Source organism: Myodes glareolus, chromosome 17, assembly GCF_982192425.1.
Source record: "Myodes glareolus chromosome 17, mMyoGla1.1, whole genome shotgun sequence".
Classification (NCBI taxonomy): domain Eukaryota; kingdom Metazoa; phylum Chordata; class Mammalia; order Rodentia; family Cricetidae; genus Myodes; species Myodes glareolus.
In genome coordinates, this window is record NC_142042.1 from 68,512,684 (window position 1) to 68,584,772 (window position 72,089).

The 72,089-nt window shown below is 42.1% G+C and overlaps 1 protein-coding gene across 4 annotated transcripts; it reads right to left on the reverse strand.

Moving 5' to 3' along the window:
* Nucleotides 1-14,443: 14,443 nt before the first annotated feature.
* LOC125412775 (Fc receptor-like protein 5) lies at nt 14,444-41,689 on the reverse strand. 4 transcript variants are annotated; one of them, XM_048453558.3, is made up of 13 exons: nt 41,514-41,689; nt 37,100-37,120; nt 36,226-36,471; nt 34,647-34,901; nt 33,588-33,872; nt 31,906-32,187; nt 28,441-28,719; nt 23,594-23,707; nt 22,916-22,943; nt 21,541-21,623; nt 21,287-21,349; nt 20,886-20,957; nt 14,444-17,353 (listed from the first exon to the last, which is right to left on the reverse strand). In XM_048453558.3, the coding sequence occupies exons 1-12, from the start codon at nt 41,575-41,577 to the stop codon at nt 20,911-20,913; spliced, it is 1,767 nt and encodes a 588-aa protein (XP_048309515.1). In that variant the 5' UTR covers nt 41,578-41,689; the 3' UTR covers nt 14,444-17,353; nt 20,886-20,910. The 4 variants fall into 4 exon arrangements, 3 of the variants coding, with proteins under 3 accessions (XP_048309515.1, XP_048309509.1, XP_048309533.1); XM_048453552.3 differs by lacking the exon at nt 20,886-20,957; XM_048453576.3 differs by lacking the exons at nt 20,886-20,957; nt 34,647-34,901.
* Between the last annotated feature and the right edge of the window lie 30,400 nt (nt 41,690-72,089).

Sequence of the window (72,089 nt, forward strand, 5' to 3'; positions counted from 1 at the left end):
GAAATCTTTCTCATGGACTGCCTTTGGATAGCCAGTCCCCAAATAACGACATGGATACTTATTTATGAAAGCTTGGCCTTTATCTTAGGCTTGTTCCCAACTAGCTCTTATAACTTAAATTAACCTGTTTCTATTAATCTTCATTCTGCCATGTAGTTAGTTACCTATCCTCCATAATGTACATCTGACTTTCTCAGTGTCTTACTGGCATCTCTTGCATACCTAGACTCTAATCCTGAGTTCCTCTCTCCCTCAAGAAGTTCTGCCTAACCTCTCCTGCCTACCTATTGGCTGTTCAACTTTTTATTAAACCAATCACAATGATATATCTTCACACAGTCTAAACAAAAATAGTGAAACCCCCTTTTTTACAATAGGAAATAGAATATGCTTATATATCCATCTATTAATGATTGATAATAAAAATATGGTACTTTTAACTTGTAAAGATGAATGACATCATGACATTTTCAGGTAAATGGGTGAAATAAAAAACTGTTATACTAAGGAAAGTATTCCATGCCCATCAACACAAGCACTACAAACTCTTTATGTGGGCCTCATCTTCAAATTTTTGGATTGTATTTTACTTTGGAATGTCATTACAGGTCAAGACTCTAGAAAGGGCCTTTGATATGGGGAGAAGAAATCTTAAGGGGTGAGAGGAAACTGTAGAATATATGTCATATGAAAGTAGATAATGTTTTCTAGCTCCATCCATTTTCATGCAAAATTCAAGCTGTCATTATTTTTTCTGCTGTGTAGTACTCCATTGTGTAAATGTACCACACTTTCCTTACTCATTCTTCAGTCAAGAAGCATTTAGGTTGTTTCCAGGTTCTGGCTATGACAAACAGAGCTGCTATGAACATAGTTGAGCATGTGTCCTTGTGGCACAATTGAGCACCCTTTGGATATATACCCAAAAGTGGTATTACTGGGTCTTGAGGAAGGTTATTTCCTAATTTTCTGAGAAATCACCACACTGACATCCAAAGGAGTTGTACCAGCTTGCATTCCCATCAGCAATGCAGAAGTGTTCCCTTTTCCCCACAACCTCTCCAGCATAAGTTGTCATCAGTGTTTTTGATCTTGACCATTCTTATAGGTGTAAGATGAAATCTCAGAGTTGTTTTAATTTGCATTTCTCTAATGATTACGGGTGTTTAACATTTCCTTAATTGTCTTTCAGCCATTTTAGATTCCTCTGTTGAAAGCTCTCTGTTTAGGTCTGTACTCCATTTTTTTTATTAGATTATGTGATTTTTTGGTGTCCAATTTCTTGAATTCTTTATATATTTTGGAGTTCAGACCTTTGTCTGATGTGGGGTTAGTGAAGATCTTTTCCCATTCTGTAGACTGTCGTTTTGTCTTGCTGACCATGTCCTTTGCTTTACAGGAGCTTCTCAGTTTCAGGAGGTCCCATTTATTTGTTTCTCTCAATGTCTGTGCTGCTGGGATTATATTTAGGAAGTGGTTTCCCGTGCCAATGTGTTCAAGTGTATTTCCCACTTTCCCTTCTATAAGGTTCAGTGTGGCTGGCTTTATGTTGAGGTCTTTAATCCATTTGGACTTTGAGTTTTGTGCATGGTGATAGATATGGGTCTATTTTCATTCTTCTACATGTTGATATCCAGTTATGGCAGCACCACTTGTTAAATATGCTTTCTCTTTTCCATTTGATATTTTTTGCTTCTTTGTCAAATATCAGGTGTTTGACGTTGTGTGGATTGATATCTGAGTCTTCTACTCAGTTCCATTGGTCCTCCTTTCTGTTCTTATGCCAATACCAGGCTGTTTTCAGTACTGTAGCTCTGTAGTAGAGTTTGAAGTCAGGGATTGTGATGCCCCCAGAAGTTCTTTTATTGCCCAGGATTGTTTTGGCTATCTTGGGTTTTTTGCTTTTCCTTATGAAGTAGGGTACTGTTCTTTCTAGGTCTTTGAAGAATTTTGCAGAGGTGTTGATGGGCATTACATTGAAACTGTAGATTACTTTTGGTAAGATTGGTAAGATTGTTAATTCTGCCTACCAAAGAGCATGGGCGATCTTTCCACTTTCTGGTGTTGTCTTCAATTTCTTTCTTCAAAGATTTAAAGTTCTAAAAAAAAAGGTTTAAAATTCTTGTCATACAAGTCTTCCACTTGTTTGGTTAGAGTTACTCCGAGATATTTTATGCTATTTGTGGCTATTGTGAAGGGTGTTGATCCTCTGATTTCTTTCCCAGACCTTTTATCATCTGTGTGCAGGAGGGCTACTGATTTTTTTGAGTTAATCTTGTATGCTGCTACATTACTGGAAGTGTTTATGAGTTGTAGAAGTTCCTTGGTAGAATTTTTGGGATTGCTTGCATAAGTTATCATATCATCAGCAAACAGTGTTTGATTTCTTCTTTTCCAATTTGTATCCCCTTGATCTCCTTTTGATGTCTTATTTCTCTAGCTAGGACCTCTAAAACTATACTGAATAGATATGGAGAAAGTGGACAACCTTGACTTGGTTCCTGATTTCAGTGGAATCACTGGGAGTTTCTCTCCATTTAGTTTGATGTTGGCAATTGGCTTGAAGTATATTGCCTTTATTATGTTTAGGTATGTTTCTTATATTCCTGCTCTCTCCAAGACCTTTATCATGAAGGGATGTTGTATTTTTTCAAAAGCTTTTTTTTGGCATCAAATGAGATGTTCATGTGATTTTTATTTTTCAGCTTGTTTATTTGGTGGATTACGTTGACAGATTTTTGTATGTTGAACTATCCCTGCATCTGTGGGATGAAGCCGATTTGATCATGGTGGATGATGGCTCTGATGTGTTCTTGGATTTGATTTGTCAGTATTTTATTGAGTATTTTTGAATCAATGTTCATGAGTGATATTGATCTGTAATTCTCTTTCTTAGTAATGTCTTTATGTGGTTTTCACCAAAACTTATGTATGTGTAAAATACCCTTCAGAAACAAACTACTTTATCAGCTAATTAAAAGTTATATTAAAAAGAATAAGATTTTTAAGAATAGGTATCCTTCATGAGTAGATAATGCTTCTTTTGAGAGACATAAAGTCAAATCTCAGTGCCAAGAATAGGATACCTCTCTGTGAGTTATTTGGTTAGGGTGAGTGTAGAAACATCCTAAATAATGCAGGCTATTGTCATTTCTCCTGGCTTCCCACTAGATGTAAGATCCTATTGCTGAAGACACATAATATTTTAGTTGCAAGACGAGAAATCAAACCATAACTTGTGAAAAATTTCTCCCTACTCGTAGCTTTGATCATACCAGAAGATGGTATGTAAGACACTGGGGAAGAAAAGCAGTCAATGGTATTACCCGGGAGTGAACCCGGGTTCAATATTGTTACAATATTGCCATAGCAGGTGAGATGTGCCCACTGGAGCAAGGAGTGGCATGAATGTTATAGAGGTAACCAAAAGCTTTCTAGTTTGGCTTGAGGCCTGCTTTAAAGAAGATGATTCATGCCTAGGACTAGACACACGGTCAAAAGCTCATGACTTTGGAGGTCATAGGCCCTAGTGGCAAACTTACTATTATTGTTTTGCTAAATGAATATGTTATTAAACTACCTCCTAAACATTTGTTTATATCATAGATTAGTGCTGCTATTAACCTTGGCCAAAGGAGCTTCTGCAGTGGGCAGTAGTCAATGAAGAGACTCATAATGGTTAAAGTGTGGAGAATAAGTGATTGCTGAGTGCTTGTCTCTAAATGGACATTTATATGTTCTTTTCCCACAAAGCTCAGGGTTATCATGGTAGAGGGGACAGAAAGGGTATAAGAGCTGGAGGATTGGGAGGAGGCTGTGGCACGTCATGGCCATTGAATTCATGAGCTTACTGCATCTATGTTTAGCCACACAGGATCAAGCCAACAAGACCAGTCAACATTATACCAGGTAGCCCTAATTGGACTCAGTATGTTACCCAACCCCAAAAGAAAAAGGCATGAAGGTGGGAGGGGATGTGTTGGAAAAGGTGTCTGTAAGGAATGAGAACTGGGAGTGGACATTGTATACAAGTATGTAATTGTCAACAAATAAAGATATTCTTTACAAAAAGAGAATGATCAAGAATAGCCACAGAAATTCTATGAGAAAGAAAGGAATCAATGGTAAAGCATCACAATACCTTATCTCAAATTATATTACAGAAACAAAGTAACAAAACAAGCATGGATCTGGCACAAAGCATACATATAAACAGCCGTATTGTTTTTATTGCTGTGATAAAATCAATCTCCTCAACTTGAGGAGGAAAGGGTCTATTTAATCTTATAGCCTATAGTCCATCATTCAGGAAACTCAAGGCAGGGACCTCGAGAGGCAAGAACTGAGGCAGAAGCCATGGAGGAGTACTCTTCTGACTTGCTCCTTCTGGTTTGCTCAGTTTGTGTTCTTAAACACCTCAGAACCACTTACCCATCGGTGACACCAGCCACAGTGGGTTTGGCCCTCTTCCATCAATCGTCAGTTGAGAAAATGCCTGCCTAGAGGACATTTTCTCCACTGAAGTTCCCACCCTCCAGATGGCTCTATCTTGTGGCAAGCTGACAGAAAGCACATAAACCAACCATACAGACTAGCGTGCCCAGAAATACTCTCTCTCTTTCTTTCGTCTTTTTTTTTTTTTTAAGACAGGGTTTCTCTGTAGCTTTGGACCCTGTGCTGGAACCTACTCTGTAGACCAGGTTGGCTTCAAACTCACAGAGATTCACCTTCTTCTGCCTCCGACCTTCAGGTGACAGTAGCCTGGGAGACATGGGGTTTGAGTCACCTCTTAAGATTTCAAATAAGGGTTTTAATTCTCCTGTTGTTAATCTTATTGATGGTCTAATCCCATTAATGTCTCCCAAAAAGCTGTTGAAAGTCATAAAGAGTGTGGAGCTGATCTATTCTAAGAGTGATTCTTTTTGTGGTTGAACTCCAGTCTGTAGGAGCTGATGGTCCAAATATTGAAAAGTAAACATAGTTTGCATTTTCTTGGGGCCAAAAACTAAACCAGACCATTGCAGTCCCTCATAAGGTGTCTGCAACCCTGCATGCAATTCACATTCCCTTGAGGCTACAATAAGAATATCATCCATATAATGAAAGACATATAACTGGGGATGCTGCTCCCTGAGGGACCTTAAAGCTCTGGAAACATTTAACTGGCACAAAGTTGGACTATTATCCATGGTCTGGGGCAACATAACCCATTGATACCTTTGGTGTGACTCTCTGAAATTAAAAGAGGGAATACTGAAAGCAAATTTTGGTGAGTTCTCAGGTTGCAAAGGAATAGTAAAAAAGCAGTCCTTGAGGTCAATCATCATTATGTGATAATCCTTAGGGATAGTCACAGGTCTTGGCAATCCTGGCTGTAATGATACCATAATTTCCATACATTTGGTAACCTGCCTAAGGTCCTGCAATAGTTGCCAACTGCCAGATTTCTTTTTGATAACACATATGGGGGTATTCCAAGGGGAAGTGGATGAGACTGTATGCCCAGCAGCACAAGCTGCTGAGCAGTCAGTAACTTTTCTTCTGTTAGGGGCCACTGTTTCATCAATACTGGCCTAGTTTCTCTCCATTTTATGGGAATTGCAACTTATAGTTCAACATTGGCCCTCAGAATAAATTTTCCAACTCACTATGTCCCTGCCACGCCCTAGTCAACCCTTCCTCAGCAACAGCCTGTGGATTCCCCCTGAGGATCTCTGCCCAGCCCCCACCTGGGGCTAAAGCCCTGGTCTACTAATGTATGCTGTACTGGTTCAGTGGTCAGAACTGCCCCTATAGCTTACAAATCCTACTGGTGTGCGCTACCATAACCAATGGGAGTGGCAGGTGGGCTTGGGGACCCTCTGCGACTGCCGTGTGGGCTCCTCTGGTCCTGTGGGAAAGCCTGCCACCTATGCCGCACTCCTGGGCACACAGAGCCAGAGACCACCGCTGTCTTCTAAGCCTCCCTCTCCTCGAGCATTTGCAGCAGTCGGCTACCCTCGTGAATCTCGGCTTCAGTCACCACCTCTTTACTCATGGGGACTCCAGGAAATGGCCTCGTGCTTGGGAATTGCCCTACCACTGCCTTCTCCATACGCTGTGTGCAGATGGGTAGCCCAGTGGGGTCTGAGCAGCTCTGGTGGCTCCAGTTCAATGCAACTTCAGCACTTGCTGCCGCAGTTGCTGATACTCCTGGCACCACTGCAGCCCTGCAACCTTCAGCAAATAATCATTTAGGGAATTTGGGTATTGTTCCTCTATAAACTACTTCCTGAAGTTTATTAGGTGACGCATCTTTGGGGGTATTCACAGCAGCCCTTGGGGGTTTCCTGGTCCACAACAAATCCCTAGACTCAAATCCCAACGTCAAGATACCTTTATGCTGGTTATTTTCACAGCCCATACAATAAAACGTCTCTTCTGTGTATATATTACTTTTTTTTTGAAACAACTTTAATTTCAGTGCCCTGTTCTCTAAAAGAACTACCAATTGACTGGTCAATACCTGAACAGAATTACTGGCACCATCTTCAGTCCACTCTCACCATCAATCTCTTACTTGCTTGCTGGCCAGCCTTCCGAGGACGATCTCCCAACATCTCCCCAAATTCCAATCTTGCTGGTGGGGGAGCGCCACCTGTAGCATACACACAACAGGATGATATCTGAGCCGGGAACTAAGCTGGAGACTTAAAAACACTTACACACACAGACAGACAGAGACACGGGAACACGGGTCATCCTTGATACAAGAGTGCCAAGTTTATTGTGCTCTAGAGAAGCTTATGTAGGGATCCTTAACTGATAGAACTGATAGCCACACCCATTTCTCAGAATCTTTCAGCTGCAGGCCTCATCAGAACCCACTCCCCTGCCGTCAGAGTCTCGTGCTCAGAGCAGCTGCAGGCACAGGGGTTTTGCTCAGTTCACTCCAGCAGGCAAAGAGTCTGAGGTGGACAAAGAGAGTCAAGGGTCCAGGGGTCTGCAGCCCCCAACAGAGAACCATTTCCATTCAGATTACCACATCTCTATTCATACCTTTACCACAATCCAGAAATTTTAGCCTTGCTATCTCAACTAGTACACCAGCCTCATCTGGTTTTCCATGCCTCCCTTTCTAAGAAGCTCTAGGCTTGGGGTAGGATCCTCTCCCAATCTGTTCCCCAAACCACAGGACTCTATCATGCCATATCCAACCTTCTCACCCAGGCATATCTACCCATACACTCGACTGCAACACGAAGCACATCCTGTATGCCAGCCCAGTCCCCTCTGTCCACTTGACTTCATTCCACCAAGCCATCTCCAACCTCTAGATCCAACCTGCCCACATCTCATTTACCCCAACTTTTTTTGCCCATAAACTCAAACTAACAAAGGAAGTTCACACCCATGCACCAGGCAGAGTGGTATCCCAGCACTTGGGAGAAAAAGGCAGGCATTATCTCTGTAAGTTCAAGGCTAATCTGGTCTACATAGTGAATTCCAGAACATTCAGAGCTGCATAGTGAGACCCTGTCTCAAAACAAACAGACAAACAAACAAGCAAACAACAAATAACCCCTCCTGTTGACATATTCAGGTTTGATAAATAACCAGACCAGCTCAAGAACAACAGTTATATTTTTAATAATTAACAATGGGGGGATCTCACACTACTAGAGTGGGAGGTCCAAAATCCGAAATGGTCCGGTGAGCACAGCATAGAGAGAGTGTGCACCTACCTCTCCCAGTTTTTCTACCTCGGACTCCAGGCAGCCACACCCTAACCAGATGTAATTGGTTCAGCTTCCCCATCATCTGCCCCTTTTGTCTAAACAAGATCAATCCAAACCCAATACAACTATACACAATAGGAACAGATACCAAATATAAAATTACAAGCAATAAATAATATTAAGCAAGAAACGCATAACAAAAGTTTTACTAAGCATTCTATTTCAAGGAGTCTAAATAATGTATTGAAATTAAGTTTAGCTAAATCATGAGGAGGGTAACTCCAATTATATAATCCTATAAAATTCCTCCCACAACCCTCATTATAACCAACCCCTAAATGATGTCCCTAAACCTGAGGGCAAACTTTGGAGAGGGGGCATCATCCTCTAAAATTGCTTCCAGCTGTCATGGGGCGACATTCTTCCTAGGGGATCCTGTGAAAGTAAACGATGGTTAAATTCCAAGATTAATATTTGGTCTGATAAAATTGAAAATAGTCTCTGAGTGTGTTTTGGAGGTCTGGCCAGAATGTTGTAAAAGATGTGCACCATTTCAGCTAACCAAGTTGGGACTGTCTTGTGCAGCTGGTACCAAAAACAGGTCTTGTAGTAGCGCTATCAGCATCATGACATCATATTAACCAGGTGAAGTTGTTGTTGTGGGGCCCCATCTTCTTCTTGGAAACTTCAAAAATTACTGCAGGGAAATTTATTGTTCATTGTGGAAAACTTAAGCATGCTTTATATAGACATATACAGACATATATATCCAATGAAAGGTCTGATAAAGACAAACAGGTATGAGGAAAGGCAAAGAAGTTTATAAATTATTTTTTTTCTTCTGTCCCGTATCATGGTGCTTGACATAAGACAGAAACTCTGTTTTTTTTTTTTATTAACAACAGGCTTGGAATTGGTGAGGGACTGAGCTAGAGTCCAACTCCAAAATCAGCTTTATATATTTATAAATATAAGTACATTAATAGATATGAATATGTTTAGCATAATTTCACTTACGGAACCTATTTGATTTTCTTGTTGATCCTTATTGAGTTGTAAATTGCTTCCATCTGTCAGTATTCAAACATCCAGGTCCCTTGAATTTTTTGAAGATGAGTGTTTTCCTGTGGAGATAAGAACAGAACCCTGCCCCTATTCTACAAGTTTTTCCTACCACCTGTATGAATACCATCATTGTGGATGAGCTGTCATTTCTCCTTTCCAAGAGGTTCCTCCTCTTCAAACCAAATTTATATTAATTTTGAAGGTATCCACAATTTTTTTCTCCTGTGGAAACAGGAGTAAAACCCCTTCCCCAATGCAGCACATCTCCTGGCTTCCATTACGAGGTCAGCACAACCTTGAAATAAACTGGTTGATTTAATTCAGGAGACTTTTCCATTATCCAATGTCTTTCTGCAGCCATTGTCCCTTTCTCATTAGTGTTAAGAAAATTCAAGGTTAATAAAGCAATATGTAACCTGTTTCTGGGGGTATTTTCCACCCCTTTCTGTTTGTTTAACATATCCTTTATAGTTTGATTTGATTCTATGACTGCTTGACCTGTAGGATTGTATGGTATACCTGTAACATGTATTATAATAAGCAAAAAAATCGTTTCATTTTCCTAGAGACATAAACTGGACCATTATCTGTCTTTATTTGTGCAGGTATACCCATGATGGCCATGACTTCTAATAAATGAGTAATTACTGAATCAGCTTTTTCTGAGATTAAAGCAGTTGTCCACTGAAAACCTGAATAAGTGTCAATGGTATGGTGTACATATTTTAATTTGCCAAATTCCACAAAGTGGAACACATCCATCTGCCAGATTTCATTCCTTTGAGTACCTTTTGGATTAGTCCCTGCAGGTAGTGATGTTTGGTTATAGAAAGAGCAAGTAGGGCATTTCTTTATAATCTCCTTAGTTTGTTGCCATGTTATAGAAAACTCTTTATTAAAGCTTTTGCTATTAACGTGGCTTTTTAAATGAAATTCAGAGGCCTGCAGCACAATTCCAATCAACAATTGATCAATTTTTGCATTACCTTGTGCTAGAGGACCTGGCAGACCCGTATGGGATTGAATATGTCTTATGTACATAAGGCAAAGCCTATTCCTGATCATGTCTTGTACCTGGATAAACAATGAAGTCAGTTGTGTATCATCTGGTATAAATTGCTATTAATTTCTCTCCCCAAAATAGCACAAGCTCTTTGCCATGATTCGTTTTTTTCTTCCCATAACTTTCTTATCTCATCAGTAATGAAAGGCACTAATTTCTGCTGGGTCTATGCCTGCTAGTTGGTGAAGTCTCAATTTACCTTTTATAATTAATTCAGAGACTTTTTCCACATAAGTTTTTAGTTTTTTACTTGGCTTATGTGTTAAAAAGATCCATTCTAAGATAATATCTTCTCTCTGCATTAAAATTCCTGTAGGAGAAATTCTGGACGGCAATATGACTAGAATACAACTAAACTTTAGATTCACCCTATCCACATGTGCCTCCTGTAATTTTTCCTCAACCATCGTCAGTTCCTTTTCTACTTCAGCTGTTAATTCTCTGGGACTGTTCAAATCTTTATCACCATCTAAGGTTTTGTTTAAATGAATTATTAGATCAGGTGTTATCCTAACAGCCGGTCATAGGCTGGAGATGTCTCCTAACAATCTTTGAAAGTCATTAAAAATCCATAACTGATCTCACCTAATTTGTGCCTTTGTGTCTTAATTTTTTGTAATCCTATTTTATAACCTAGATAATTGACAGAATTTCCTCTCTGTATTTTTTCAGGAGCAATCTGCAGTCCCCATTTAGGTAAAACTATCTTTACTTCTTCAAACAGTCTTTCTAAAGTATCTATGTTTGAATCAGATAGCAAAATATCATCCATGTAGTGGTAAATTATAGACTTAGGAAATTGCTTACATATTATTTCCAATGGTTGACTTACAAAATATTGACACAAGGTGGGGCTATTGAGCATTCCCTGTGGGAGGATAGTCCACTGGTACCTCCTAGTAGGCTGAGAATTATTATAAGTAGGTACTGTGAAGGCAAACTTTTCTCTATCTTTTTATTGTAAAGGTATAGTGAAGAAACAATCTTTTAAATCAATAACTATGAGAGGCCATCTCTTTGGTAACAGAGAGGGCAGAGGAATTCCAGATTGCAGAGGGCCCATAGGATGAATAATCTTGCTGATAGCTCTAAGATCTGTCACCATTCTCCATTTCCCAGATTTTACTTAACAACAAATACAGGAGAATTCCAAGGGCTGGTAGATTCTTCTATATATTGAGCATCTAATTGCTCTTGTACCAGCTGTTCTAAAGCCTGCAACTTTCCTCAGCTAAAGGCCATTGCTTAATCCATATTGGCTTCTCAGTCAACCATTTTAAAGGCAGGGCTGTTGGTACATCTGAAGCATCATCAATTGCTTTGTGTTCTTGTACAGCCCAAATGGCCGGTTATCATTGTCTGTAATATCTTCTATTATTTTCCTAAGAAATATAAGCTTTAGAGGCAGCAGGAATGTTAATCTGAGTATTTCATTGCTGCAAGAGGTCACGACCCCATAAATTCACTGCAATATTGGCTATATTGGCCTTAGTTTTCCTATTTGCCCCTTTTGGCCCTATGCATTCAACCCATCTTGTGCTTTGTCTTACCTGAGATAGGGTTCCAATTCCCATGAACTGAACATCTACCTCCTGAAGAGGCCAATTCAGATGTCAAGATTCTGGAGTAATGATACTTACATTCGCACCTGTGTCCAATAAGCCTTCAATAAAAATGTCATTTATACACACTCTTAGCTTTGGTCTTTGTTCATTTATAGAAGTCTGCCAGAATATACGTTTCCTCTGTCCCACCAGATTTCTTGACTCATTCTCCACATTTATCTTATCATTCAGAAAAGGGTAAAGTCTTTAAAGAGACAGAGTACAGATAGTTATAGATTAAAAAATAAAGAAAAATAAGCCACATAAAAATGGAAAATTCACAGATATTCTGGATTGTGTATTTTATTGTATTTTCTTTAAATTTTTTGACTGTAAAGGAGCTAAGCACAGAGAGACATTTCATTATATGGGCTGCCAAGCTAAACCAGAATGGATATCGTAAGGGTATTATGACTTCAGAATTTGGGTCTAAAAATATGATGCTTTGGAAAATAGGTTCTTTTGTTTTCACAGAAGATGAGACCCTGTGGATTATTTCTATTCCAATATGGTATGATAGACCACGTCCTCCTGAAAGTTTGCTGTGAACACCCTCAAAAAATTACTTTGCTCAACTTCTGACTAAGATGAACCTAGCAGACAGGTTATACCATAAAAGACCTGATTAACGTGCCCCTATACAGCAGGAAGAAGTTTGGAGAGAAATAACTACGTCCGTATTCCCAGATATTGTTTATAAATGTTCTTTTACATTTAAAGGGGATATGATATAGATATGACTAATTTGCATTGATATAAATTTTGCTTCATTGATATATATTTAAGGTCAATTTTGTTATATGTATATGTATTTCTGATCTTGATTAAGGTATTGTGATTGTGTAGTTCATTTAAAAATGTAATGTATAATTAGGAAATATAGGTTGTTAATGGATAATCATTGATAATAGTCAAGCTTGTAGTCATGTTAGTTAGATTTTTTAGATATATAGAGATATATTTCAGTTAGATAGGCATTCTTCATATCTTTCAAAGACTATAGAACATTTAATGTTTTAATAACTTAGGACTGCTCATGACAACGAGACATGTCTGCTCCTGGCAGCACCAATCTACTTCAAGAGGAAGATGGGCATCAAAGAGGCTACTTTTGGAGTTTGTTAGCCATTTGGGCAAGAAACTGCTCTTGCCTGGACTGTTGCATAAACTGGATACAAAGAATCCACAGAGAGAGGACTGCTGAACTTGCCTAAAGGTGAGATGGTCCTTCAGGGTTCCTGATTCATGAAAGAGTCTGCGAGACATTCTGCAGGACACAGCAAAAAGTGACTGAATTGTCTTTGAAATTTCCTGCTTCATGGAAATGTCTGCTCGATACTATGGACCTGTAAGATGAAGATAGATGCCCCAACGGTACAAAAGAACTTTGAGTGACTGTACAGGCAGGGAGATGTCGCTGTCATTTCTAGAGTTTTGGAAGTTGCTTACTTCTTGTTTACTTAGGTAATATTAAATATTATATCCTTCTGGAGTCTTTGATGGTGTTGAAGAATGTTTAGTTATAGCTACAGTTTTCCTTTGTTACGGTAAAAGATAGATATAAATATTGTAACTGTAATTCTTGCTTGATAACTGTTTTGTTATATGTAATTTTACTATGTTAAAGTTAAAACCTTTCTTTTTTGTTTAAACAGAAAAAGGGGAAATGGTGTAGGAGGATCTTCTGTCTATGTGTTACTTTCATTGGTCAAAGCTAGCCGGGAGCCATGTGTCGGGAAGTGGCCTACAGCTCTTCATTACAACAGCCAACAAACATATAAGCTTGCTGTCAAAGGTAGAAGTTGAGATCTCTGGTGTCTGGTCATTTTTTTATATAGAATCCATACAAAGGTATCACTCTGACCTGAATATTTATACAACAGATTACAACAATCTTTACTTTTGAGGTTCCCAGACTATCCAGTGTCAGCCATGTTTTGGCTGACTCATAGCATATACCCATATCACCACCATGTTGTCTAAACAGAAACTGATAGCTTCTGTTTCTTACATAAGGTAGGGAAGAGAAGGAGAAAGGAATCTATGGAGAGAGACAAGTTACATGATCTACAGTTAGCAAATTAAAGACTCTATAAGAACCATTTTTTCCTTGTTAATTTAAAGTCTGAAGACCTGTATATATCCAATTCAAGCCAACAACCCAGAGGAGCTCCTCTTTGCCCTTTCCTACTTAAGCTTCCAGCTAGCCAGGTGTGTGGTGATACAATATTTGGAAAATATCTCTTACATTCTGTGAGACTGGAACTTTCGCTGGATCTCACAGCTGTGTACTCAAACTGTTTTTTTAACCTTCCTTTAAGGGAAGAGTGGAACAATCAACCTTATTTGTCTTGAATTCTGCATGTAATACACTTTTACAACATAGGCTACTGCATAACCACAATCTTATGTTATGTTATGTATTCTTGCATGCCCCTGACCCAGAGTAATACATATGTATCATTTGCTGAAATCAGTATTAATAAAGTTTAAATGAAATCATTTATTGATATTTATTGATAAACAGTGATATTTGTTATATGGGTCAGCCAGGACTATTTGGAGACCGTGACTTAATCCCTTGTAGAATTCTGTTAAAAAGTTTTATAAAGTAAACTCCATTCCTTCCGCAAGTGATGCTGTGTATACCATTAACAAAATAAAGAGTAAAGTTGTTTGTTAGGGACAGAAAGATACCTGTCACACACAGACACACTTCATAAAACAGATAGACACAAGAATGCACACAGAGAGACAAAGAGATCCATAAGAGAGCCTTCAGATAGGCACAGCTTCAGACTAATATAACAGAAAGGCCGAGAATGGAAGATACATGACATAAAAAACAGAGTTTAGATCTGAACTCATTCTTGATGGAAAGACCCTCAGGGGAAGTGCTTCTATCCCTTTCCTTAATGTGACACTGATACATTACTGGTTACTTGGAGTTGATTACTGTTGCCTATAATTGGTACAGGAAGAGAGCACTCATAGTATGTAGAGCAGTCACTTTATTCTGCTAATTCACATCTTAATGTAATCCAGATATACTTTTACAGAAACACATAGAATAACATTTGGTCAAGTGTCTGGTCAACTGAACATACATCATAACCAAGGGGAGGGGGCCTCTGTGATTCTCAATTTTGTAGTTTAGACAAAAAACATCAGGTCCATTGTGATTCTAGAGGTTGAGATCTGGTTTTGCCTTTGTTATGTTCCATAGCCAGAGATTGCACTGGTGCCAGGGCCCAGGAAGCCTCACTTTAAAATGGCACAGTTTTTTTTTTAAATATAAAGCTGCTGAGTCAGGGAATTCTCTCTGCGGCATGCCACCCACAAACAGCAAAAAGCTGTGTTCAACTCTCTCTCTCTCTCCTTTTTAAGCCCTCTCAGGTTTTACGTGGAGTTAGTAGACCACATTGGGCAGCCACTCTGTAGTAAAATAGTAGCAGTGGGCCACTTCCCATCACCTGGCTCCCTGCTAGCTTTACCCGAAATAATTACACAGAAACTGTATTCATTTAAACACTGCCTGGCCCATTATATCTAGCCTCTTCTTGGCTAACTCTCACATCTTAATTAACCCATTTCTAATAATTTGTATATCATCACGTGACTGTGGCTTACTGGGATAATTCTAACCTAGTCCATCTTGGAGAGCAGGGCCATGGTGTCTGCCTGACTCTGATTTCTTTCTCCCAGCATTCTGTTTGGTCTACTCTGCCTATCTAAGCTGCTGTCCTATCAAAAGGCCAAGGAAGTTTCTTTATTTGACCAATGAAAGTAACACATAGACAGAAGACCCTCTTACACCAGTTGGCAAGCCTATGTACTTACCACCATGTGTGCTACCTGCTTGTGTGTAGCCCATGTGCCTGCCTGTGCCCATGTGCCTGTGTGTAGCTGCCTATCTAGCAGCCTTTGTTTGAAGTAAATAATGTGTGTTTTATCTGCCCACATGTCCTTAAAATCTTTTTAACCTCTTACACTACTATGCCACTCCCATTTTCCTGGAATTGGAGCATGGACATCACCCCTTTGTTCCCATCTCCTGTCTTCTCTTCTCCTACAAACTCACATTTTTTGGAGTTTGCTTCTTTAGAGAAAAAGAGCTAAAACAATGATCCACAGGGTTAGAGGTCAATAGAATGTATGATGGGCACAATGAGAGGGGGCAACATCTCAGAAGTGGAAAGAGCAATAGAAGGTATATTCATTCACCAATTGTTAACTGAGTATGAGGCCCACAGAGAAACAAAGATGGTATCAATCTCCTTTCCCTGACAGGAGAGCTAGAAAAACCCAAGATATCTCAGAGTTCTCTGAGGGTGCTTGTCTTGGTTAGTGTTTCATTGCTGTGAAGAGATACCATGACCACAGCAACTCTTATGAAAGAAAGCATTTAATTTGGGCTTGCTTACAGTTCAGAGGTTTAGTCCATTATCATCACTGCAGGTAGCATGGTGGCATGCAAGCAGATATGGTGCTGAAGAGCTAGCTGAGAATTTTACATCAGCAGCAGAAAGAGAGACTCACTGGGCATGGCTTGAGCTTTTGAATCCCCCCAACTCACTCCTGGTGACATATTTCCTCCAACAAGCCCACAACTCCTAATCCCTCTCAAATGGTTCTACTCCCTGATGACCAAGCATTCTTGTTCAAACCACCACAGTGCTTTTGACCAAAGGATGGTTCACGGGCATTGAATGTGAGTGTTATCCCTGTGAACATGCCCTGTGGAGTTTGGCAGAAGATAGCCAGATCTGCTTCATTAGTCTCTGTCAAGACCTATGGGGCCTCAGCTTTCAATATGATCCCAGGACTAAAGGATCAGCACTGTATGGAAACTTATTAAAGATGACGAGTCTCAGGTTCTACCCAGATCTGGATGGTGATCTCTTTCATGTCCATAAGATTCTTGGGTGGTCATAAGCACATGGAGATCTGAAGCCTTTATTCCTGGTGAACAAGATTTCCCACAGATTTTCTCTCATTCTCACTCAGGAGAAAGGAATAACAGGGTGATTCTGAGTTCCTTGGGAGGCACATCGAATCCAATATCATTGTTCATTCACAATTACATAGTACTTTCTGATTGAAGATGCATTGATTTATCCTTGGTGTTCCTAATCTTGACTTTATGGGGTTCCTTTTGTCAGGTTATGAAAGACTTACGGCATGGAGTATTCATTTGACTTGGATGGTTAGCTCTTGAGCAGGAAAAGAGTTACACTGATATCAGGTACAAACCTTAAGTTCTAAACAATTAAAAGATTGTGAAATGCAGCTCAGCTGTAAAGAGTTCATCATGAGTTCATTGTCCAAAGAGTGGGTGCTTCTCACTTGGTAGAGCAGTACTGAGGGCCAAATGGTTGTGACACCATGTACCCCACCCGAGATCATGGCTTCCAGCTACAGTCAAGCAGTCCTAATTGAGGGGAAGCAACAACCATCGAAACTGACGCTCATTGAGGAAGCCAGCACATATGACTTTCCCTAGGTCAAGAGCAGCTTATCACTAGATAAAAAAATAGCACTAGATTACAAAAATACCATGTGCAGTACTTAGTCTAGTGATAGGTGGGAATCCAGTAGGGTTCCGAGTCCTGGCCACGTGGTACACAGAGCTCAGGATGTGCTGAAGTCCCACTGCAGTGTGTTCTCTCTCCCAAGGAGAATGCTAAGCTGCACTGTGGAGGCAGGAGCTGGGGGATTTGTGAACTCATCTTTGAGTGCCGAGGAGGTAGACTTCTGCATCCCAGGAGCCAGGGTACTTGCCAGCTTCACCTGAGAGTAGATAACAGGAGACTCCAAGAGGCCACAGCATCAGGGTAAGAGCAGAGCTGGCAGGCCCACGGGGGGTGCTACAGGTATCAGCAGACTCACTGTATTTATGGCCACTGTCGAAAGAAAGGGAGATTAAAATGTGGGTGCTGCTTGGAGATCTCAGAGTCCTGTTCAGTGAGGTCCCCCTCCACCTTCCCTCCTCTCCCTGGCCAGCCTTCTTCACAGTGCTTCGCCATGCTGCCAAGGGCTGTCAAGGGAAGTATATGTAACTTGGATTCTTGTTTAAAAACTAGATCTACTAGAAAATAGATGTTTTAAAATAGCAACTATATGGCTGGCAGCCATCTTTACTAAGATTAAAAAAGAGTTTGTGCAATGTAACTTCACCACCATTTGGGTTTAGATGACCATGTGTTGTAAAGCAACACTTATAAAACTTATCAGTCCTACTGAGTCCTCTGCTTATATTGTATCTCCTTTTTAGACCAAGGAGGCAACAGTAGGTCTACAAAATATTTTGGATTAGTATGGATTTTTATGTGACAATAAATTCCTAAGGTTATAAAGGTCTACTCAGGTGAACAGAACATGACTTAGAGATGCGTGTTTAACCACTTATGTCTTTGCTAATTGCTAAATACTAGGCTTCTGAAAAATTTTAAGTAAGGAGCAGCATGTGTTTTATAAATAAGGTTTATAAATTCCTAAGGTCTACTCAAGTTAATAGTAACTAACTTGAAGATTTGTGTCTAGCCTCTTTGTCTTTGCTAACTTTTCTAAACTTTAACTATTTGGATAAACTGAGTCATACCATACAAGAAACTGTGATATTCTGTAATGGCGCACTATGAAAGGACGAAAGCAATGAAGATTTCCAGTCTCTATGTGAACTGTATTTATAGTTTTGTAAAGTTTCCAGTCTCTCTATGGACTATATATATGGCTTAATGTTTTATTTTGTTGCTAAAGAATCTTCAATTAAATCTTCAACTCAAATTTTTTAAGGCTCAAACTTAACAGAGACAAAGCTGTCAAATGCTGATCTTATAAAGATCAGCTTGTAAGCCATTAAAGATAATTAAGATGTACAAGTTAATGCTCAGCCACCTTATAAATGATCAAAATTTTAATGTGCTCCTTAATGCACTATGCTCATAAGCCATGCTAAGTACAAATGTAATTCATTTACAGAGACAAACATTATTTACTATCCTATATTTGTTTTCAAGGTTAAGTCTAAAACTAGTAACTAAAAACAAGCAAATTTTGTTTAACTCAGGTATCATTAAAAGATAATGGTCCTCAAACTCTTCAGAGATCTGCTGAATATGGCACTTAACTGTTTAATGGAAAAATCCTCCCATGATGGACAGAAATGCCAGCGCCTAGCAGCAATCCTAGGTCTCCAAAGAAGATGCCAGGGCACAGGCAACTTCACCTGGATCAGTGTAACTCTGACCATTTGGAAAAATCGCCCCCTGCCTTGCCTGCTGCCAAGACTCTGCTCAAATTGTGGACATGGTTGGGTTGACTGCTCTACTCTGCCTTGCCAAAGTGGGTCAGTTTTTCCAAATTTCTTCTCCACAGAAAAATCTCTCAGACTTTCTGGGTCTGGCAGTTGATGGCCAATGCTGTTCCATGTAGCAGCCAAAGCTGTAATGTAGTCTGTCCTGGGTGACAGCCAAAGACCAACTACTTCTACCCTCAACAAAGCCAATACCACAGGAGCCTAGGATAACCATCCAGCAGTAAGTCTTTGCCATTTTACTTGATAACTAAGCCATTTGGATTATACTTCCTGCTATAATTTATTCTGATGATGTTGATGGCTAACTGTAGCTTTATGTTAACAGCAACAGGCACCCAGCTCCTCCCTGCAATGCTGCAGCTGCCTGTTCAATTCATTTCATATATAAAATCAAGCAACCTAGAGTTACTAGGTTTCCTGCTGAGAAAGGCAGACACAGACACAGTTTCCTTGTTGGCAGACCTCACACTGATAAAAAGATACACTCACACAGGTTTCAATGTAACTTTTTACTGTTCCTTCATTTAAAGGAACCTGCCTTGCAATGACTTCTCTCAGGAACCAACCACCCGTGCCTTATGGCAAATAATTAGATGAAAAGAAAAAGTTCAAAGTTTATGTAAGTTATGAGGGTCTAAGAAAGTAATTTAGTGTGTGTAAGTGTAAATCGTAAAGATATGAGAAGGCAATTTAAAGGGATGGCAAATGCTTAAGCATTCTTACTTTCAGTATGCTGTTATTATACTAAGACTAGAAATGTTCAGAGTTTTATCATTAATCAGCGGAGCTCTGATACACTGTTAATCTAGGCTCTGGTAAGCACTGCTGCTCTTATCATAGTCACAAGCTCAAAATTTAAGTTTCCTTTGGTTGTCTTCTAAATATAGACTTAAAAGTGCTTCTCAATCATGCTGAAAACATCTCTGTCCAATCTATATTTCCATTTTCTTGGATATATAGGAAAAGTATTAATGTTTTAAACACAGAATAATATTTTTGGGTCCCTAAGCTTTTATTCTGACTTGAAGGTGTGAGTCTACTACTTTTTCTACAATGTGGATTTCAGAACAGATTACAAACAGTGGTAATACTAAACTGTCTAAAACTTTTATCTTTTTTAAAATTAAAAAAAATTCTTATAAGCTTCAGGAAGTCATGACTGTATCCACCTGTTACAGGCTGAAGTTTATGTACTCCAGATAAGTACTCCTGTTAATCAACATACTAAGTTTTCCCCACCTACTGCCTACACCGAAGGGTGAGCTTCCCATTTCCCTGGTCTTGGGACTCTTTCCCTCTTCCAGTTACCAAGACGATGGGCATGGAAGTTTCAAGTGTACACCTAAGATAAAAATTTCTCCTAAATTCCTTAACTTTACCGTCGGTCCCTAGTCTGTTCCAGCAGATTTCCAAACAGCTGAAGAGTCAGACAGCTCCAGAACTACCTGCAAAGCTCCAGCCCCAGATGTTCCTTGGAACCTGTGTCCTAGACTGCTCCAAAGCAACCTGCACACCACCAGCCCCAGATGGTCCTTCTGAACTTGGGCAGTAAGAGCAAGCAAAACAACTGTCTTCCAGTCTGTGCTCCTTTTGTCCTTCCTGGCTGTGACCACCATTCCAGCCTTCCTGGGTCCCCAGTGACTCCCCTATTTCAGCTAGAAGTAGTTATAGAAGAGGTGATGCTGCCCCTTATCAGCAACAAAAAGCGGGAATGTTCAATTTCAAAGAAACTCAGGACAAATGGCTAACTGAGGTTCCTATTTAACATACCGAAGTGGACTCTGGTTACCAGTCTTCCTTGGTCCCTACTCACAAGTAGGGACAGAGTCATCCTGGCTGGCACATCCAAGTCATACCCTAAACTTCTCCAGCCCCTGGGTTTTGTCCCTTCCCCTGGATTCTCTTTTCTCCTGTATAACCCAGCTATTTTGGCTATGTGCCCTTTTGTCTCCTGGTTGGCTTTGCTCCTGGATCTCTCTCAGTCCGCTTGTCCTCCCCTGCTGGCCACCTCCCCACGGCTCAGTTCAGTCTGCTGGCCATGTTCAGTCTGGACTCTTCCAGATGCCTCTGGCTGTGCTCTCCCTCATATCTGGGACAAACCCTCCCCTCAACCTTACCTTCGAGAAGACTTGTCTTTATTTTTTATTCAGCTGTCTGGTTTCTTGGTCTTGGACTTTCAGACTTTTGAACTGTAACAAATATTTGTTATTTCAGCTGCCCAATCTACAGTGTTATGTTTTAGCTGCCCAAACTAGGAAAACAGGAATGACAGCCCCATTCCACACAGAAGCTCAGAGGGAACTAAACGATGATATTGTAATAGTCATCCTGAGCTCATTCACAGACAGTGGAGAAGGCAGTACTGTATGGTAGCTTTGGATTAGTTTCAAACACTGTAGGTGCAAGTTAAGAAACCCTAGCAAGCTGGTAGGAGAGGCTCTGTGCCTGGCTGGCCCAGACCTGCTGAGGAAGTGGAGGCTGAGCAATAGTAAAGAATGGAGACTTCCCTAGATTTTACCTGCAGGTTTACATCTCTGTAGGGTGCACCGCACTTCTGTGTAAATCACTTCTTCTTTAGGTTCTATTTAGGAAGAAGATAAAGTATCAGAGGATAAGGAGTCAGCCTCTTTTCTCAGCTAGGTGCCCCTCCCTTGGCCAGTTTGCTCTCTGGAAGGATTATAGTCCTCAAGGCTTTACCATTTTCCTGACCCTGTTCTAATATGTATCCTGTGATTTCTGCCAAACCAGAGACTGGACAGCCCTTGTCCTCACCATTGCTGTATACTGGCTGCAGTTCTATACAGGCTGGTACATTGTAATAGGTGGGCTCCTGGGGTTCTGAATATGAAGGGTTCCTGTAAGATATAGAAACACTGATGTTTGCCAGGAAGTGAGATCATCCATTTAAGGGGTTTTCAGTCAATATTATTCCTTTTTTTAGGTTTATGGTCTCATGGTATGTAAGAGGTACCAAGCTAATGCTTAGATATATTTAGTTCTGCATTGTTTCCGTTTTATATGTGTATGAAATGGGCATTCTATAAAGCTAAGTAACTTGCCAACACCATTAAACTAGAAAGGGGAAGAGCCAAGACTTAAAACAGGCCTGACGCCCTTCTTAGAGATATCAGTCTCAGAGAAACAAAGATCAGATAGGCTCCAAGGAACTCTGGTGGTTTGGACACAGCCACCATGGGAGGTGACATGTTTGTGAGCCTTCAGGATGCAGGCTGGTGGCCACTTCTCTCCAGACACTTCTTGTTGACAGAGTCACTTCTCTTGGTGGATGAAGTATGTGACTCCATCTTCTTGGCATGGGTTTTGACTATGCCAGCCATGCCCACAGATTTCTAGGCTAATTAGGCTATATCACCTCAGGATATGGATGGAGTCAATGTCTATGTAATAGGAGAAAAATGACTAAAAAAGCACCTTCATGATTATTGTGAAAGTAGACAAGTTGCAGAGGAAGACTAGAAGCCCTTTCTCACCTTGGCAATATCCAACATAGAGAATATGTGTGAAACATAGCCCAAGACTTACAAATGGGAGGGAGGGGTTCTAAAGACCGTTTACCACATGGTCGGCTGTCTTTTGGGCTTTTTTCTCTGGTCACTAGCCTACTTCCATTCTTGGGTGTGATATTTCTTTTTTTAATAAATAATTTCTATTCCATGCTGCTCAACTTAAAAGGCTTGACTTTTCTCTCCTTGGTAGCACCAGGATTTTCACCTATCTTGTCTATATTTTTTTCTTAAATTCTAATAAAATTGTTACTGAGTTTCCTTCTGAACTTGTTTCTAAATTCTTTTATTAATGAGAATAAGAACCCCCAAAGGGAACCTCAATTTCCCTGTTAGCTGCCAAAGTGGTTATTTAGATGCCAGGCTAACAGTGGTACAAGGAAGTGGGTTAATAAATGAGAAACACTTGCTACTTGATGTGGGAAGAAGGATTAGCTGTCTGTCGCTAAGGTGGAGCTTCTTGGAATTGGCTAGAAATAACCCAAGGAAGGAGCAGCTTCAGTTGGGTACAACCCACCTCAGCAACACTGTAGAAATTGTGCTCTTGGTGATAATAAGATTTGCTTTAATTTTTCTGTCCCGTGGATGTTTCATTACTTCCAGAAATAAGACCATGTTCTTACCTGGAGTCACCAGAGGCAGACTTTCCCCCTGTAAAGAAAGACATTGTGTTTTAGGAAGAGGGGACCTTTGTGGGGACTAGAGGGCAGCTCAGATGGGGCTCACACAGAGACTGCCAGGAACTTCCGTTACTGAGATCGGAATCTTTGCTTTGCTGATGGATGGAGGAGGAGTAGAAGCAACTGAATTATTGGTGCCGGTCTCAAGTGAAAGGAAACTTCTTAATGTGTACCCCATTAACCTGGATTTTAAATGACAGTGGTCTTTAATGGCTCCAGAGAGTTTAATAGCCTCAGACAGGAAAATAGACTTGATCATCGATAAAACTGCTATACATTTAAAAAAAATCAGTAAAGGACCAAATTCTATTTGGGTTCTGTTTTGATTTCCATCTCTTAGAGTCCTTTCTTTCTTCCCATTCCTTGGGAAATCTTATGAACACAGAGCCTCTGCCCTTTCTGAGCTTAGACAAATGACATCTCATTGAGGCATATTGCTTTTGATGTGGCTGTTGGAGCAACTTTGTATTTGGTAAACAGGACTTCCGAAGGACCTGGAGAGAAAGGTGAGGGATCATGTGATGGATGAGGAAGAGCTCATGAAAGCCTAGGGATGGCCACATAGTCAGTGTGGGCATGCAGGACCAGAGATAGGAAGGGCACGATTAAGGAGCCACCCACCTGCTCTTCTAGAGAACCAGCAATAAAGCAGCACACCAGCAGCTGCGCCAGCCACGGCGAGCAGTCCCCCAGCGACTCCAGCAGCCACAGGAACTCTTCTGTTTTTGGTTGTGTCTGGGGAGCAGAGGACACCCAAACATAAGACCAGGAAGAGGTGTGCAGTTTTGAATGACTTTGAGTCTTCAAACTGGTGTTTTGGCATCTGGGAGGAGAGGAACCTTTGTGACCAGAAGTTCTGAAGCTGTGGTACAGGAGCCAGCTCTGCTCTGCTTGCTTGTGAGGAAGCTTGTCTTGGTACTGCGTCTCTGTGCCCAAGGAAAGTCTAAGGGTCAAGACAGATTGTGGCTGGAGAGGGGAGGCAGCGCTAATGAGCTGTAAGTCCCCAGATGTTCCCTAAAGCCTCACTCCGCTGCACCAATTAAGAACCACTTCAGAGTATAAGGGTGTAGGGAGCCATCAGCTCAGGTACTTGACTTGGAGAAGGGTGGTCCTGATCACTCAGCATGAGCTCTGTGTGAAGCATATATTCTGGTCCCATCTGGCTTGCGCATAAGAGATTTACCACTGCTTTAAGTGTCACTTCCTTACTGTGCTGGCCCTTAGGCACATGCCAGACTCACAGAAGAAGTTTCCAGAATGTTCTGCAGTCAGAGAGATGTCGACAGACACCCGTTCTCCAGAGGGAGCAGAGTGTGGGGTCTCCCAGGGACCCCAGTGTGAGGAGAGGGTGGGACATGGGAGCTGAATGAAAATGAATCCTCAGTGGAAGCTTCTGCTTCTCACATAGTTGTTACCCTTACAAGGGACAAATAGTATTATTAGCAAATAAAATAAATAAAACATTTGACACATTTGAAAGCTAATTACTTTGACCCCAAAATAGCTTTTCATGTACAAAAATATTCAATAGAAAAGTGAAAAACGTTCTACGAATTCCTGAAAACATCTGCCAACAAATATACAAAAGACTCATCTTCATTATTAATTAAATATACAATTAAACCCAGCCATAAACTATTATTTCTTTCGTGTTTAAATAGATTGACAATAATGATGAAGTTTTGGCAATGCAAACTGAAGACATTTTGACAACATCTACAAAATTAAAAATACACATAAACTTTGAGCCTACAATCTACTTGGAGGATCAAGTAGGTAAAAATGTTACTCAGTGCTTCCAGAGGCAAAAAGGTGACCACCAAGCCAGCTACAAAACCCAAGGTCTATAATGGTGACCTACTTTCATGATATGCTGGTGCAATAATGGCACAAACTTTGTGGGAGTAACTGATCACTTTCTGATTGGATTTAAGGCCCACTCCATGAAATGGGTCCCATATGTAACACTGTTCTGGTGGGCAAGAACCTGAGACCAGACAGGTTCTTCTGCTAAAGTAACACAGCAATCAAATGAGTCCTAATGACATTCTGCTGTACCCATAGAGAAGTGCCTCCCCCATCCATCATCAGAGAAATGTCCTCTTGCAGTTTAGTAGATGGGAACAAACACAGGGAACTACACTGGTCAATGTGCAGGGAATGTGGGCTTTGGACCACTCATACCTAAGTTGGTGTCTTCATTGTGCTGCTCAGGCCCAGGGGGCTACAGGGAGAAAAGGGGGAAGGATTTTTAAGAGCAAACAGTGTCTTCCAGGTTTGGAAGAACTGATCGTGGCAGCAGGTATAGGGCCTACACAGGTTCCAGCAGATAGGTCCCACACTGAGAAGGAGGAAATAGACACAGACTTATATCCCTGAGCAAGAAACTATCTCCAACTGATATCTGCCTGCAAAGGAAAAACTAGTTTTCTCCATTGGAGTCTCACGAGGTATATTAACCACTGTGGTAGTTTGAGTAGGAATAGCCCCTATAGGCTCATATATTTGAATGCTTAGCTAGCAGGGATGGCACTGTTCAAAAGGATTAGAAGGATCAGGAGGTTGTGCCTCACTGGACTTGGAGGAACTATGTCACTGGACTCAGACTTTGAGGTTTCAAAAGCCCATGCCAAGGCCCCGCTTCTCTGTTTACAGATCAACATGTAGCTCTTGGCTATTGCTCCAGCACCATGCTGCTTGCTACTGTATTTCCTACCTCAATAAAAGTGGATTAAGCCTCTGAAACTATAAGCAAGTCCCAATTAAATGTTTTCTTTTATAAGAGCTACTTTGGGCATGGTGTCTCTCCACACCAATAAAAGAGAGACTAAGGCAACCACACTTAAGGATAGGCCCCATGACCAGCTGCTGATGACCAACACAAAAGAACTCCATGGTATTTTTGTAGACTTTTTTTTAAATCTAAAATTGATTTGCTTGGCCATTGTTTTTGTCTTATTGACCTTTTGCTCGTGTATTATGGTTTCTGATGTTGTGTTTTTAAGTCTTATTTAGTGTATGTATATGAAAAAAACTTGTTTTCAATAATATATTTATTATATACAATATGCTAATATATTATATAGCATTATATATTATAAATATAACTACATGTATACAGTTCTTAAAAGATTTCTCTGGTAATGTTTCTGTTACACAATAAAACCTGGAGACAACCTAATAGACTGAGTAAAGTATTTATTTTAAATTAAAAATAGAGGTTTTATAGTAAATGTGCAATGTGATCCTCTTATAAAAATACTTTGTGCTTTATTTCCCAGTAGTGTGGCATCTGGTAAGTTACCTTTGTTTAAGTAAATGATCCTAACTCTTGTTTGTGCAGGAACCCTGATTAAATGGAGTAGAGCAAAAAATAAATAAAGGTAAGAAAGTAGGAGGTGACTTGTTGGGAAAAAGAAAGAAGGGGAAAGAAAAGAGGGGCCAAAAGATTAGAATGGATAGTGAAAGGAACTATGTGCAGTGAGACCCCAAGTCAGGAAACAGCCTCTGCGGTCAGCTGTGTACTGAGACCCCAAGTCAGGAAACAGCCTCTGCGGTCAGCTGTGTACTGAGACCCCAAGTCAGGAAACAGCCTCTGAGGTCAGCTGTGTACTGAGACCCCAAGTCAGGAAACAGCCCCTGAGGTCAACTGTGCAGTGAGACCCCAAGTCAGGAAATAGCCCCTGAGGTCAGCTGTGTACTGAGACCCCAAGTCAGGAAACAGCCCCTGAGGTCAACTGTGCAGTGAGACCCCAAGTCAGGAAATAGCCCCTGAGGTCAGCTGTGTACTGAGACCCCAAGTCAGGAAATAGCCCCTGAGGTCAGCTGTGTACTGAGACCCCAAGTCAGGAAATAGCCCCTGAGGTCAGCTGCTGGAAGGAGTGGGTGCTGACCAGTGTTTGATTGTTCCAATTTTCCTGTGACAGTGACTGTCACCGTGCCTCACTGCGCTGGGACCCCGGGTTATCGCCAGCCTCACAGAAGTAGTTCCCTAAGTGTTTCATATTCAGAAGAAGTTGAAGGACTTTCCTATTTCAGAGAGGGCTGGAGTGTTCCCCAGGGTGATAAAAATGGTACAATATTGGAGAGGGGGAAACCTTCCAAAGTCTCACCATGAAGTTTTACCATGTCTCCTACCACAGCTTGAACCCCAGAGACCCTGGAGGTTAGGGTGGGAAGGGACAACAACACTGAAGCTGAGGGAGAAAAGCAGCCCTTGGTTCCTTCTGTCCGAACACAGCCCTCCACAGTGAAGGCCTTTTTGACTGCAAAATGTTTTATATTATTTTTTAGAGGCTTTTTCGGGTTTCTCAAAACTCATCTATAATTTATTCCAATCTTGGGAAATGAGAATGTGTGTGTAATGTTGTATGTGTTTTGAAGTAACAACACAAAAACACAAACTAGTTTGAGGAATCTGAAAATAAAGACACAGCTGAAAGCTGGGCATCTGAGAAATGAGAGGACTGCTGGGAAAAGAAGTGGGCTTGACAGGAAAGCCAAGCCCTGCTGTGGAAGAGAGGGCCAGATCTAGCGCGAAGGGACTTGATGGAGAAGTTACGGGGCAGGCAGTATGTGCAGAGGCTGAGGATGGGAGCTAAGCCGGCCCATTTGAGTTATTGCAACAGGTAGTGGGACAGTCAAACGGCCCAGTGAGTGTGATACAATAGGAGGCCAGAGACTCAGTTAGGACTCAGCCAGGACTCTTCATCAAACAGTGGAAAGGCATGGAAATGCCCTGAAGTGGGGCAGGAGTAGAGCAGATGGGTCACTGAGAGGCACTTCAGTCATTGAATTAATGGTGAATTTGGCTATCTTATGGCAGGCAGAAACAGAGAAAAATCTAAGGAACATCTGGGAGGGAATATCAGTAGGACTTGCTGTGAGGAGGGAGGGAGAGATGTGTCAGGGAAGATCCCTGGGACTCTTCCCTGGGGATCTGGATGAAAGAAAGAGTCTTATATGCAGAGACAGCCTGTAGAAGACCAGCCCTGGGTGGAATATCCCTTCCAGAGATGTCCAGTTGAGGAGCTTTCAAGAAGAGTGGGATATAACACATGCAGGTCTTCAGTTTAGGACCATCAGGGATACCCAGGCGATACCCAGGGATACCAGGATACCTAGATGATGGGTACAGATTCTTCTTAAGGAGTAGTACAGTTAACAGAATACACTGAGCATCATGGCTTCCCTTTCCACCTAACACTGTTGACCAGAATAAGCCTTTTCCTCTGGTAGATGATATTTCTGGTCAGGATGAATGAAGAGTGATGCTATCAGGCAGGGGAAGGCTAATGGAGGAGAGGTACAAATTCTTCAATATGTAAGATCCAAAGAGACTGCGGAGGCAGAAGCCTTGCTATGACATTACACAATAGCTACTTCTGTGAAAAACACCCCAATCTTGCCTCCTGGGCATGGTAGAGAGATGATCTGCCCTGTTCTGCTAGTTTGAAGAGTTAACTTACCTATAACACTCAGAGCCAGAGTATCACTGCGTTGGGGCCCCTGGCCGTTGTCAGCCTCACAGAAAAAGCTTCCAGAATGTTCTGCAGTCACAGAAAAGTTGAAGGACCCTCTTCCTCCAGAAAGGGCTGAGCTGCTCCCCAGAGTGACATTTTGGTAATAAAAGTGATACAGGATTGGAGGAGAGCCTCCCAGAGCCTCACAGTGAAGCTCTAGCACGTCACCCACCACATTCTGGGCCCCAGGGACCCTGAGTGTGAGGACAGGGCGGGCCACTGGAACTAAGGGAGAGAGGGAGTTAGTTCAGACTAGTGTCTTTTATTTTTAAATAAAGCCCCAATATATTAAAAAATAAATTAACAATGAGAATTTTTGTCATGTGTTTTCATTTTCTAGAGCTCACATCTGTTTAGTATTTCATGTCTTTTCCCTCCATTCCTTTTCTTTCTTCCCTCCTCCATTGTTTTTCTTTTCCCATGAGATAGAGTCTGACTAGATATACCAGGCAGGCCTTGAACATTAGCTTGTAGTCCTCCAAGTGCCGAGATTATAGCTCTGCACTATCACAGCTAGATTTTTTTGTATCTTTCTTCTGTGTCAGTACACTCACATCAACACATAAATAAACACACCAACACATACATGAGATCACAGTATACACACTGGTTTATAATCTGCCTTTGGCCTTAGCAATATTAAAACCCCAACTGAAGTATTGTTCTGATCTTAATAATTGATGTGGGAGAGCCTAGTCCACTGTAGATGGTACCATGCCTGGATAAGCGGCTGAGCAAACAGTGGAGAACAAGCCAGCAAGCAGCACTCCTCTGTGGCTTCTATGCCAAACTTCTGCATTGGCTTCCCTGGAGGATGAACTGTGGACTAGAAGCTGAAACAAACTTTTTCCTCCCCAAGCTGGTTGTGGTCAATTCTTTATCACAGTGACTGAAAGATTCCGCATGACCTTGGTATGTTCTATGGCGGGTGAGTTATGCAGGAGGGAAACCAAATATGTGATGCAGAAAGAACTTGAATGTAGAGTTTATTTAAGAAGAGTATATTGGGATGGTAGGGGAGGAAGGAGAGACACATAGACAAAGAAAGAGAGAGACAGACAGAGAGACAGAGAGACACACACACAGACAGAGAGGCACACACAGAGACAGAGACAGAGGAGAGGACAGAGCTGTAGGCCAGAATAAGTTTGAGATTGGGAGTGGGCAGAGCTTGTCTCTTAAAGTGAGAGGGTACTGTCTGGGTTCTTCCTGCCAGGTGACAGGGAAAGCCAGCATAATCCTAAAAGTGATGAGACTCTAATACATAAAGAACTCAGTGAGGTGGAGTCTCAGTAGATTCTGGGGCTATCAGAAGCTTTATGAAGCAGAAATCATGAGGTTGGGGAAAATGAGTTCAAAGCACTCAGCACCAGGGGCAACAGAGACAGGGAAATGCAGGAAGAAGATAATTGGAGGACTTAATAGAATAATGGAGACTTCTAGCTTACTGGGTGTCAAAAACCTCACAAAAAACAACAATTCTATTTTGAGAAATATATTCTATTGTGAGAAATCTTCTAGTTCTTCCCTGAGTTGGCTATGTGGTCTTTCTTATTTTTCCTTACTCTCAAGATAGCCTTGCAGCAAATTCTCACTCACCTAGGACTCCTGGCCCCTTTCCCCGTGCTACAAACAGGCTGGCACATCAGAACCAGGAGTTTTCACAGTATGTTTTATTGCTTTGAAAAACAGCAACCATAGCCACTGGATTTTTACTTTCTCCTGAACAAAGATCCAAGTACAAATAGAAGCAAATTTGTTCTTCCAGTGAGTCCTTTGTGATGTTAACAAGTGGCCTTGAGAATGACCAACCAGGATTTGTGTACTGAATAAAATGAGGACACTTGCTCTAAGGTATGTTTGAAAAGAAGGTTTTTGTTTGTTCTTTGTTTTTGTTATGGGGGATAGTACAGCCAGAGATCTGTGGGAAAGTCCAAGAATACAAAGAGGAAGTAGCAAACTGTGGGCTGTCAGAGTGAACTGGGTCATTCAAGGAGGGCAACAGGGGCCAGGAGCAAGAGAGGACCAAGAGAACTAATAGGGTGAATGGCCCAAATGGCAGGGTTATAGGAACGAGAAGTTGGGGGAAGGGAAGTCCATGGGCTGGAGAAGTTTTGGGGAGGGGGCAGGTGAGAATTGAGCAGAGCCAGGATGGACTCTGCAGCCCATACTTGTTGAGAGATCCTGGAGGCCAACACAGACTTTGGTGTGCTAACAGGCACCACAGTTAGTCATGCATTCTGGGTTTCTTTAGGACCTGACATCGCTCTTACCACTACTATTCAACAAAGGTCTAGAAAACTACATAATGCAAGCCCATTTACTTAATGGACTTCTAGAAAGAGGGTCATGAAAACCCTAGAAAATCATGCTGGTTGTTCATCTGCTCCTTTCCCATCCATCCTCCGGCCTTGGCCCTCCTGGCTCCTTATTTGATGACTGGCCTCCATTTTACAGAAATGATGCCTCCAGGGGAGGTGTCTGTGCTTTGCTACCACTGAACTGACACCCTTTCCCAGATTAACTCTTTGTGTTACTGCATTTTGAGAGTCCTTGGCATTCTCTGGTGTCATTAGTGCTTCACTCCAGGAGATTTTCCCTTCTGAATTTACATGCTCTTCCAGGGTGCTCTCCTTAGGTCCTTCCTTCTCCCAGGTAACCGGAATTTCCTCTCTATTTACAGGTGAGCAGGGAGAGGTAAGGAGTCACTGTGGATGGGAGCTCTAGCCTTTTGGAGCATGGGACCTGATCCAGAATGTGACCTCATTCTGAAGGCTGCTGCTTACTTCTGATGGATGGTAGCTTCTCCCTGCTCCATTGCCTGGGCACAGGAATAATATTTCAAATGTTCAGTGAATAGGAAGAGGTGTTGAGGTCTGGGGGCCTTAGGATTTCAGTCTCATGATAAAACCAATAGATGGAGGTTGGGTCAGAAGGAGGGAGGGACTCTCATGGCCTCCTGGTGAAGCTCTTACCACATTATCTCACTGTAGGAGCCTGGGTGTAGGAAAAGAACGTGCTGCCAGGGTTTAAAGACACAGCAGTGAGGGCTTCTGTAAGGTTTGTTAGGAGGTATCTCCCAAGATTACTGGTTCTTGCATCCCTTTTGGTTTTCCTTTATAAGGAGTCATTTCATTTCAAATGAGAAGTGATTTGTAGTTTACCAAAGGTGTATTTCTAACCACTGAGTATTTTCTTCAACTTGACTTTCTGAGAGTTCCCACTGCCTTCAGCCTCTTCTATTCTTAAGTTTTTCCTGTTAGTCTTTGAGTAATGGTTGGTAGCTTATTCAGAACATTGGGTTACTGGTAACTGAAAATATCCACCTCCCCCCGACTCTCTTGGTTCCCCGCTAAGGAGCTCTGTGCGGTTTGCAGGACCCACTCCTGGAGGATGCCTGGCCACACGTACCTTTTATGGTGATGGTGACTGCCTTGCTGACGAAGCTGCGGCGACTGTTGCTGGCTTCACAGTAATAATCCCCCGCATCACTGCCGTTTACCCTGGAGATCGTGAATTCTGCCTCTGAGGACTTAGTGATCTTTGTTTTATTATTCAACTTGTCCCTTTTGTACCAGGAAAGTGTGATGGGCCCTGGGACCCCTTTTACTGAGCAGTTGAATAGCAGCAACTGTCCTTCAAACACTAACCTTGAGGCTGGAATGATGTGTATTTGGAAGTCTGCAAAAGCTCCTGAATAAAGAAGAACGACACATGCAGGACATTGGTGATGGGATGCTCATCAAGGAGGGGTTGGGGAGGCAAAACCTGTGTATCATGTGAGAGTGGCCTGAGAGTAGAGTTAGGCTTCTCTCTGGGAAGGGGAAAGAGGGCAGAGACTGTGTTTTCTGCCTGATGAAAAATCCCTGTTTTCCCTCAATGATCTTTTCAAAACTATGGACCAAGAATATAGGTTATTCTGCCCAAATTAACCTCATGTCTACCCATCCTGATAGGGTAATTGCAGAGATGTCACCTAGTGCTCCACACTAAGCATAATTGGTGGAGAGGTGAAGGGAAAAGGGGGGACTTGACACCAAATACGATTGTCCCGCGTATGGTGACAGCACAGTTGACTGGAAATGGGCATTGACGTAAATAATAAGCTGCCCTGGACTCAGCATTTTTTAACTTCTCTAGTATATCTGTCAGGCGGACAAAGAGAGGACGTCCAGGGTAGATGCATAATCCAAGGAAGGGTGTCTGTGCTGGGGACAGGTTTAGGCATATTGGCTTAGGACAGTGGCCTTTTAAATTAGCCTTCAATCTAAAAAATGAACAAAATATAGTAGTTGAATAGAGGGTGGGAAGCATTGTTGTGTTGAAGGAGAGACTGTGCTGGGAACTACTGATATGACTACTGGATAGCATGCCCTCTGATTTCTCTGACCTGTCCATCCTTCAGTAGCCACGGGAACACCCATTTCCTACAGTCATGAACAGCCATGAACAGATCGATAGGGTTTTTTTTAGGAATGGGAGTGAATTCACAGGTAATGCTGTCACTTTCCTTCCCTCCACACTCGTGATATCCTAGACCATGTGCCCCCTATTATGCTCAACTAGATTTCTGTGTGTTGGACCAAATTCAGTCAGGCAGTCACTGGCTGACAGTCATGTTTAAGAAAGTGATGCTACTTTAGAGCCTTAGGGAAAAGTGATAGTGTGTATAGCGCCATCTCTAAGGGCATCAAGGTGGAACTATTTATTTGTCAAGACCATTCTTTGTCTTTGTTGCCTTTAAGCATCCTGTATCAGGGACCTAGTGTTCTAGAAACCTGTTTGACCGAGCAGAACATTCATCCCAGGCTGCCCCATAGCTCACAGTTTAGGACTATAGCACTGGGAAAAAAACATGTCCGGGAGATTAAGAAGTAGCTTTATTTAAAGGCATCAAGAGACCAAAAAACAACCCCCCCTTCTTTTCATGGTTCAAAGATCATCAAGGATATCCACATGAGTTTCATATTTTTTCCTCATTCAACTTCCACAAGCATGAGTAAATACTTTCTATAGAGACTCGTGACCCAAACTGGTGTGCCCTTCTGCATAACTTCCAGTCCATACCTGGGAAATCTCAGAATGATACTCACTCTGCACAGTCATTTTGATTGGCAGGCTTCGTTTGCTTACTTGGGCATCCATTGTTTCTGCAGTGCACTGGTACGGCATTACATCTTCAGTCCATATGGCAGGAATGTGAAACTCTGGAGAGCTGCGGCAGCCTGACCCCAGAGCCTGGAGGTCTCTGAAGAAACAGAACTGGAGCTGGGCATTTGACTTCTGTGCAGGGAGCTGAGTCCGGCAGGTCAGTGTCACCGGGCTTCCGTCTGTGAGCTCAGACGGTCTGACCATCAGCACAGGACGTGGGAATAATTCTAGAAAGGATCAAAATCATCCACTGAGCAGGTATGTGTTGGGGAATGATTTTAAGGCGTGTTATTTTTGCCTATGTTGCATTTGTTTAACTGTGTGAAACTGTGCCAGTCTAAAATACCTGATGGTCTAATAAAGAGCTGAATGGCCAATAGCGAGGCAGGAGCAAGGGTAAGGGAAAGAAATAGGAGAAAGGAGAGAGGAATAGGTGGGATTGGCAGGCAGAGAGGAGAAATATGAGGAGAAATTTTGGAGCAGAGATCTGGGAATGATAGAGAAGAAGGAGGACTTCGGGGGCCAGCCACCCAACTACACAGCTACATAGCCAGGCACGGAGTAAGAAGGAGAGAAGAGGTATACAGGGACAGAGAAAGATAAAAGCCCAGAGGCCAAAACTAGATGGGATAATTTAAGTTAAGAAAAACTGGCAAGAAACAAGACAAACTAAGGCTGGACATTCATAACTAAGAATAAGCCTCCATGAGTGATTTATTTGGGAACTTGGTGGTGGATCTCCCAAAAAGCCAAAAAAGTAAAACATTACACTACAGTTAAGTATTCTTCAGAAAACCCCAATCCATCCTCAGCACCAGCATGTGGAGTGGCGTTGCTCACCAAACGCTGGCAAGAGAGAGGTGCCGCTTTTGGTTACCAACATCCAAAAGACTGTTTTCTCTCAGTGGATTTCTAGTCCACTCTTCCTTCCTATTCTGCCTCTACAAACGCAGAGAGCCTACCTATGACTAATAATCTGTTCAGAATAGTTAAAGTTGTACCTTGGACATGGACTCTGACTGTATTGGAAGAAATTTTGGACCAAAACGTCTCCTTCACAGTGCAGCGGTATTGACCGTTGGCCCTCTGATCTGCATGCTGAATAGCAAGCTCAGAACTTTGACCAGATGATTCCAGAGGGACACCATTCTTGTAAAATGTCAGGGTCTTTCGTGATGTCCCTTTCTTTGCATGGCACCTCAGAACCACAGAATCTCCCTCAAATACAGCAGGTGGACCTCGAAGCACTAATGGATCTGTGAAACATACCAGGCCATCACTTTTTCATTCTCCCTTTTCATTACTGCCCAAGTAGGTTTTACACGAAGTGGAACTAGAGAAAGTGTTCTTAGTTCTTTTTCTGAGTTTCAAATACATACCTGCAGTTTGATAAAAGCGGGACAGCAGAAGAAAAAGCTTCCATCACCATTGGGAATGCAATTTTCTAGTTCCTTCTCCCACGTCGGTGTACCAGAGTTTCTGTATGTTTTTTTTTCTCTTTGGGGATTTTAATAATCTGTATCTACTTGCTAGTTTATTTGGCCAGTACTTTCTCAAGATGCAAACTGATTTCCAGTAGCCATAGTTTTTCCTCTATACCAGCAATATAATTTAATAAGGTTTTCTGTCCATTTAGGGTCCTTCATTTTGGGGTGTGTAGATTTGTATGCTTCAGTAGGAAGTGTTCAAGGGAATCATTAGACCAAAAAGCATAGATTTCCCCCCCCCTTTCCTTGCTAATAGTGTCTTTTCTTGCTTACTAAATCAAAGGCAATTGTCACAAGGCTGACACTACTTCAACTTCAGATCAGGAGGTTTCAAGACCAAAAGAGAAAATGCCTCCCTCCCTGACCCCCTTCCTCTCTTTGTGTATCTATTAAAAAAAATCAATCAATTTATTTCTGTTTAACATTTAAATAGTTTTATTGCTTATCCACGGGCAGTTTATAAACACTACATATTCTTGGGGTTCAAGAATATCAAGTTTTGGACTGGAGAGATACTGAGAGGTTAAGAGCATTGCCTACTCTTCCAAAGGTCCTGAGTTCAATTCCCAGCAACCACATGGTAGCTCACAACCATCTATAATGAGATCTGGTGCCCTCTTCTGTCATGTAGGCACACATGCCAGCAGGACATTCTATGCATAATAAATAAATAAACCTTAAAAAAACCCCAAGTTTTGAGTCTGTAAATACAGGATAAGTCTCAAGTCTCTGTGTAGTCACAAAGATTCTGATTCAGGCCAAATTTTAAGGACCAAAGGGATAGAAGTGGGTGGATGTATTTGACTCATCTTGAACTAAATTAACTGTTAGTAACAATTATACCTTATGTATGTACTTCTTACTGCCTACTGCCTACTAGATGCCTACTAGATGGTATTTTTTACTACATTTAAATTTTATTTTTTTTTGGTTTAAATTTAAGATAATTCTGTTCTATATCTGATTTTACACAGAGATTACGTTTTCATGGCATGAAATCGAATGGGTTGTTCATTTGTGCTGAGTAGTAATTAAATCTACAGAGAAAATTAGACTGAAATGGAGTCTGAAGCTTTATTTCTCTTTGCCTCACCTTTAGAAAAGTGTAAGTGCACAGGGATGCTTAGATGTAAGTTGTCGGCCTGGCATTGGTGCACTCCAGACATGCGCACTTTGAAGGTGTGTCCTTGAATTTCTCCTACTATTTTGCTATTCCAGTACCATTTTGTTTTCTGAGGTAAGTTGAAGCCAAATCCATAGCAAGTCAGAGTCACTGTTTCTCCTTGAAAGAAAGTGGTCCATGGAGGCTCAAGAGAAATCACAGATTTGGGTGCAGTTTCTGAGGATGAGAGAAAATTGGTCTGTAGCAGAGAAGTCACACTTTCAGCCCCAGAAAGGCCCTGTGGGATAGACAGGGAGGACCTAGATTTGGACCATTCCCAGGATCCACGTGCTTCCCAAGTTCATTGATGGCCCTGTGGGATAGACAGGGAGGACCTGGCTTTGGGTCATTCCCAGGAGCCCTATCCCCCAAGTTCACTGACCGAAGGCTGCTTAACATCCAGGAGCACTTACCACCCAAAGAGAAGAGTGATTGCCCATTGATGGCAACCGGGCAAGACAGTCTCTGAGGGCAGAGATAGCAGGGTTTACTGTAATGTCAGTGGCTAACTAGTCTGTTCTGGAAGAGGGTCCTAATAAAATACCTCTTCCTTTGCCATCTCATCATTCATAAGCCCCAAAAGAACTACAGAATCATCAAAATCACAACTTTGCACTTTCCCTAAAGAAAAAAAGTAATTTTATGATCAGGTTTTGACACTAGAAAAACCCTAGAGATCAGTGCACTTAACTGCCTTGTTTCATAGAAGATGATTTCACTAAAACCCATCATCATTAGCTGGAAAATATGAGACATTAGGAAGAAACTCTTACCAAGGACTCACAAAGCAGAAGAAAGGACTCACCATATTGTCTACTGACAGGAGCTGGAAACAAAAATAAATAACAATAGAAGTCAAGAGTTAGACATGAAAGTACAAGTAAGAACTTTGTTTTTCTTATTCAAAAAGATAATATCTTTCCATATCCATTATACTACTTCTCATGAAGAATTCATCTATAAAAATGCTGACAACTGTTTGTCATATGTCTGTATATATGAAGATATTGCCCTTGAACTTTAAAGATAAATTTAAAAGTGCTACTTTCTGGCAACAAGTATAATACGGAAGGGAGGTGCAGTAATAGCAAAGGAAATTATGACCAAGAACACAGGAACCATCCAAGTGAAGGTTGATGCTTATGTCTGGCCTAAGAGCACAGAGAGGGTGACCAAGGCAAGAGAGGCACAGAAGAAAGGGTGTTGTGCTCAGAAGTGGACGGAGCAGCTCTGGCCGGTGAGCAGTGACGAGAGAAATATAGTTGGGGAGGAAGGCAGGGCCACGTGATTAGCTCCAGTTTTCTCGTAGAAGCCATGGGGAACCATAGAAAGAGCTCAAGGAATGTGATGAAGTCAGAACTTGAAGCTTTGATGGAGTGTTCTGGCAGAGAGAAATCTTCTGCAGAGAGGATGTGAAAGACAGTAGCTGGGTGATGCAAAGGTTAACTTTCTTTAGAGTATTTATCCAGGTTTATTTGAATTGTGTGCATGCTTACTGCTCATTTGTAGGCCTGCTCTCCATCAGAAGGCCTGCTGTGGAATGGAAGAGCTATGAGATTTTTTTGAATAATGACTCAGTTAAACAAACAAACAAACACACAAACAAATGAGGGTAGTGATAGTAGAAACAGGTCAGGTTGGAGATGGGAGTAACAAGGAGAGAAAGGTGGCAAAACTTAGCAGGTTTATTAATTTATAAATGATCCAGAGAAAGGATGGATTTGATTCTTTCACTTGAAAGAATTTTCTGTAATGTCAGTCATTTATTGGACAATGCAATGAAAATCTATCTGTGAGTGACAGACACATCATCTGTCTCCTTGGAGATGATGGAAGGGCAACTTAAGCCCTAGTATTTTATTGAGACCAAGTGAGTAGTCGCCATTACCCACATGCCATGGTCACGATAGTTTTTGTATTTGAGGACTTTCTACTTGGTATGCAATTACACGTATCATTTTATATAGTCTTGCCAGTAACATTATAACTTAAGTGCCATTTCATAGATAAGAAAGTTGTTTAGCTTAAAGAAATGTCTAACATCTTTAGCCATCGGGGAAATGCAAACCAAAACTACTCTGGGAGTCCATCTTACACCTGTTGGAATGGCCAAGATCAATAAAGCAACTGACAGCTCATGCTGGTGAGGATGTTAAATAAGCAGAAGACTCATTCATTGATGGTGGGAGTACAAGCTTGCAGAGCTGCTGTGGAAATCAGTGTGGCTCTTCCTTAGGAAGATATGAATCAATTTACTCTGCTACCCGGTTAGTTATACCACTCTTGGGCATACACCCAAAGGATGCTTCATCCTCCACAAAAACACTTGCTCAATCATGTTCACTGCTGCTCTATTCAAAATATCCAGAAATTTGAAACAATCTAGAAAATCCTCAATAGAAGAATGGATAAAGAAAATGTAGTACATTTACACGATGAAGTATTATTCATCCGTTTAAAACAAGAACAAAACCAAAATAAAACAAAACACACAATGAAATTTGCAGACAAATGGAGAAAACTAGAAAAAAATCATTTTGAGTGAGTATGTACTCATTAATATGTGGATATTAACTATTAAGTCAATGATAACCATGCTATGATCTGTAGAACCACAGTGTTTAGGTATAGAGTAAGGGACTAGAGGCTACAGATAGATTTCATTAGGAAAGGGAAATAGAATGTATAATTATGGATGAATGGACGGAAGGGGGCAGGAATGGGAGGATCAAGTGGGGAGAGGGAAGGGGAGGAGGTTGATAGGAGGGAATACAGGGTGAGACAATTAAATGGCATTTAAGGGGTAGTATGAGAAACTAATGCAGTAGAAGCTTCCTAAAATATATACATATATGGAGACAGTCTAAATGAAATTACTAATTAATGGGGGAGACAGCATCCCACAGGCCATCTTTTGTCACCAAGCAAAGCTTCTACTACTAGGCCTGGGTTATATCTAATTGAGTTGCTGGACAAAGGGATCCATGGGAATCTCCAAATAATTCAGGCTGCTGACAAGACTATAGGTTGCTTTCCACAATCTGGCAGCAAGGCCCCATTGATGAAGACAGTACCCACACAACTCATTGAACATTGAGATGTTGAACTGGTGCTTACAGAGCCTTTACTCCTATGTAGCATCTTTGGTAAAAGAAGGTACCCTGCACACTGTAATCCAAGCCATCCACAAACCTTCTGATACACAGTGGTGTCTTGCTTGAAAGACAGGCTAGGGCAATGGTGGCACAAAACTTGTGTAAGTAATGAACCAATAACTGATTTGACTTAAGGCCCATTCCATGAGATGGAACCCATACCCAACACTGCACTTCACGGGTGACCAAGAACCAGAGACTAGATAGTCCAGAGACCGAAAACCAATACTACTGGCCTTAATATATATATAGTGATTAAGTGATAATCTGCCATCCTCATAGATCAGTGCATGTTCAGCCATCATCAGAGAAGCTTCTTCCTGCAGTAGATGGGAACAAATACAGAGACCCACAGCCTGACGAGCTGACGAGAGAGAGAGAGAGAGAGAGAGAGAGAGAGAGAGAGAGAGATAGAGAGAGAGAGAGACAGACTTTGGAACACTCAGCCCTAAATAGGATGTCTGTTTTAAATTCCTCCTCCCAGAACTCAGGGAACCCTGCAGAAAAGGAGGCAGAAGGAGTGTAAGAGCCAGAGGGGATGGAGGACACCAAGAAAATAAGGCCCTCTGCGTCAACATGAGCAGAGCTCATATGAACTCATAGAGACCGAGGCAGCATGCACAGGGCCTGCACGGGGCTACACTGGTGTAAGTCTTCTGAGTATATATTATTGCTTCCAGTTTAGTGTTTTCATTGGAATTCCTGAGCGTGAGAATGAGTGGGTCTTTGATTCTTGCGCCTTCTCTTGGGTCTTATCTTCTGTTGCTCTGTCTTGTTCAACTTCAATGTAATAGCTTTTGTTTTATCTTATTGTATTTTATTTTATGATACTTTATCATTATCTCTCAGAAGCCTGTTCTTTTCTAATGAGAATCAGAAAGAGAGTGGATTTGCATGTAGGGGAGATGGGGGTGGAACTGGGAGGAATATAGGAAGGGGGCATCGTAATCAGGTTACAATATGTGAGAAAAGAATCCATTTTCCATAAAGAAAAAAAGAAGGAAGAAGAGAAGGAAGTAAAGAATGGAAGGAGTGAGGGAGTAAGGGAGCAAGCAAGCAATATGGTTAAGTGGCTAGTAGGTAGTAACACAGTTTTGAATCCAAACTCGGACCCCGCATCCCTGTGCACCATATTGACACTCTCCTCCCCTCCCCTTCTTTCTTCTACCCTCGCCTCTCCTGGCCCTCTTGTGCCACCCCTGCATGTGCTTCTGTTTCTGAGATAACAGTTCATTGCAGCAGTGGGGTCCTTGCCCCATCCACCCCCCAGCCCCTGTGTTTCAGGAGCTATTTACCAGCTGATTTGTGTGTAGCTACTTGCCTGTCTCTGCCATCCACTGGAATTTTGTTTAACTGGAATTACATTTCCCAGCTGTTTCTCAACCCCTCCACCCTTGCTTTGCTGAAAGCTCTTGCTATCATTGTGGGCATGAAACATCCCACCATCTTCAGCATTGCGTAAAATGCTGCACATAGAGGGGTCTAAGATTTTTTTTTTACTAGGTGGACCCACATTTAATTCTAATATTTAAAACTTAGTAAAAAGCAAATACTTTGAAGGTATGAACTGACAGAAATGTATATTCATGGGCAGTGACATTGCCACCCACTGTAGGTGCCCTCCCTTTCCTGATTTCCCAAGTGGCCACCTCTGACTTCCACAGCGTTCTCTTTGTGCCCAGTCCATCTCTGGTTGGCATGGATGTGCAGACGGAGCTGTCCTTTATGTGAATCCCCTTGTCAGCTCATGCACAAGACCAGGACTAGCCTGTCACAGAAGGCGTTAAAATGAAGCTCTCATGTGAGTGTGAACAAGCAAGCGCAAGTCACTTTCTGTTCTTCACAAAGCATCCGTGAAAGAAAAGAAAACCAAGTGAAACTTTGCTCATTGCTGTTGTCGCAGTTCTTCCCCTGCCGGCTGAAGGATTTTCCACCTGGGTGTAGAAAGTTGGGGAATATAGCCTCACATGGGGGAACTCTGTGGTTCTGAAATGCAGGAGACAACCAGGCCTGTGGTGGGGGAGATGCTGCCCGACCCACTCCAGACCCACAGTGTCTACTCACTCACAACCGGTGGAGTCAGCCACAGCAGCGTGAAGACCACCCAGGGAGAGACTGCCGGAGGCATTTCCTCACAGGTAGCAAGCTGGCTCTTGCTCTCACAGTAGCCAGTACACAGCTCTCACCAGGTCCAGTGAGAATATCTGGGAAACTGCTCTTCTAAAACACAAGAGTGCATCTTCAGCCAAAAAAGGGAAGTAGGAGTACCGAAATCTAACTATTAATTAGTTTCCTCCCCTACGGCCAAAGGGGAAAAGTTAGGGTTTTTAAGAATCACGTGCTCCCAAACCCACATTTCGGCTGTTGGGAAATTACCTTAAGGAAACCACAGGAAGATAGTTTTTTGAAAGCTGTCTGTCATTTATCACTGTCTGCACAGGGAAGCATCAGACATGATTATGGCTGTGGAATTGTACAATGATACCATTAGTGGTGAAGTGAAGCTTCATGTATGCAAAGGGTGAGAGAGAGAAGGTGAGGTGTGGATTGGTATTTGCAGGGCACCCCTTATGGAACGGAGGCAAACAATGGAACGGACGTGTCTGTGACAGTCTCTAAGGCTATGTTGTCCTTGAAGTGTGCACAAAATCAACAGTTGTATTTGAGAGACTAAGAGGGAAGTGGGCTTTCTGTACTGTTTTTTCCTTCAAATTTTTTGTGACTGGATTGCTTTTAAATTTAAATTTAATTTTTTAAAAATTGAGCTTCCAGACTGATAGTGGGCCAACAAAGCTTCCTGAAGTAAGAAGTGATAGAAGACCTCATTCTTTTCCTACGGATGACTTTTCCCGTTGTTTCTTTTTGAACCCGAACCTTGGCCTTCCCAAAACCATAATTAATTTTATATTTATCAGTGCCTCAGGTATTTATGCCACATCACTCTCACTGTGCCCTGAGAAAAACATAGGGATAAGCAGATTAATCTGTTCCAGTTCGGGAGGAGATTCTCAAAGGGAAGCGTGTTAATACACACTTTTGGAACTCAGACAGATAACATGACTGTTATTCCATTGGGACACTTTAAGAACTAACCACACCCATCCCAGCCACTTTTGACCCTTCCCTGCCGCCATCTTCTCTCTCTCTCTCTCTCTCTCTCTCTCTCTCTCTCTCTCTCTCTCTCTCTCGTGTGTGTGTGTATGTGTGTGCGTGTGTGTGGGTGCGTGCGTGCGCGTGTGTGTGGGTGCGTGCGTGCGTGTGTGTGTATGTATGTGTGTGTATGTGTGTATATGTGTCTTTTTCCTATGTTTGTCTATGTTTTCCTTTCTTTAAGTAATAAATGTCTAGCTTTATGTATAGCCTTATGTCTATTTACTCTGTCGTCCACCGTATCCAGCCGTTTGACTCTGCCGCTCGCCCAGGGACCCTGACTCCCCCTGCCGCATGGCGCTGCCACTTGCAGCTGCTCCGCGAGCTGCCTGGAACATCCGCTCATGGTATTTTTAAAAGAACAATAATGACTGTGAATGTTCTGCGTGTCTCCTGTGGATATGCACACCCATTTCTACTGGGCATGCACTTGGGGTGGAATTCCTAGCTTGTGGACTATGTAATACTGTATCCAGAAAGTGCTGATTAATTACTTTCTGTAGCAGGTTTCTTTGGGAGCTCCAACCAGCTCCTAAATCATGACATGGAGACTTATTAGTTATGAATGCTCGACCTTAGTTTATGTTTGTACCACTTGCTCTTTTTATTTATTTTACATACTAACCACAGTTCTTCTTCTTCCTCTCCTTCTGTTCCCTTCCACCACCTCCCTTCTAGCCCCCCCCCCACTCCTCCTCTGTCTCTATTCAGAAGGGGTAAGACTTCTCATGGGAGTCAACAAAGCGAGACATATCAAGTTGAGAAAGGGTCAAGCTCCCCCCCTTTGCACCAATGTAGTGATGAGCCAAACAGGCCCACTTTTCGTCCCGCCTGGCTTCTACATGGCTAGCTTTACACCCGAAATAACAACACACAAATTGTATTCATTTAAACACTGCCTGACCCGTTATCTGCAGCCTCTTATGGGCTAATTCTCACATCTTGATTAACCCATTTCTAATAATCTGTGTAGCACTATGAGGTGGTGGCTTACAGATTCAGCATGTCTGACCTGGCGGCTGGTTCCATGGCGTCTGCCTGACTCTGCTTCTTTCTCCCAGCATCCTGTTCTGTCTACTCCGCCTATCTAAGCTGCTGTCCTATCAAAAGCCAAGGCAGTTTCTTTAATAATTAACCAATGAAAGCAACACATAGGAAGAAGACCCACCTACATCACACCAAGGCTGGGAAAAGCATCTCACCATAGGGAATAGGTTCCAAAGAGTGAGCTCATGCATTAGGGACAGTTCCTGGGCCCCCTGATAGGGACCCCACAAAAGATTAAGACCCACAACTGCCATCTAGATGCAGAGGGCCTAGCTCGGTCCCATGCCAGCCTGTTAGTTCTTATAACTTATTTTAACTTGTTTCTTTTCATCTACATTTTTGCCTTGGGGCCTTTCCTTTCGTGCTGTATGTCCTACTTTTGCTATTTCCTCCATGTCTGTCTGTCTGGTGGTTGCCTGACTGGCAGGCCCTGGGTGTCCCCCTGATTCTCTTTTCCCTCCTTGAGCCTAGATTCCTCCTCCTACCTATTCTCTGTTCCTGTCAGCCCCACCTATCCCTTCATTACCTAGCTATGGGCTGTTCAGCTTTTTCTTAGACCAATCAGGTGCCTTAGTCAGGCAAAGCAACATATCTTTACATTGTTAAACAAATGCATCATAAACAAATGTAACACACCTTTGATAGTTCAATATTCTGCACCAACTTTCTGATATGACTGAGTTGGAGTTCCACTAGGAGCCTTGTTGCTCTCCCACTCTCAGCAGGCACAGAGCTCATTTACATTTTAGTCATTTGGATGAATTATGAGATCCTAGCTTTTTTATATTGTACAATTTATTAATTTTTGGAGATAGGCTCTTTCTTTATATCTCTGGCCGTCCTGGAACTCACTCTGTAAACAAGGCTGGCCTTGAACTCATAGAGATCTGCCTGTCTTTGTCTCCCAAGTTCTGGGATTAAATTTGTGATCCACTATACCTAAAAGACTTTTCATATTTAAGTGGTATTTTAGATCACTTTTAAAATATGAAATATTTGTTTAGATCTCTGTTTTTCTCATGCTTTTTTTTTGTAGTTCTTTCAAACTCTGGACATTAATATTTTGGACATATATGTGAAATGTCTTTCTTTACTCTGTCTTCTCTTCTTGGTCATTGGTAGTGCCTTCTTATAAATTGCCCTTTCAGATTTTTGTATAGAACAATTCATCTGTCTTTCTGTTTATGACTATGGATTTTTACAACCCTTTCATAAACTTTCTATACTCCAAGGTGATGAGGGTACTCTCAGCTTGTCTATAGATATCTATAATGTCTCTATAGCTAGTTTTCATGTGTATCTTAAGTGAACATGCTTATTTACATTTAGTGCATAGAATTTGCACCACAGTTTCATATAGAAACAGGTTGTGGGGATTGTCAGAACTTGGGCAACAGCAAAATGTTTTTGAATGTGTGCAGACTCCAAATCAATACAAATAAAATAAACATGTAATGAATATAGAACATTTCTGGCAGTGCTTGCCTGTGTTGCATTTTGTAGCCTTGGTAGTGAACATACAACTCTTGTATTTTACATTGTGTATGCTACCAAATTCCACCCAGAACCAATAAGCTCTTCCTGGACCTTAAAAACCAGACTGTTATATATTATAAACTGCAGTTTTTTTTAACTGTGTATAAGTTATTGTTCTTTTTAAAATACCATGAGCGGATGTCCCAGGCAGCTCGCGGAGCAGCTGCAAGTGGCAGTGCCATGCAGCGGGGGGAGTCAGGGTCCCCGGGCGAGCGGCAGAGTCAAACGGCTGGATACGGTGGACGACAGAGTAAATAGATATAAGGCTATACATAAAGCTAGACATTTATTACTTAAAGAAAGGAAAACATAGACAAACATAGGAAAAAGACACATATACACACATACACACACACATACACACACGCGCACGCACGCACCCACCCACCCACACACATACACACATACACGAGAGAAAGAGAGAGAGAGAGAGAGAGAGAGAGAGAAGATGGCGGCGGGGGGAGGGTCAAAAGTGGCTGGGATGGGCGTGGTTAGTTCTTAAAGTGTCCCAATGGAATAACATTCCCGGATCCTTTTTATAATAAAAAGTAGAAGGTTAGACATTACAGGTTGAAGGAATTGGGGCGGCGAATTTTCAAGACTGCTTCCGGATGATTTGTAGGTGTCGTCTTTGGGGGGCGGTGTGGGGGTGAGGGAGATCTGAGAGAAGCTGGGTGTTGGTCACATCCTGACATAGCTGGTCTCTGTTTCCGACAGGACAGGTGTCTGTGGCATGGAAATGTCTGGTGTCCCTTGGACCTGGTTAGGGTGTTGGCAGAACAGAGGACAAAGTTAAATTGAGGAAAAATTTTTAGGACCAGGGAATTGAGAGGTTTGTATCTGACCTGTTTACAGTGGGTTTTTAAATTTGGCTCCCTGGAACTCATAAGAAAAACAGAAGTTTTAGACATATACATTGTATTAAGAACTCCTTGGGTTTATAAAAAAAGAAATTATAATGAAAAGTATTTTTATTTGGTGAGACAACCTGGCAAAACCTCTCAGCTATCAGACTGTCAGAGATCTTTGAGAAGGATAAGATTTTACTTGAGTTACTGATTAAAAAATGACAGAGAACTTACATGGTTGGTACCCAGAGTTACCCTTTGGTCCTCCCTGGTTGATGAAGGTTGCATTTGACCTTTGTTGTTTAATGTAGAGCCTGCCAGGCTTTTGAAGACTCTGTGGACTAAGAAATCTTTAGGAAGACAGGTCTACCTTACCTGCGCAGCTAGACTGTCGATTCCAGTGATCCTGTCCACGTTTGGAGGTCTCCAGTTTAGGTGATAGGCAGTTTTTGCCCAATGGTCAGCGCTTGGCAGTCGAAGCAAACTTCAGATGGACGTTGGTCAGTGACAGTTTGTTTTATGTCTTCTCGGAGGAAACAGAGTGCTTGCTAGGAGCCAACCTGTCTCTTTTGGTTATGAAAAGTTTTTTTTTTAAATAATTAAACAATTAATATCGCATTCCCCAGATCTCTGAGCAGTTGAGGGCTGATTATTAGGTGTAGGTGTAGCTGCAGTATAGAATCTGTCTGGAAGATTGGGTTTGAGTTTGACTGTATTGACTCTTAATAGGTAAGATCCACATTTGTAAAAAGACAGACAGAAAGAAAAAAAACTGTTTGTAACATTAAGATTAGTGGCAGAACTGACAATGGTAGAAAAAAAACAGCTTAAAAGTCCATACCAGTTTATGATTTTGTAGTCTGAAACGAGATGAAATGAACAATCATTATACATAGAGAACAGGAATTAGGCAAAGTGTATGTTTCTGATGGGCCCTATCAGAAAGCACGTCACTATGCAAAACACCTGTAATTACAGCTAAGGAGAGATTTCAGTGAACACCGAGGAGGGGGAGAGGAAAGGCAGGACATACATAACAGTGGGAGGGCCTGGTCGCGTGATCTAGCTCTCAGTGAATCTAACGATAAAGTCACCTGACCCCAATGAACATGGCTGCGGCCACGTGTTGTGGCTTGAATGGAAAGACCGCGGGAATTTTAAAAGCCGGGGGCCGCCTGGTTGTTATGCAGAGTCTGAATCGTGAAAAACCCGCATAAACAGACAATTTAAGGCATATTTAGGCTGGTACAACTTGCTTTCCCAGGTCAAGACTGTGAAAAACCCGCAAAAAAACCGTGGCATCTCGAGCCTATGGGGAACAGCTCCCCGTTTAGGTGAGATGCAAACGACCATCCGAAAACATGTGCCCAGGCGTCCGAGTGCCCATGTGGGATGGTATCAGCTGAATCGGATCATCCAATTACGTCCATGAGAAAGGTTGGAAGGAAGAAAAGACTGAAATAAAGAGGAAGAAGCCTGGGAACCCCGGGTCCCCAGGTGTGGGAATGCATGGGCTTAACAGAGGACACAAGCTGTAATGGATGCCAGTGACGGGGCAGAGAAGTACCCCCTGAGCCCAGAAACACCGGGATGACCGGTCAATCCCGTGTTATAAAGGCTCAGATAAGCTGGCTGGAGTGAGGAAACTTACAATTAGAAGCCAGTGTTGTTTGTAGGAATGTGGTCCAGGCAGTTGGCGGGGTTGAGAAGTCCTCGTCCGATTCAGTCCCGGAAGTTGGTGGTCAGGGTCCCAGACAAAAGGTGAAGCTGGAACTCTGGCCTTTGGCGGGTGAATCTCTTGAGTCCGCGGCACCAAAATATTGTTCTTTTTAAAATACCTTGAGTGGATGTCCCAGGCAGCTCGCGGAGCAGCTGCAAGTGGCAGCGCCATGCGGCAGGGGGAGTCAGGGTCCCTGGGCGAGCGGCAGAGTCAAACGGCTGGATACGGTGGACGACAGAGTAAATAGACATAAGGCTATACATAAAGCTAGACATTTATTACTTAAAGAAAGGAAAACATAGACAAACATAGGAAAAAGACACATATACACACATACACACACACACACATACACGCACGCACATGCACGCACCCCCCCCACACACGAGAGAGAGAGAGAGAGAGAGAGAGAGAGAGAGAGAGAGAGAGAAGATGGCGGCGGGGGAGGGTCAAAAGTGGCTGGGATGGGCGTGGTTAGTTCTTAAAGTGTCCCAATGGAATAACATAAGTAACACTTTAATTACAGAAAACAGACAACATTTTCTTGCTATCATTCTTCAGCATGTGCCAGGTTAGCACATATTTGGATTGTACTGTGTTGGGAAGTTTGACTAAAAACAAAACAAAACAAAACAAAAACCAACACTGTTTAAAGAAGCTGGCAAATGGTTCTGTAGAGAGAGGCACTTATACCCTATCTGAAGAGCTTAATTTAATCCATGGGACCCACATAGTGGATGAAGAACACCAGCCCATGCTGGCTGTCCTGTGGCCTCCATGTATGCTCCATGGCCCCCAGAAGTAAGAGCATATTTTTTAAATAGCTGTTTGAGTTGCTGATTCAATGTCTCTTTGGGATCAGTACAGTATTTCCAGGTTCTAAATTGGCACCAAGATACTTCTGATATTTTGGACAACATAGCTATGTGAAGCAGTGTTCTCTACACTGACGATTATAAAATTATTAAAAATCTGTGAAAAATATTGAATGTGTGCAAATATTCAGCCAAGAGGTAATTCTTTATGTAAAAACAAAGAAGCACACCCTTCTCATTATTATTCAAATTTGCTTTAATTGTTAGTAAATGGTAAACTATATATAAAAGAAATGCTTTAAAATACAGTTCTTTATGCTTTATTATCAGTAAGTGTTTGACATATATATTTGGCTCAAATATCTAATACCTGGGGTCATGAGTAAACAAAGCTTTAGAAACCACGATTTGGACTCTTCATGCACCTGGACTTGTTGAATTTGGCTCATTCTACAGACACTCTTCATTAACTCGAGTAAGTTTCCTTCTGTGCTGTATTCAGTTATAGTTTTCCTCAGTATCAGATTTGAGTGTACTAGCAACTGTTAGACTGGGATTGATGAGGTGATTTGAAAATAAAAGAGATAAACATCTCCAGAAGCAGATTTATTCCTTTAATTAGGACCGAGGGACCACAGTCTATGTGGTAGAAGAGACTGTGTAAGTGGCACAGGGCTTTATAGTGCAGAAAGGGATGTGGATGGAAGAGTCTGCCTGCAGGTCAGTTTCAGTGCATCCTCCATTGGAGAATGTCCGTCCTGTCAGAGGCTTCCCAACAGCCCACAGGAATTATCCGTCAGCTTTCTCCTCCAGAGCACCCGAGGCTTTTAGGTCAGTCACCCTGCAGTAACCTTTCTCCATGCTGAGACCAAATATCCGACAGAAGCAACTTCAGGGCGGAAAGTCTAAATGGATGCCCATCTTGTGGGGACGGAGTCGGAGCGGCATAGCCCTGGTCTGCAGTTCTGGAGAACATGTGTTTGGGTAGCAGGGAGCTTCAGCCTGGGGTTCTGGGTCCTCAAAGAGCTGTCCCACAAGTGATTCACCTCCCTCAACTATGTCACCCGTATCAAAGCTTTCCACACGCTCTCCAAACTGTGCTACCTGCCGGGGACAAATGTCCGAACACCGCGCCAGCATTTTGATAAACATTTTTCCATCAGATTAAGTACATTGTCTTCTATTTTTAGTTCACTAAGACTTTTTTTCCTAAATTATGGATATTGAGTTTTTGTTAGCGTCAGTTTTGCATTTATGCTATGACTTCATGATTCTTCTCTTGTCAATATGGCAAAACAAAACAAAACCAAAAACCATTGATCATACAAATGTAAGGTCTACTCGGCATTCAGCTTGTCTGTGATATGTCTGCTCAACTTAGCTTATAAGTTTTGTTTTGGCATTTGTTTCCACAAGAAAGATGAACCTATACTTCACATTCTTATCAATTCCTGTATCAAAATTATAGTGGTCTTACCGGGCAGTGGTGACACACGCCTTTAATCACAGCACTCGGGAGGCAGAGACAGGCAGATCTCTGTGAGTTTGAGGCCAGCCTCATCTACAGAGTGAGTTCCAGGACAGGCTTCAAAGCTCCACAGAGAAACCCTCTCGAATAGCCAAAAATTATAATAATAATAATTATTATATTATAAAACAGATCTTTTTAAAAGAGTTTTTGTAAAATTAATGTAAAATATTTGGATGATTTTATGGTTAAAGGTAATTAGCCTTTTATTTCCTTGGTATGGAGGTAGGGAAAATGATTTATTACAGATTTAAATCTTAAAACTAGTATGGGTTTATTCATATACCTTATTTGTTTTGGGATAGGTTTGGTAAATTGTGTCTTTCCAGGAATTTGCTTAACTGTGTCTCCAAATCTCAACAAAGTGTCCTGCTGTGTCCCTAGTGTCTGTGAGGTCTGCAGCCTTACATAGTACACACAGGACTCCCCTTTTTATTCCTAGTTGATAGTCCTGTCTGCTAAAAATCTCCTTTTGCCCCGAACCAGTCTCTGTGGGAACTCCTCAGTTGAGTCAGCTTTCTCGAAGGACCTCTGGCTGTGTGGTTTTCTCTGCTGTGAGTTCTTTTCCTGTTTCATTAATTTCTGATCTTTGTTGTTTTTAATTTCTTCCTTTTAAAATTTGTTTTTAAAGAACTTAATGTAGAGACATTTATCTCTGTTTTTTAAATCCATGTTCCTTTCTAATATATGTGCTTATGTTGTACTTTTTTTGTTTTTTGTTTAAGTGTGGCTTTAAACTGAATTATATCAGTTTTGAGATGTTATTTTTCTATGGTCAGTTTCTTCAAAATACTTTAAATTTCATCCAGATTTCCTTTTTGGTCAATGAGATAATTTGAAGTGTATTGTTTCATTTCATTTTATTTATTTTTGTTTTTGTTTTTCTGAGACAGGATTTCTCTGTGTAACAGTCCTGGCTGTCCTGGAACTCTCTTTGTAGACCAGGCAGACCTCGAACTCACAAAGATCTGCCTGCTTCTGCCTCCTGAGTGATGGGATTAAAGGCATATGCCACCACTGCCTGACCTGTTGTTTCATTTTATAACTCTTAGTGAAGCACGATTAATAAAAACTCAGGGTCAGAAATTGGGGTTCAACCTGAAGATCTGAAAAGCAAGACAGCTAGCCACAGGCTCTTGGTTTGAGTTTAGCCTGAAATGGCAATCCTGCCTCTCAGAATCTCAGAATGAGACTGTGTGTCTGAGAGCCGTCCCTCCTCCCATTTGTGTTTCTCTCTAGGGTTAGGATTAAAGGTGTGTGTTACCATAATCTGGTCTGTAAGGCTGACCAGTGGGACTGTTTTACTATCTGATCTTCAGGCAGTTTTTATTTATTAAAATACATTTGAAATGACACTATATCTTAGGAACATTTCCCTTCTATTATTGTTCTCTAGTTCAATTTCACTATGATCTGAGAACACATTTTACAATTTCAGTGTATGAATTTATCAAAGTTTGCTTTATGGACTAGTACATAGATTTATTAAATATTCTGTATTTTCTTTAGAAGAATACCAATTAAATCTTGGTGTAGAGTTTCATTTGTTAATCATATTATCCTTTATTATGTATGGCATTGTTTCAATATCCTGTACTCAGCTGTTTTTTTTAATTTTCATTTAATTACTGAGAAAATTATGTTAAAGTTTCTTAACATAATTGTGAATTTTTCTGTTTTCTCTTTGTTTATACCTTTTCTTTTGTTTTAAAATTTGAAGTTATTTTGTGAAATGTGAAGACACTTAAAATAGTTATCTTTCCTGGATGTTTGACATGTTCTTTCTATTCCTATTTATTTTTGAGTTTATATTTTAATTGATATGTTTCTTCCCTCCCCCACACCCCTCTCCACTCTCCTTCAAATTTGTGGCCTTTTTTTCATTAATTGTTATTGCATGCACATATGTATTTGCATATACATACTTATTTCTAAGTATAGCCTATTGGGTTCATATAATGTTACTTGTATGACTATTTAGCAATGGACAACCAATTAGTGTGTACTTTCCTGGGGAGGACTGCTTCTCCCTCTTCCAGTTTTATTCAGTTGCTTACAGTTTGTGTGTGTGTGTGTGTGTGTGTGTGTGTGTGTGTGTGTGTAGGGTTGAACCCTCTGGACTTTCCCCCTCAGTTTGGCATGTCTACCACTGTCATCCTTCTTCAGATTCTGCTTTGGTGGTCATGTTGGTGAAACTTTCTGGATGTATCTCCTGATGTTACTAGGAGACACAATCTCACAGCAAAGTCCCCATCTTTCCACCTTGCTTTCTGCCATGTTCCTTGAGTGTTAGGTGTGGGAGTGTTTTGGAGATGTATTCACTGATACTGGGCTCTACAATGCTGCATTTTGATTGGGTGTGGTTTTCTGTAATATCTTCATTTATTGCAAAGAGAAGTTTCTTTGATGTGGGGGTTAAGACTACAATTATCTGTGGGTAAAAAGAATAAATATTTAAAGATTACTATTAGGGATTATACTGGTTTAGTAAATGAGTGGTTGTGTTGGATCCTAGAGTCCAACCACTGAGGAGGACTTACCCCAAGAGACCATCTCTCACACCACAACTGATGTAAAAGCATGAGGATTTTATTAATTCTGTCATGACAGGGTCTTCCAGCATTAGAGAGGCCAGAAAGACCCCGAATAGCTGGCACAGGCTACTTTTAAAGGCTGAATCTAGAAATTTTTTAAGATTTTCCAGTTTAATGGAATACAGGTTTTTATTTTATTTTATTTAAGATTTATATATTTATTATGTATACAGTGCTTTTCCTGCATGTATGCCTACAGGTCAGAAGAGGGCACCAGATCTCATTGCAGATGGTTGTGAGCCACCATGTGGTTGCTGAGAATTGAATTCAGGACCTTTGGAAGAGTAGTCAGTGCTCTTAACTGCTGAGCCAACTCTCAAGTCCCAGTTTTTTTTTTTTAAATTTAGGTTTTATTTTATTTATTTAAAATATAATTCTTTATTGATTCTTTGGAAATTTCATATCATGCACCCCAATCCTACTTAACTCCCATTCCTTCTGTATCTGCCTCTTTCCCCTGCAGTATGCTCTCTAAATTATTTAAAAACTATGTATGTATGTGTTTATTTTTACAGTCTGTTTATGTTGTGGAAAAATTCTTTTTTTCTTCAATCACACTTGATAGTTTTGCTGGGCATATTATTTAGGTTGACTGTCACAGTCTTTTAGTATTTGAAATGCATTTCTGCAGGCTCTTCTGGTTTTCAGATTTTTCTGCTGAGAACTCAGCTGTTATTCTGATGAGTTTCTTGAAGTCTTTAACATTCTTTCTTTGTTTTTTGTGTATGTCTAGTGTTTTGATTATTATGTGTCATGGGGCATTTCTCTCCTGGTCCTGTCTATTTTGTATTCTGTATGCTTCTTGTACTTGATAGGCACCTCCTTTTTTGAGTTGGGGAAATTTTCTTGTATGATTTTGATGAAAATATTTTTTTTGTTCCTTTGACTTGGGTTTCTTATCTTTCCTCTCTTTCTATTAGCCATAGATTTTTTATATTGTTCAAGATTTCCTTGCTATTTTGTACCTGGATTCTTTAATTTTTTAACATTTTCTTTGAGATTTCTATCTTTTCTACTTTGTCTTCTATGCCTGAGGATCTCCTTTTCATGTCTTGTACTCTGTTGGTAAAACTTATCTCTGAGGTTTTTATTTGACTTCCTACATGTTATTCTTTTTTAAAGATATGGTGGTGGTGGGGAGAACTGTTCAACAAGGGGCAGCTGGTCCCATGAGGGCTCAGTGGGGTCACAGCAGGTTGTCTGAGGCATCAAGATCCCCTTGGCGGATAGGAGACCATGGTGGGTGAGAGACAGACAGATACGCCATGCAGAAAGAGAGTTTGGGTATAGAGTTTACTTAGTGGGTTATTGAGGGGAAAGGGAAGGGAAAGAGAAGGGGAGAAGGAAGACAGGGAAAGAGAGAGAAAGAGAGAGAGAGAGAGAGAGAGAGAGAGAGAGAGAGAGAGAGCAGCTACCTCTTCAGAAGAGGCTGGAGGAGACGGAAGATCCACTTGCCTAGGCAGAAAGGGGAGTGGTTGGGAGTGGGCTGAGCTTGTCTCTTAAAGGAACAGGGTATCCAGTTGACAGACTAGTTCAGCAGATCATAACACTACATATTGAGGTTTATGTGTGTGCCAGCCCCTAAAGCTCTCAGGATCCAGAAGGAATGCTATAGCAAACAAAAACTGACTAAAAGATATCTGAGGGTAAACAATTCAGCTCACATATGTCTTCTGATTATGTCCCTTTTTTCTTCCAATGTTCATGCTCTCTCTTGATCCCACAAGCTTTCCAGTTTAAGAATATTTTCTAACACTAACAGAGCCTCTTCACTGGCACAAAGAATTCCAATCAAACTAGATTAAGCCAAATTAAATGCCTGAGTTAAATAGACGGTGGACTCCTGGGTGGCTGGGAGTATGACAGGGAGAAGACAGGGAGCACACACAAACCTCAAACCACATGCTCTTTCTCTGGGCAGTCACCTAAATACCCTGTGGGAGGGGTCAGCACTGGGAAAGCAGGGAGTTGGAGTTTGGACTAATATTCCAGACTCTTTGGATATAGGAGTGTGACAAGGAGCTGAGGTGATATTTATGACCAGCATTTAGGCTCTCTTTGGATAAAGGGGCATTGGCTCAAGTCTGGCTACTTCCTGCAGGCATGGGGAGATGTGGGAGAGGGGAGAGCTGGGTGTTGGTGGGTTTACGCTCAGTGAGAGGTGTGGCTGGGTGGCATCCGGTCTGCTGTCATCCTGGAGTCCTTAGACAGCTGTGTTTTTGAGGGAGAAGAGAAGGCAAGTGGCTAGGAGAAAAAATATTGTTATTACTGGTCCTATGAATTAACTGCCAGAAAAACTGGAACAGGGAAGTACCCTGGTTGGACAGGTGAGGCTTCGGTGTATCAGATACAACCAGATTTTAGTCAGTAGGTGTCCTTCATTTGGAGAGTTGGTATCAATGGTGAAGTCCCAGGAGCTGTTGCAGGTGTCTGGCATTATCTGGAGAGCACTTTGTGAGTTGGTCTTCGCCCAGGCAGCAGGAGTGACCTTCAAAATATGCTTGAAACTGGCTGAGGTTAGCAAAAGGCTCTGGAGACTGTTAGTTTTTTTTAATCAGACCTGATTGATCCAGCAGTAGAACTTTTCCAAGAACCTGTACGAGAAATTGAACAGATTTATATCATGGCCAAAGGCTATTGCTTTAGGTTAAAAGGTATGAACATTTTAGAAGACAATTAAAGAAAACTGGGAACTCTGAACCTCTGAAGATACACTGGAAACCTGTTAATTCCAGACTATAAAGAACAGTACCTTAAGTTGTCAAATGCCCTTAGACAGATCTGGGAGGGATGAATGAACAAAAAATGAGACAGCCTTTTAACTACATAGGCAATCCCAATTCCTTTTTTTTTTTTAAGTACATAGGAAAATGAAAAAAAAAACCTTTTATACTCCTGGAAGGTATATAAATTAACACAGCTATTATGCGAAATTATAAGTATTTCTCAAAAAAAATTTTAAGTGAAACTATTATGTCATCCATGTTGCAAGGAGCCACTTGTTCCTTTCAGCTGCCCAGAACCAAAATCAATTCAAAGAAACTGTATTAATTAAATCACTTCTTTTCCCATTAGCTCTAGCTTCTTATTGGCTACCTCCTACATCTTAATTTAACCAGTTTCTATTAATCTGTATATTACCATGAGGTCGTGGCCTTACCATCAAAGTTCCAGCACATCTATCTCAGGCAGTGGATCCATGCTGTCTTTATCTGACTCTGCCCTTCTTCCTCCTAGCATCAGTTCCATCTACCCTGTCTACATAAATTCTGCCCTATCAACAGGCCAAGGCACTTTCTTTATTCATTAACTAAGAAAAGCAACACACAGACAGAAAAACCTCCCACACTATTTCCCCTTTTCTGTTCAAACAAAAAGGAAGGCTTTAACTTTAACATAGTAAAATTACATACAACAAAACAGTTATCAAGCAATAATTACAGTTATAATATTTATATCTACTTTATCTTTTATTATTAGTAAGGAAAATTATAATAACTATTTATTCTTCAACTCCACCAAAGACTCTAGAAAGATACAATATTACCTAAGTAAACAGGAAGTACATTGTAAGCAACTTCCAAAACTCAAGGATTGACAGAGACCTTTCATAGCCTGGACAGTCACCCAAAGTTTTTCTGTACTGTGGGACATCCATCTTCAGCCTACAGGCCCATAGTATCCAGTAGACTTTTACATAAAGCAGGAGATTTCAAAAACAGTTCAGTCACTTTCTTCTGTATCCTGCAGAATGTCTGGCCGAGTCTTTAATGAAGCAGAAACCCTGAAGGATTATCTCACCCTTAGACCACTTCAGCAGTCATTTTTCTGTGGGTACTGCATGTCCAGTCAATCTGACGTCCACAGAGTCTGGATTATGTATATTATTATGTTTTCTTTGAATTTTTGACTGTGAAGTAGCCAAGTACAGAGAGACATTTCATTGTATGGGATGCTAAGCTAAACCAGCACATATATTTTAAGGGTATCTTTATTTCAGAATAGGGGTCTAAGGATATGGTACTTTGAAAAAAAAGTTCTTATTTAGTCTCCACAAAGGATGAGAACCTGTGGATTCATTTCAGGCTAATATGGTTTGATGTATCAAGACCCCCTGAAAGGTTGCCATGAACTCCCCAAAAACGCCCTCAAAAACTTACTTTGCCCAATAAACAGCAGGAAGCAGTTTGGAGAGAAATAGCTATGCCCATATTCCCAAATGTTGTCTATAAATATTTGTTTACATTTAAAGGGGTATGATATAGATATGAATAATTTGCATTGGTATTGATCTTGATTTATTGATACAAATTTGAAGTCAATTTTCTTATATACATATGTATATTTCTGCTCTTGATTAAGGTATTGTGTGTGTAGTTCATTTAAAAATGTAACATCTAATTAAGAAATATAAGTTTAATAGATACTTATCTATAATAGTCAAGATTTTAGTCATGTTAGTTAGATTTTCTAGATATATGGAGATATGTTTCAGTGCTATAGATATTCTTCAAATTTTTCAGAGACTTTCAGAATATGACTTTTAAAACGTATTATTAACTTAGTACTTTTCATGACAGTGAGACACATCTGCTTCTGGCAGCATAAAGCTACTTCAAGAGGAAGATGAACATCGAAGAGGCTTTTATTGGAGATGGCAATCCCAATTCCTATCCAAGTCCTTGGAGAACACCATCTGTAACATGGGGGCCTGCTTGTTCGGGTTTCTGTCTTGCCCGGTTCCCACAGTTATTAGGTCCCAAAGAATCACACAGAAGGTCTACATAAGTTATAAACTGATTGGCCCATTATCTCAGGCTTCGTATTAGCTCTTATAACTTATATTAACCCTTTATTCTTATCTATGTTAGCCACGTGGCTCAGTACCTTTTTTGGTGGGGCAGGTCACATCTTCCTTCTTCAGTGTCTGGGCAGGACTGCGGAAGAATGGGCTTCCTCCTTCCCAGAATTCTCCTGTTCTCCTTGCCCTACTTCTACTTCCTGTCTGGTTGCCCCACCTATACTTCCTGCCTGGCTACTGGCCAATCAGCGTTTATTTAAAACATGATTGACAGAATACAGACAATTCTCCTGCACCAACCATCCTTAGAAGCAGTGCTTGCTATTAGCTGATGAGTATGAGAGAACCAAAGATTTTTCCTGTGTGGGGAAGATTTAGTCTACCTGGCTTGGCAGGATGAAGAAGCATCTAGAAAGCTGGAGAGGTAAAAGGCCACTTTTGCTGTGTGGGTGGCTATGCCAAACCCAAAGCAAGGCCTGGAGGCAGAAGGCCTTCTGTCTTTTTGCAGGAACTAAAGGGTGCTGCAGGAGTCCATGTCTTTGTGTTAGAAGCTTTTTGTTAAAAGGTCAAAATCTCAGATCTGTAAAGCCATTTGAGAACTAAGCACCATTACCTGTTATTTTAAACTGGACATGTAAGCTAAATTTAGATGTGTATTTTATCCAATTAGTTACGTTTACCAATGCTAGTAGTGAAAGACTCCAACCCTAGTCTCCATCTTAAGATGTTTTTGTGATCAACTAGGCCAGGGAAAAACAGGATATCTGTGGGCAGCAGAAGAAGCCTTGAGAAAAACACCCAGTCCTTTGTGTATCGAAACCCAAGGGGGCAGAAACTGGCTGAAACTGACTTAATCTAGACTTGTTTTCTGTCCTAATGTTGACCCACCCCATATGTTAATTTGAATTGACCAATGATGTTGCTGTTGCTATGCTTCCCTGTTATGTAACCATGAGACCCTATAAATGTTTGCTGGAAAAATACACGGGGCGGGGGGCTTAGTCTTACTGGAGTACTGAGTCACCCATTGGTGCCTTTGACAATAAAGAATCCTCTTGCTGTTTGCATACATTGGCGTGGCTTATTGAGTCTGGGGGATCTTTTCCAAACCCTAGAAATTAGGGTCTTTCATTTGAATACTAGCCTGCATGGGAACTCTTACCAAAGATGGCGGTGAGGTTAAAATGGCGGCTACCCACATGTTTGTATTTTTCTAGAGCTGTTGTAATCTGGAAGCACACATGCACACAAAAACATAAATCCACATACTCACACAGATATATTGTGGCCACATCATTCTGATAGACAGACAAATAGGATGGTTTTGGAAACCTGTGTCAGCTGACCAACTTTAAAATTCCAGTGCAGTTAGGTCTTCGTTGTCTTCAGGAGTCAGGTTCAGATCCCCGAATCTAGAACAGGACAAGAGCTGCTGTGCCTCTGGGCATGGGATTGGAGCCCTACTGACTATGGAGGGGTGGGGTTGGAGCCCTACTGACTATGGAGGGGTGGGGTTGGAGCCCTACTGACTATGGAGGGGTGAGATTGGAGCCCTACTGACTATGGAGGGGTGGGATTGGAGCCCTACTGACTATGGAGGGGTGAGATTGGAGCCCTACTGACTATGGAGGGGTGAGATTGGAGCCCTACTGACTATGGAGGGGTGAGATTGGAGCCCTACTGACTATGGAGGGGTGGGATTGGAGCCCTACTGACTATGGAGGGGTGAGATTGGAGCCCTACTGACTATGGAGGGGTGAGATTGGAGCCCTACTGACTATGGAGGGGTGAGATTGGAGCCCTACTGACTATGGAGGGGTGAGATTGGAGCCCTACTGACTATGGAGGGGTGAGATTGGAGCCCTACTGACTATGGAGGGGTGGGGTTGGGGGAGGCCAAACCATGTGGGACAAATCAGTGGAGAAGAAGAGAAGTGGGTGGGACAAGAGCACTGGCCACAAATAAGGAGAAAGAGAGAGAGCGAGAGAGAGAGAGAGAGAGAGAGAGAGAGAGAGACAGACAGACAGACAGACAGAGACAGAGATAGATATGGAAGTGGGGGGTGAGAGGAGAGACCACATCTAGGAACTGCGTGCGGGCTTTTGGAGCATTGTTAATTTAGGTTAGATAGCCCCAATTTTTAAAAAGGATTTTTTTTTGTAAAAGGCCACTTCAGGATTTGAATAATTGGCTTGGAATTGTAAGGACCCACTGTTATTCTTTGCTATCACTTTAAGAACTAACCACGCCCACCTCAGCCACTTCGGCCTGCCCCCGCGGCCATCTTCCTCTCTCTCTCTCTCTCTCTCTCTCTCTCTCTCTCTCTCTCTCTCACGCGTGCGTGTGTATGTGTGTGTGTGTCTTTGTTTTATGTTTGTCTATATCTCCCTTTTTAAGTAATAAATGTCTAGCTTTATGTATAGCCTTATGTCCATTTACTCTGCTGTTTACTGTATCCAGCCGCCTGACTCTGCCGCTCGCCCAGGGACCCTGTACTGCTCCGGCGGCAGCCCGGGCCATCATAACATAAGAACAAAATTGGTGCCGGGCTCGAGAGATTCACCCGCCAAAGGCCAGAGTTCCACGGGACCCTGACCACCAACTTCCGGGACTGAATCGGAACCGAGGTCTCAACACCGACCCACCTGTTACAAACAACACCAGCTTCACTTGGTGAGTCGCTCCTCCTTCTGCTACAGAAGGTTGCTTTCCTTTGCTGGAATCTTGTTTGGACGACGCCGTCCACCTGCGTTAGCACTGCATTCCCGTGCTGTGCATTTGACATTCGTCTGGGGACCGGGTCCTCAGTTTCTTTATCTTTTTTCATTTTCACTTCTTTTCTTTACTTTTTCTCTCCTCTTGTCGTACCGCTGTTCCAGGAGCGGCCCGGCCTCTGGTTTATCCAGCTAGGCCCATAGCTCCCCACCCGTGAATCAAGGACGCTTGTTCACGTGGTCTTGGGCGTGTTCGTTGCGCGGGTTTTCACGATTCAGACTCTAGATAACAATCGTCCATGGCAGACAGTCGCGGGCTTTTCCATCCCAGCCGTAACCTGGTGCAGTTTTTTTTTTCGGTTCCAGACTTTTGCTCCCCTCTGCGGCTTATGGTTCAGCATGGCAGCTCAACAACAAACTGTAACTTTTCCCTTGCAACACGTGGCCACCGCCATGTTCATTGGGGTCAGGTGACTTTATCGTTAGATTCACTGAGAGCCAGATCACGCGACCAGGCCCTCCCACTGTTATGTATGTCCCGCTTTCCCCTCCCCCTCCTCAGTGTTCACTGAAATCTCCCCTTAGCTGTAATTACAGATGTTTTGCATAGTGATGTGCTTTCTGATAGGGCCCATCAGAAACATACACTTTGCCTAATTCCTGTTCTCTATGTATAATGATTGTTCATTTCATCTTGTTTCAGACTACAAAATCATAAACTGGTATGTACTTTTAATCTTAATGTTACAAACAGTTTTTTTTTCTTTCTGTCTGTCTTTTTACAAATGTAGATCTTACCTATTATAGTCAAACTCAAACCCAATCTTCCAGATAGATTCTATACTGCAGCTACACCTACACCTAATAATCAGCCCTCAACTGCTCAGAGATCTGGGGAATGCGATATTTAAATGTTTAATTATTTAAAAAAACTTTTCATAACCAAAAGAGACAGGTTGGCTCCTAACAAGCATTCTGTTTCCTTCAAGAAGACAAAAGACAGACGGTCACGTCACTGACCAACGTCCATCTGCAGTTTGCTTCGACTGCCAAGCGCTGACCATTGGGCAAAAACTGCCTATCACCTAAACTGGAGACCTCCAAACGTGGACAGGATCACTGGAATCGACAGTCTAGCTGTGCAAGTAAGGTAGACCTGTCTTCCTAAAGATTTCTTAGTCCACAGAGTCTTCAAAAGCCTGGCAGGCTCTACATTAAACAACAAAGGTCAAATGCAACCTTCAGCAACCAGGGAGGACCAAAGAGTAGCTCTAGGTGCCAACCAAGTAAGTTCTCTGTCATTTTTTAATCAGTAACTCAAGTAAAATCTTATCCTTCTCAAAGATCTCTGACAGTCTGATAGCTGAGAGGTTTTGCCAGGTTGTCTCACCAAATAAAAATACTTTTCATTATCATTTCTGTTTTTACAAACCCAAGGAGTTCTTAATACAATGTATATGTCTAAAACTTCTGTTTTTCTTATGAGTTCCAGGGAGCCAAATTAAAAAACCCACTGTAAACAGGTCAGATACAAACCCCTCAATTCCCTGGTCCTAAAATTTTTTTTTCCCAATTTAACTTTGTCCTCTGTTCTGCCAACACCCTAACCAGGTCCAAGGGACACCAGACATTTCCATGCCACAGACACCTGTCCTGTCGGAAACAGAGACCAACACCCAGCTTCTCTCGGATCTTTCTCACTCCCACACCCCCCCAAAGACGACGCCCACAAATCAGCTGGAAGCAGTCTTGAAAATTTGCCGCCCCAATTCCTTCAACCTGTAATGTCTAACCTTCTACTTTTTATTATAAAAAGAATCCGGGAATGTTATTCTTTGCTATCACTTTAAGAACTAACCACGCCCACCTCAGCCACTTCGGCCTGCCCCCCCCAGCCATCTTCCTCTCTCTCTCTCTCTCTCTCTCTCTCTCTCTCTCTCTCTCTCTCTCGTGTGTGTATGTGTGTGTGTGGATGCGTGCGTATGTGTGTGTGTGTTTGTTTTGTCTCGTATGTACGTGTGTCTTTGTTTTCTCTCTGTTTTCTCTCCTTTAAGCAATAAATGTCTCCCTCTTCTTTAAATAATACTATGTCCTATGAGCCTTTTATCCGCCATAACCGCCCGCCTGACTCCCCGGCCGCATGGCACTGCAGGGACTCACGACCATCCTTGCCGGACTCCGTGAGCCACCCGGGACTTTCCATCATTATATTTATCATAAAAGAACAAAACCCACTAGAAGCTCATGCTGTGTGATTCAAGCCTTTTGAGATGTGTCCACCCGAACAGACCCCTTGAGTCAGGAATGGTGGTGCATGAGAAGTGGGTGAGGGACATCTCCCGACACCCAAGTCCCATCTCAGTGAAAAGCTCAGTTTTTGCCACGTGGATCAGGCTTTTGGCATGTCGGAGACTTCAATGAAAGTCCGAAAAGCGAATCGGACCCTATCGGCATAGAGCAAAAGAAGGGGAACTCACCGAGTCCGAAGCCGATCTAGTCTGGCAGAGGGTATGTGCAGGAAAGGTGTTTTCCAGCTTGACCCTGGGACCTGAGGTGGGGGGGGGGACAGGGACACGACACATGACACAGACCCATCTTGGTGGGACCCCCAACTGTTAAGAATATTTTCTAACAGAGCCTCGCTGTTGGTACAAAGAATTCTAATCAGACCAGATTGAGCCAAATTAAATGCCCGTGTTTAATAGACAGCAGTACCGAGTGGCTGGGAGCATGACAAGGGGAAGACAGAGGGAACATACATGCAAACCCAAAAATGTGTTCCTTATTTGGTCAGCCCCCTAACTACACTGTGGGAGGAGTCAGTGCTTGTCAGGCTGGGAATTGGAGTCTGGACCAACAATACCCACACAGACACAATTAGCAATTCTTTGTGATGGTAACAAGGATACCAGGCATGCATTTTTTAGGGCCAATGAGACAGATAAGCCTGACAAAGCAGGCTCCAGTTGGTCTACTCACGTCTCAGAGGGTGTGTGACTGTGAAGTGCCCAGGCATATCTAAGAAGGGGCTAATAAAGGAAAGGGCTATTATTTCTAAGAGAGAGGGAGTTTGTGTGTTAACTACATTTGTGAGGTTAGTTAACCTAGAAGTTTGTAATTGATAAATGTAGAGAAAAAGGGAAGAAAAACACCGCAGTGCTGTACACTCTCTGAGCAAGCCTTTGTGGTAGCCGTGGCAACCAGCCTGAGACTGCAGAAGGAACAGCAATGGTGTTTGCCTCTACGACCTCCTCGTGTCCCCCCACATCCCCTCCTCTCCCCCCACCCCAGCAGTCGGGTGCTGTATCCACTGGCACCCAGGTGAGAAGGAATTCCTTTCTTTGGGACTGGTTTAGTGATCCAAGCTTTTTCCTGTATCTTTAGGGGTAAAGGCACAAACAGTTAATTTCCTAGACCAAGATCTTTTGTCAAATGAAACTGAGGTGAAGGTAAGTACAGGATATTACTAGCTTGTTAAGGTAGAGCAGAGGTCAGTAGGTTACACTCTCCTGAGTTGGCTGTTAGAGGATTCAGGGCCACCTGTTTCTGCTTATCAGGGAGGTCAGACAGCATATCTCTCCGGCTCAGTACCTGGCTAAGTTCAGATGTGGCCTGTTTGCAAGGCTTCTCTCCTTGTCAGATGTTCTGACATAAAGAATAATTGTGGGGCACTAACTTTATGTAGATTTGACTATGAGAACAAAGTTTCTTTGAGGGAAGACTTTCACACCAGGGCTCCACAGTGTGGGAAAAATGTCACCTGGTTACCAGTACAGAAAGAAATTATGCCCAATAATTAATACACTGCTGGGATTATTTGGGACAAATCCCATTCTGGAAAGGGAGAGTGCTATGGTTTCACAAGGCTTCTACAGAAATGACAGCGGCTATTAAAAGGCAGGTCCCCAAAGCCTTGCAATTTGGGTGTCAGCCTAGACTGACAGCTGTGCTCTCATTGTATAAGGCTTGGCCTAAAGCACCTACATTTTTCATTTCCAGTTTTATTTCAGCTTAAGTTTTCTTCATTAATTCTATTGCTTCATCAATTTCTACTTTTATGACATGGACTATTTCATCTTCTCAGACCACTGTTTGTGTTTTCACAGACTTCATTAAAGGATTTATTGATATTTTCTTTAAGGCCCTTGAAATATTCATAATTGCTTTTTGAAGTTTTGTCCTGTGCTTTAGTTGTATTTATCAGGGCCTACTACTACACTGCATTCTGGTGGTGAAGGACCCAGCCATGACAAGCTCAATAGAGGCCCCGGCATAATAGTGGAAGCATGATGTCCTTGTTAAAGCTTGTGCTTTGTGCTAGTGTATAGGCATTTGGAGTTGGAATGTGGAGATGATTAGAGATGTTGATATCTGGTCTTCTCTTTGTTATATGGGTGTTCTATTTGTGTGGTTTTTGTTTATTTGTTTGTTTGTGACAAGGTCTCACTATGTAGCTCTAGATGTCCTGGAATTCACTGTAATTCAGACTGGCCTTGAACTCACAGAGATCTGCCTGCCTTTGTCTTCTGAGTGCTGGGCAGGGTGGCTCATTTGTTTCTGTTGTCTTTTCTGGATCTTAGGAATGTGTGGTGGATATGGAATCTCTGGTTTAGAGTGCTTCTGTAGGTCAGTGGATGGCAGAGAGGAGTGGTGATGGCCTAGAAGCATATCCTGAGATAGGATTGAGGAAGATCCTAAAGGGGGTCCTGTTCACATCTAGAGGCAGGGTCCCTCAGGAGTGTAGGTGTGGTAGAGAAGGGGCCCTGCAAGTAGGTTGCAGTAAGACAGAATAATCTGGAAAGACTGAATGGGCTGGAGGACCCTGGGTCTGTACCAAGAGTTGAAATTCCCAGTGAATGAGTTGAGGTGGTTGGTGGGGCACCTGCAAGCGTGTTGTTACAGGGCTGAAGATGGGAATAGACAGGTCATAATGGAGGGCAGGATGGATAGTGTGAATCGTCTACCTGAGTTCCAGCCTAGTGTGGCCTCTGGGAGACCCACGTAGAAAGGGTTTCTAGGTACTGGAGGCAGACACAAAGGAATGGGAATGGCTAGAAGAGAGGATAGAGAGAGTTCCCACAAAGGAGAGCAGCTGGATCTGCACTGAGGTTTGGTGAAGTCCCCGGGGAATAAAGGTAGGGTTTGAGGAGAGGCCCCTGTGTCCAGTATGCTATAGGTTGGGGGTGAAATGAGAGGTTATAATGGAGGACAGGAAGGAGGGTGAAAACTGCCCACCTGATTCCCAGTTTGGTGTGGGCCCTGGAGACCCTAGGTAAAAAGTGTTTCTGAATATGGTGATTGACACAAAGGAATGGGAATGGCCTAGAAGGGAGGTCTGAGAGGGTCCACAGGAAAAGGAAAGCTAAGTCTGCTCCAAGACTTGGCAGAGTTTCCAGGGAATGGACATAGTGTGGGAGGAGAGGCACTGGCAAGCAGGCTGCTACTGGGCAGGGGTGAGACTTAAGCTGAATTTTTTTTTTTGAGCAATATGAGAATATTTGTCAAAACCTACTGGATATCTGGGTGTAGTGACACACACCTTTAATCACAGCACTCTGAAGGCAGAGACAGGCAGATCTCTGTGAGCTGGAGACCCGTCTGGTCTACATAATGAGCTCTAGACCAGGCACAACTGGGGGTTCCTCCCACTGTCATGCCTTCCAGGCCACAGTGAATTGTATCCCCAAGATTGTGAACTAAATAGATTGATCTTCCATTCCGTAAGTATATGTCATCACATCACTGAGAACAGAACGAATACAAACACCCTGTGAATACAGATGTCCTGACTAGCCCACCTTACATAGGTGGTCGAGGGATTCAAGGCAAGTTGAAAGTCGGTATATCACACAGATGACTGATAGCCCCAAGAAGTTGCACTTCCCTCTGAAAATGAAATTTGATTTCTTTTCATAAAGAAGGCAATACTCTTCTGAGAGAGTGCTGCCATGAAGAAACATTTTCTTACCCCTTTCTGTGGAACTGCCCATTCCTTATGTTACCTAATCAGTTATGCTGATAATTTAGGAGGAAAGGAACAGAAAGGCATTTTGGGGTTGTTTTATCCATCAGTCCTTTCTTATTCATTAGTAAGTATAAGAATATATACATTGTTAACAAATGAAATGCATATTTTTTAAAATGTAGTGTTTTCATTGTTCTAACAAGAAAAATTGTGTATGTGTTTACAAGCTATAGGAATTGTCTCATTTTGCTGCTTCCATTCATAAACTAAATGCTCTTGCACCGAGAGGTAATATTAGATTTGGAAAATATAAAGGTGAGCAGCAATTTTCACACTCTTATTTAAAAATTGTGGGTTTTTTTAGGACGACATTAAATAACAAATAAAAAATGTCAAAGGAGAGTCCACAAAAGAAATACTAAGGCTATATTCTGATGCTTCTGCTTTTTGTTTCTTTTGTTTTGAGTTTGGAACAGGAATCTTGTCCTTTCATCTTATACCAGCCAGTTTTGCAGGTCATTTTATTCTCTTTTTTGAAGTTCCTGGGCAGTTTTCTGGGTAAAATTCTGGCTTTTTGAAAAGTTGTGTTATTAGGAAAAAAAACCTTTGCAGATGAGCTGACTTCTTTTCTAATGGAAATGCTAATATTTAAGCCAGAAAAGAAAGCCACTGACTTGAGGCTTTCTTCTTCCCCACAGCTCATGTAAATATTTGCGGTGTTATTTTTCCATGCCTCTGGGAAGTCCGATGAACCAATGTACTTTTGCATAAAGATGGATGCTATATTTATCATGAGGTTCCTCTTTCTGTGGCTTTTGAACTAACATTTGGGTGGGGGGATGTCCTTACAGGTTATCTCAGGCAGTGCTTTGCTGTTTAGCAACCTAATTAATCCTCCAGCAAGAATCTGGGATTGAGCTGCTATGAACTGAAGGATGATATATGCACAAAGAGGCCATGAAATATACAATCTGCAAAGATTGTAGAGGTCACACAAATAAACTGTGCCTTGATTTGATAGTGACAGCCAAGAGTGGCAAAAGTACACATGATCCTTTTAAAAAGAAAGTATTAGGTTACAAGGTGACGGTCTATAGGGAAAGAAAGCTGATGAGAACCTCAAAGATTCTAGAAATTGTCTTGGGAGCATATTTAGAGCATTAGACATTAGCAATAGGAAGAGCAATTGTAGAAGACTGTAAAGTGGTCAAAAGGCTGTCGGGTTCTCTTTGTCCATTTGAGACATCATTGTTCCCTGGCTGCCCAAAATACATATCTGACAGTCATCCTGGACTTCCTCTATTACCTCTTATCATCAGTCATTTTCTCTGAATTGACTATCACACCCTTCTTCTAGCACATCTGTGGATCTGGCCTTGTTCCCCTAACCTCGATAGCAGTGACAGCAGCCAACCCTCCCTATCACTGCTAGTCACCTCTCTACAGCCCCCCAACAGGCCTTCTGTACAGTGAGCTGACTGTATAGCTTTAGAGGCTGGAGGCTCCCCGTATTTCCAAGACATAGCTCCTGAGCACAACCACTCAGACTCTCTGTTTCTGATCTTTTCTGAACTGAGTGATTTCCAGGAAAATATTTTTATTATGCAAATGCACTGCTGAAATTCTTATGATTTCCTGAACACACTCGCTCCTTCATGTGTCTACACAGCATCTATTTTTATTCAAAGCTTTTCATTGCAGTCTCTAGCCCACCTTCACATGTCCTCTGTTCCCTTTTATCTTCTCCCTGCTCCTCTTCCTAATTATTATATTTCTTAAATGTTTCTATGTTCTGTGTGTTGCACTTAAGATTGCATATATTCTGTACAAGTTTCTGAATTCAGGTTAATCAAATTCTTCAGCAATCCCAATTTGTCAGAGCTGGAATGTCGGTCAGAGAGCTTGAATAACCACTAGGATCACATAGTTCAGTGTATCCTGAATTTGAATTTAGATTTTCCTGGTTCCATATGTGAACACTTTCTCTGTGTGACACATCCCTGAAATACATACTTCCTTTGTTAAATGTAGTAGTAACTGGCTAGGATGCTGCCCAGACCTGCAGCCTTTGCTTCATAACTAGATCATCTCCTACCTCTGGATTAGGCAGGGAAACGTGGTGGAGCCCTGGCTGATGGAATATAAGAAGAATGAATGCATGCCACATTTGGGGCTGGTCCCACAGCCTTCTGAATCACTTCCTATACTGTCTCTGCTTTGTCAGAGAATTTGGGAGCCTGAAGATGGTGGCACGTGGTACAGAAGAAGCCTGGTGTCCCTCTAGCCTGGAGACAACAGATGGTGTTTTGGGGAAGCCCCAAAATCCCTGGGATCATCTGTTAGACCTGTAGTGAAACACAGGCTAATTTTCTCCCACACTGTATGGGCGTTATCTCTACACATGATTATCTCTTCTGCCATGTGACTTTGGAAAGATCTGAGGATAGACCCTTCTTTTCCTTGCCAATTTGTGTTTTATATACTAAGTATTCAATAAACATTTATTGTCTTACAAAATATGAATGGGATAACACTAATATATGAGTTTCTATAAAAGAGTCAACTCGTTAGCTACTTACACTCACTGCCTTACGCAAGCCTCCTAGCTCGTTATTGTTGCTTTAGTGCCTGGCACATATTTGCTCTGGAGGATACAGTGGGGATGGATAAGTGGGGGCAGGTAAAAGTCCTTGTCCACACAGAGATTAATTTCAGGTAAAACAATCAACCTAAAATAATGTCAGAAGGGAAGACATGCTCAGAGAAATACGGAAACAGAGAGGGCTTGGCAGGGACTGGCAGAAGCTGCTAACACAAATGGGTAAGATTAGAAACCCTCACAGGGACAGCAACATTTGAATAGTGATTGGAAGTAGAAAAGGGCCGTCAGTAGGTGTTAGGGCGGAGCATTACAGAAGACAGAAGAATAAATATAGAATCCAGACTCCACTTTGACACATTTCTCCTGTCTTCAGTTTTTATTAGTTACCTTGAAAGTATTTGTACACACACACACACACACACACACACACACACACACACACACGCACACACTTAAACACACAGTTTAAAAAGAATTCTGTGGCAAATACTGAATTTAAATAACCCAACTTCCTTTTAAGAGTGATTTCTTGCTTAATGAGTCAAAGCCTCTGCATGTAGCCTCTCTTCCACTGAAAAGACCCCCTCAAGACTGAGGAGCAGGCTTGATGTAATGTGTTGTATCCCTGTGGGTGATAGAGTTGGGTGGATTTGTTCTTCTGTGTTTCTGTTTTAGGTGGACGACAGCTACAGCAGCTCTTTGATCTGAGAGCATGATCAACAGCAACAAGTGCTGTGAAGCCCCAGAGCAGCTTGCCATTCGCTAGCTCCCCTTGCTCCTCAGTTTGGTGCTGAACTCTCTAGTCTTCCTGCTGATGTTCTGCACTAAATCTGTCTTCACAAGTGAACTAGAGTGAAGTCTGTTGTCTCCAATGAGGCCTGATGAGCATTGTGTTGTGAGATCTACCAGAGAAAGCCACTCAGACACAGGTTTAAGTCAACAGAAAGTCTTTATTAGCCAACCAGAGACTACACTGGGTATTCAGGATCCTGTAGCCCCATTTTTTTTTCTGAAGATGAGTTTTTGATTTCTCTCTCTCTCTTTCTCTTTTTGAGGTCTTCCCCAACTACAGCAAGATTTTTTTAAAAATTACTCCCAATCAATGAGCATAGAAACAACAGGTTTTCCCAAAGCCATATATAGTCCACTTTATCTCATGACAAATAAATCTAAGCCCCTCTGATTTTGCAGGATCATTTCTTCAGGGAATCTAGCTGCTGCTTTAACTATGAAATGTAAATGGAAACTTTTAATACCTGTAGGTCCTGACCAACCTGTCTGCCATCGCCCATGATAAAGGCTGATGTTCCAGATATGCCGGCTCCAATCAGGAATAGGATGAAGACAGAGCTCCATTTTCCTTTGTAGTCCAGAGTCCACATTAAAATGTATTTTCCCTTCTTCCTCATTATATAAAAATACCTGGTGAAGAATGTGTACGAAGGGGTGTAAGAGGGGTTTCTCAGTTTGAAAAACACCAGAAGAGATGTGTTTCTTCAAATCACTAATACACACCCACCAAGTAGTCTCAGGGGCCTGGTAACATTGCTGCTGACAGGATGAGTTAACCCACGAGGCAGGAGATCAGGCATCAGAACAAGGGGAAGTGCCTAGGTTAAAGGTTTTTGAATATTAGTCAAGTTTTACCACCTTTTATCGTTAATTTGGGCTGCCCCTAGTCACAATAAATTTTGTCAGTCAATCAGCAGACTGGTTAGTTCCTATCCCTATGTCGTATGGGCTGGGGGTCCAAGCATAACCACCAATTCTGGCTGATTGCTGGCTGGGAAAAGTTAATAAGCAATGGGCCTGTCAAGAGTAGAAAATAGGGATGGGGATTCCTCAGCCTTCTGGACACTGGGAGGTGGGACCCTGGCCACATTAAATGCTTTGGAGGGGAGAGTTGGTTGGTGCCTTGGCATATGTAGGAGACTGTTAGGACCCAAGTGGTTTGATAGTAAATCTATCCCTAGTGTCCCTTCCTGTGGCATAGAGTCTGATCTCCAAGGTTCTCCCTGTTTTCCAAAGGTCAGAACCCTTTTGTTTTGTTTTGCATTTATTTTTTGCTTTTATATCCCTGCCACAGTTTCTCCGTCCTCTCCTCCTAGTCTCCCCTTCCCTCTTCACTACCCCCATCCACTCCTCGTCCATTTCTCTTCAGAAAAGGGCAGGCCGCTCATGGAAGTCAACCAGCCTCTGCATATGAAGCTCAGTGAGATTAAGAACCTCCTCTCCTGTTAAGGATGAAAAAGGCAATCAGGTAGGAGGAAGGAGACAACAGAGTCAGATACAGCCCCTGTTCCCTCCGTTAGGAGTCCCACAAGAGGACCGAGTTACACAACTGTCACATATGTGCGAAGGGCCTAGGTTAGTCCCTTGCAGGATCCTAGGTTTTTGGTTCAGTCTCTGCGAGTATCTATGAGCCTAGGTTAATTGATTCTGTGGGTTTTCCTGTGGTGACCTTGATCCCCCAGCTCCTACAATCCTTCCTCTGCAGGATTCCCCAAGTTCTGCCCAATGTTGTGGGTCTTTGCATTTATTTCCATCAGTTGGTAAGTGAAGCCTTTCTGATGATAATTGGGTTAGGCATCAATCTATCAGTATAGCAGAATACTGTTAGGAACCATTTCATTGATCCTGCCCTGCCCCCCCCCTCAAGCCTTCCTTTTTGTCTACAAGGTCCTTGGAGCCTGGCAAGAGGCCCTGCTTCCATGCTAAGGGAATCCTGAGAGGTGAGTGAGTGCCCACATGGCCCAGTGGTCCTGGGGAACTGAGTCCAAGTCCCTTCCAATTCCCTAAGCTTTTCTGGCTATCCAGTGGGGTGTATTCCCAGCTGTTGGCTTTCTTTTCATCTGCAAGGTGCTTGAATCCCCCGGCACAGTCTGCTTTGGGGCTGAGGGGTCCAGAGAGCCAGCAGGGACTGTTCCTGCCACTGGGGCTTCTTTGTACCATCCCACCCTGCCCCCCTCCCCAAGTCCGCCTTTTTGTCTGTGAGGTTCTTGGAGCCCAGCAAGAGGCCCTGCTCCTGTGCTGAGGGGGTCCGGAGAGCACAGCCTGCTTCATGGCAGAGGGGACCTAAGGGAGGGCAGACCAAGAAAAACTCTCAAGTACACAGTCAGCCATAGCAAAGATTGGACCAAGATGCCAAGACTCTGCTGGCCTCAGTTGAAGGAAGAGATGAGCAGGCACCAATGCAAGAATTCCTCCAACATCTTGAAAAGCAACATGATAGCACCAGAATCCAGTGACATGCAGCAGGAAGACTTGAACATCCTAACCCAGAAGAACTAGAAGAAATCAACTTTAAATGTAACCTTAT

Bases quoted from the DNA above. Each gene is read 5' to 3' on its own strand.
- LOC125412775 (XM_048453552.3), bottom strand. From the start codon at position 41,577: ATGCCTCCGGCAGTCTCTCCCTGGGTGGTCTTCACGCTGCTGTGGCTG. The intron at 36,472-37,099 runs GTGAGTCCTTTC...TCTCATCCTCAG, and splicing joins TCCTGTCAGTAGACAATATG to AAACTGCACCCAAATCTGTG. The intron at 33,873-34,646 runs GTACAACTTTAA...GATCCTTTCTAG, and splicing joins AGTCAGAGTCCATGTCCAAG to AATTATTCCCACGTCCTGTG.